Here is a 61,228-nt window from a genome sequence, read left to right on the forward strand (position 1 = left end):
AATCATCAAATACAATAAGGGAGTTGCAATCATAGAAAAATTCATAGTGTCATCAACAAGCTAATTTTCTAATAGATAAAAGAATGCAGGATATATATACACTACCAAACTGACTATCTTCTTTGTCATAAAATGTGTCACAAATACAATTCAAAGAATAAAATTGACCCTCTTCCAATGTGAGAATTGAAAAACAACAGCTTGGACATATAAGATTAGACAGGTACAAATCTTACTTGGAAAAATTTGTCCCATAATTTTTCGAATGGTAGAGAGCCAGGTGACAAAAACATGAAGGCAACTTTTGATTTTCTTGAAACAATTGCCGGTGAGTTCAAAATATCCTTAATCACAACACGTGAAGCAATCTCCTCATCGGTGTATTCTCTTGCGGGCATAGGTGGAAGCCAATCAACAAAACCCTTGCACCCTCTGGAAGAAAAGACATAGCAGGCCGACTTGCTTTTTGGTGGGTAGATATAAGCGCAGATTAGAAAGACACAAACAAACAACACCAAGATAATAATCCACATGGGCTTCTTCATGGGAGGACGGTGGCGAGACCCAGGCAGTATCTGCATATCACCCACGCTGTCCAAACGCCAACCTTTTTCTGTCTTCATCTATGCAAATGCATCACACTGTTCACCTCCAGCAAATCTCTTTATCATCCACGTGCTCCCCCACTCCAACCCACAGAAACAAAGAGCCTATACCCTACAACTAACTGACAGATTGATGCAGAGAAATCTGAAAACAAACACGAGTGTATTAGCGAACAACAAACAAGTCAACCCTTTTATCCACTCAATCCTTCACAGTAATCCACACCTGACAAATGAATAACAACCCTCAAGATATATTCAAAAGAGAGATAAAGCTAGAGGATTCTTCTAATTTTACTAAATATTTCACAACTCTAATAAACAAATGAAGATAAAGAAAAAAATACTCACAACAAGAAAAAAGTCGAAGGATTAATCACTCACGCCACAGAATATTCACAAAATCTTAACTGCAGGACAGGGGCAGGGACTAATGTATTCCATGTTTCCAAGCATCGAACCAGCTAAAACAACAATAATATTCACAAAAACACAAATGCTAAAACAAACTTTATAATCTCAACAAACAGGAACTTGAGTTTAAAATTCAAACGGCGGTCGAAAGCAACAACCCAGGGGTCAAAATCAAAAAGACATTCAAAGCCCTGTCTGGTAGTAGGAGTGTGTAACAAAAATAACTTGCAAGACAACTAAACAATCTCACCTAATTTATTTACAAGAAAAACAAAAAGAACCGTTTATTCGCCGATAAACCCCCAAAGATTAAGCGAAGATATTAATTTGAAAAAAAAGAAAAGAGAGAGAAAAAGAAATGAGAGGAGTACCCGAAAATGGTGGAGTTGAGGGATGGAAAAAAAGAAGGATATGGATTAAGGTAAACCAAATCCAATGATTGAGAGAGAAAGATCTAGGGCAAAGGAAAGAAGAATCAGAACAGTGTGGGCAAAAAAAGGATTGCAAATGGCAACCCTCTCTCAATTAATTAATTTAATAAAAAAAATTGGACTCAGTTCCCTCTGTGTGAGCACTTTCCGAACAAACACAAACACAACCACAACCGACTCTTCTTTCTCTGTGTCCGTTCCTCTCATCCATTGGTTGGCGCTGCCTTTTTCTTCCTTTTCATAGTTTACTTTTATATTTAAATTGCAATTCATCTTATCTTTTAAAAAAATAGAATATATTTATTTTATACATTTAAGTTTATAAAAATATAATTAAAATTTAATGGAGATATTTACTTTATAAAATTTAATAATGATATTTTAATAAATTTATTGTGGAATGTATTTATATTATTTATATATTTTTTAATATAATATATTCCATCATATAACTATTTTAAGTAATAGAATCAATCAAAATAAAAAAATATATTAAATTTAAATTAAATTTAAATTAAATTTAATGATTGTTAAGAAAATTATTTTCAACATATTTGAAAATAATAATTTATAAATAATACTTTTTATAAATTATTTTTAAAATAAATAATTAAAATTATAAAATATGGAATAAAAATATTTTTTTACTAAATATTTAATTTAATCTATACCATTATATTAAGATATTCTCTGTACATATTTTCTTTTTCGTTTTACCTCTTAAATAACAAGTTTTTCAAATCAAAATAATTACATTATTAATTTTACTTTTTATATTTCCGTTTTTTCTTCATTTTAGATATTTTTCTCTATTTGACCTTTTTTATAAAATTAACTTATTTGGATATTACAGATAATATAACATAAATTTATAATATATAAATAAATGTATATCGAGATTTAAAGTTAATTTCTTAAAATAATATTAAAATCATAAATTTAAATCTATTTTAATGAGATTTTTTTTGTTAAGTTTCAGAAAATTATATATATATATATATATATATATATATATATATATATATATATATATATATATATAAATTAATAATTTTAATTCTAAAATAAGTTTTAATTAAAAAAATCATATCTATAGATTAAATTATATATAGAAAGAGAGGATATATAGATAAATTAATAATTTTAATTCTAAAATAAGTTTTAATTAAAAAAAACATATCTATATATTAAATTATATATAGAAAGAGAGAAATTATTCATATTTATACATTATGGTTAAGAAAATGATAAAAGAAATGAATTAAAATTAATTTAAGATAATATTTTAAATATAATACTTTTTTAAAAAATTTGGACGTGTTTTCTAAAAAGCACTAAAATAAATATTGTATTAAGTGCATGACATAATTGTTTTTGCATATTACAAAATATAACTATTCAAATCTAACTCTACTCACTTATCAATTTTAATATAATTTTTAATGTCCTTAGAGATAAACCATCTTCTATTGGGTGAAAAATTGTTACATTTATTTTAATTTGAAAAATAATGTCAATGCTAAGTGTTTCATATTCAATTTTTTAAAATTGATTTGAAGAATTGCTTAATGTCAATTTAAAAGAATATTTTTCACATTATTCTTGATCATCTGACTTCCTTACCTGCATGTCAATTTATATAAAGTAGTAAATAAATTGTAGTTATAAAAAAATATTACAATAAGAACTAATTGATAGTATAAAAGGATAACAAATCCTCCAGTTACGTAATTTACAATTATGCTAACAACTACAAAATTCAGAAAAATGAAGCACTTAAAATTAGACTATACAAACTTTGAAATAGTTTAGACAACAAACAATATTGTATTCTTAAAAAATTGCTTTGCAGTGCAAACACATGAAACACTTGAATGCTTTATTTTGCAAAATTCTTCATTCTCACAAATATATCCTTCAAACATTGAACTTTTACTTATTTGCAAACAATAAATTTAATTACTAAGACAGTTTCAATTTAAATCTCCACAAAATAGAAAAGTTTTAACTTTTGGTTCTTAAAATCAGACTCTAATATGTTTATACCTTTTTTATGTTTCACTTTTTTTAAGAATATGTTGTATTAATGTGTCCTGAGTAATATTATTTCATTAAACCCTCTTGGATTGAAAACACGTTATTGAAATTAAATCCTAGTTAAAATACAACAATCAAACCCCAAAAATATTGTTGAAGTCATCCAATGTTAAATTAATTAAATATGCACACTAATAAAAAGAACTACAATATAAATTCGTTTACCCTTAACCTTGTCACGTTATATTCAACTCAAATATCTCGTCGTAGGATTTATTGAAGAGTGTGGTAGTGTATATAAAAAAAGCCAATAATCTTAGTTAATGAATCCTATAAAAAGAAGTTCATGACGGATTAGATATATAACAAATAACTTTTTACTCTAAAAAAAATCTCTACAATATGAATACAGGAACCATTCTTAGTATGCTTGCAAAGTTCTTATATACATCCCTCAAATATTAAACTTTAAAACTGACATTTTATCTCTTTAAATATTTCAATTTTTAGTTTTAGATTTAATTTCAATAATTTTGTTCAGGTTTAATTAGTAAGTTATTTATTTTAAATCTATAATTTGATCTTTATTTTTTTTTATTTAATTGAATCCCAATTTTAGTAAATACAGTTAATTTAGTCATTCGTTAAATTTCTATGTTTTTTTTTTCATTTTTTAGAAAATAAAACACCGCGACGAAAGGAACTATTTGTACAATTCAAAAACAAAATTCTCACCATAGCAAGATGACAAACTTTAAAATTTCAATTTTTTTTACACTTAATAATAATTTAAAATGTTAAAGTGTGCCAAGAGGTAGAAAGAAGATAAAGGTGATGAAAGACAAATTTTAACATTGACACTCCAAACAACATTAGCATCAATTAAAAAATATTAAATTGAATTTATTTAATAAATTTTGAATAAGTTAAAAAATATAAATATAAAGATGAAAGTGTGTCATTGATGAAAATATTGGGACGAAATGATGAATTCGGCTTTTGCACCAAACTAGGCAAATATGCCATCTTTATTACCAAAATGGGCAAATTTTGACCCAAAGTGAAGTCGTGGGGCCAAAACGACTTCAATTGAAGAAGTCGTGCCCCCTGTACACGACTTCACCCTGTTCATTTGACCAGGGTTGAAGTCGTGCACCCCAAAAACGACTTTAGGGTATGGTAATCGATTACCACACATGTTGTAATCGATTACCATACCGTTTTTAATAAAAAAATAAAAAAAATTGAAATCGTAGGGGGGGTTCACGACTTCAATAAGAGAAGTCGTGCACCCCCAACACAACTTTACTTTCTTATTATTTTTAACTTTAATTAATTAAAATCATTTACAATTTCTAAAAAATATTTTTAAATGTATTTAAAATAATTAAAATTATATCTAATTAATAATAAAAAAATTTCAATATTATTAAATAAATAAATTTCATATTTTTAATTATTTTTGTAATTAAATTAAACTTTTTATAAAAGAATTTCAATTAAATAATTTATAACTATAATTATCTAATTAAAAATTCAAAAAAAATTATATTTTATTATAATTTATTGTTTTTAATTTTTATTATTATAGTATATTTTTTTACAAAATTATAATTAATAATAATAATTTCTTTCATTATAAACTATTTAAATTAATAAAATTATTAAATATAAACTAATTAAATTAATAAAAAGATTAAATAACTAAAATCTAAAATCGTGGAGGGGGTTAACGACTTCTTGAATTGAAGTCGTGCTCCCCCCACACACTTTCACTTTATTACTTTTTTTCATTTAAAATGATTTATAATTTTTAAATTATATATTTAAATTATATATTTATTTAAAAATTATATAATTTTTAAATCATCTTTAATTATTTTAAATACATTTAAAAATATTAATAATTAAAGTTTTTTAATATTATTAAATAAATAAATTTTATACTTTTAATCATTTTTGTAATTAAATTAAATTTTTTATAAAAGAATTTTAATTAAATAATTTATAACTATAATTATTATAATTATCTAATTAAAAATTCAAAAAATTTTATATTTCATTATAATTTATTTTTTTAATTTTAATTATTATAGTATATTTTTTTACAAATTATAATTAATTAATAATAATTTTTTTCATTATAAATTATTTATGCATTTTAATTTATGTAATTATAATAATAATAGTTATAAATTATTTAATTAAAATAATTTTAAAAAATGTGATTAATTTTTTAACAAAAATAAGTTTATTTATTTAATAATATTTAGAAACTTTAAATATTAATTATATATAATTTTTAATATTTTAAATAGGTTTAAATATATAATTTAAAAATTATAAATCATTTTAAATAAAAAAAAATAATAAAGTGAAAGTGTGTGGGGGAGCACGACTTCAATACAAGAAGTCGTTAACCCCCTCCACGATTTTAGATTTTAGTTATTTAATCTTTTTATTAATTTAATTAGTTTATATTTAATAATTTTATTAATTTAAATAGTTTATAATGAAAGAAATTATTATTAATTAATTATAATTTTGTAAAAAAATATACTATAATAATAAAAATTAAAAACAATAAATTATAATAAAATATAATTTTTTTTGAATTTTTAATTAGATAATTATAGTTATAAATTATTTAATTGAAATTCTTTTATAAAAAGTTTAATTTAATTACAAAAATAATTAAAAGTATGAAATTTATTTATTTAATAATATTGAAATTTTATTATTATTAATTAGATATAATTTTAATTATTTTAAATACATTTAAAAATATTTTTTAGAAATTGTAAATGATTTTAATTAATTAAAGTTAAAAATAATAAGAAAGTAAAGTTGTGTTGGGGGTGCACGACTTCTCTTATTGAAGTCGTGAGCCCCCCCTACGATTTCAATTTTTTTTATTTTTTTTATTAAAAACGGTATGGTAATCGATTACAATACGTGGTAATCGATTACCATACCCTAAAGTCGTTTTTGGGGTGCACGACTTCAACCCTGGTCAAATGAATAGGGTGAAGTCGTGCAGGGGGGCCACGACTTCTTCAAATGATGTCGTTTGGGTTCCCCACGACTTCCCCATTTTCGTAATTTTGGTTGAATTTGCCCATTTCGGTAATATTAAAGGCAAATATGCCTATTTTGGTGCAAAAGACGATGAATTCAGTATTTAAGAATTTTATTTATCATAACTGGAAAAGGTAATGATTAGTAATAATAGAAATACAAGAATTACACTCAATTATCTTTATCATTCAACTTTTGTTATAAAACATTTTAATAGAGATTCTCTCAAATACTTGTCAAAACGTATGAAATATTTTGGTCGTATATCTTTATTATTTTTTAAATTACAATAGTTGCGGCCACGCCGAATAAAAACGCGTTGGCTTCTTCCATTCCAACCAAAGCTTCTGGAATAGCACCAATCAACGGCACTTTTGCTCTGTAATGGGTTCCATTCTATTCAACAAAGTCAAATTTGTTCTTCGTTAACTTGTCATCACACGCTGCTTCATTTAATGCAAATTAATATTACTAATACTAAATTAGGAATAAAAAAAATCGTTTGTCGAAATAAAAATGATGATTTCTGTGAATTTTTTTACTTGATTTGAAAAATCTATCATTTAAAATATTCTGCTCTACACTCAATTACTTCATCTTTAAAAGATAGGATTTCATGGTAAAAATATAAATGTTTAAGTAGAATTAAACAAATCATTAAGAAAAATTTAGTTGACTAAAGGTAAAAAAAAAATACAAATGTACCGTTCTTTTTTCTATTTATTGAAAATAAAATGAAACTGTGGAGAAAAATAATACTGAGAAACATCAAAATAATTTCAGAAAAAAATTTGATAAATAATTTATATTAAATTAACTTGATCAATGTGGGAAACACTTAATTCGATATGAAGTTGTTGACTAAGTTAGGGTACATGATGTTTTGTTTTGTTTAACAGAAACACTTTTATATTGAGTAACTTAGTCAGCAAATAGGTGGAGATACTCATAAATAAATTGGTCATTAGGTCAATGGACTCATAAATGTGATCTATATGGAGACTCATGTTCAGCAAAATATATGTATAAATATTACTATAATCGTACTTTGACTTCATTTTTTACATTAATCTAAATTTGACCAAAATCTCTTACTAAATATTAACTTTAGCGTTAGAGGATCTTATGTAAGCACCCCACCATTCAGTAGAGGACAAAGGAGAATTAGAGGACAAATATCGGATAGTAAAGAGTTCATGCAGTAGAAAAAAACTTTGTAGGGTACGTTGAGTTTTGCAAGAACAACTGGTGCCCACCATGGGACGGGTATTTTTTTGAAGAAAAATTAGTTATGTCAAAAAGCAGAGTTCACATGTATGGTTTCCACAAGAACGCGAGATGCTGGAGAAGTTGGTCGTTCTACGACCAACATCGTTGCGATCTTGGAAAATCGGGTGAGGATGTGACAAGAGTTTATATATTTTTGTAAGAGAAGCGTTGAGGAGATGGACGCCCTAAAGGAGGAAAAAGTCAAGTGGAAGCTTGAGGTCGATGTTTTGGTCGAGAAGGAGAAGGAGGTCGCTGATAGCAAGGCGTATGTGCTTTGCACCCACCCTGCTCAAGAGATGGAAAGTGAGTATTGTTTTGTGTCGCGGTCTCACTATTGACGGGCACCATCAACATGATCTCTGGACAAGTATCGAGTAGAAAAGAGTTTGTGGAGTAGAAAGAGACTTTGCAAGGTAGTTCAATTATGTACGAATGAGAATGAAATTGGTGTGTTGGTGATTTGAATGAAGCATGAAATGATTTCTTATAATGATTAACTGTCTAAAATGAAAATTTAATTGTTTATGTTATGCAAACTTGCTGGGTGAGCCTTCTTCTCATTGAGCAAATGCCAAAATTGGGTTTAGTAGAGTTAAGGGAGGCTTGCTCGTTGGACGAGTAAACTCTCGCTGAGTGAAACCCAAACTCGAGTTTAGTAGAGAGTTAAGGGATGAGGTCTCGCTGAATGATACTACTATTGTTGAGTGAATAAATCTACATTTGTTCTAATACTTGACTCGTTAAACGAAACATTTAGTCATTGAACAAGTTCCTTCTAGAGGAACTCACTGTCTCGCTGAGCAAGTTTTCCAATTTTAGTTGAAAGTTTTTAGCTTGAATTGGAAAGAAGTTGTCAGTGAAATTTTGTTTTATGAAGATGTGATGCTATTGGGAGTATGAAGTGAATGAATAAGATGAAAAGATAAAAATTATTGAATTATATATTTGTATGAGGATTTTCCAAGTGCATATCCTTATGTATTATGCATTGATTAAAAGTACTTGTTGATCAGAAGTTGTCTTAAACTTTACTAGATTTACAAACTCACATAAAATATTGCAAAATAGATGGTAAGAATTTAAAGATATTCTTATAACATGTCTAAGAGTGAAATTTTTTTGGAGAAACCATAAATTAATTTATCCTAAAAAGAGCCTTGATAAAATTTGATCATCTTGTTAAACCAAATGGAAGATGCAAAAACTTCTTGTATCAAATTCAATATATAATTTAAATATTGAATCTAAATTTGTTATTTCATCATGAATAATTTTTTGTATTGTTTATGTTTTTTTGTCAGTGCTATAAATAACTATAATTATGTGAATAAACGAGCCTTTAGATAGAAACGAGAGTACATCACAGGGGATTTGTTTGATGCGAAAGGTTTTAATTGATTTTAGTTTATCTACATAACCTTTTATATTTGTGGTCCTGTGTGTTATTTTTCACAAGTTATGTAGAAATTAACTCCTTTTTCACCACTTTGTTATGAGGAATTGTTTACGTATGATTTGATTAATATTACATGTGTATGGATTCCAGAGAATATAAATTATCTATTTTTGAGGCTGTTGAAATTTAATTTGTATAGAGAAAAATAAACGTAAAGAAAAACAGGTGGCTAAAATACAAAAGGATGATGGTTAGTAGTTGATTTTGCGTTTCAGAAAAAGAAAATAGGGAATGAGAATGGTTGAAAGGGTCAACGATAAAGAATACCAACACATTTACTGCCAAATTCCAACTTTAAAATTTGTCCTTTTTAACTTGAGATTCACACGCATCTTTTATTTTATTTTTTATTTTTATTTTATTTCAAATGAAAGTCAAGAAAGTATTGAATCAAAAGTTCAGCAAACAATGATAAGTAATTAATGTAGGAAATTATTTTTATTTTTATTTTTATTCGCTTCTCAGTTGCAGGTATATGGATTCAAAATGTTAGTTAACTACACCAAAAGACAGGTTGCCAAGTTGACGCACAAGATCATTAATTTTGTTTATATATATATATATTAAAAAATATTTAAAATTTTAAATAATTAATAGTAAATAATGTCCAAGCATGTGTTCCGAATACCAATTAAAAAAGTGTAAAGCGTAAAATAAAATTATAGCAAATGGAAAATAAGAATTGAAGATTAAATGGAAAGGTATAAAGAAAATGCATACTACTTACATCAAGTTATATGTTTGTCTCTTTACAAGCCGATTAACTGCTTTTAAAATAATCATCAATCATCTTATATGTTCACTGTATATAATCTTGTAAAATAATTTATGTAAGAATTTAATTTTTAAAGACAATAAATGCAAGTTGAAATAAAATTAATACAAAAATGTATAATTCTAAATTAAGAAAAATATAAGATAATCATCATCAAGTTGGTAATCAACTTATGACTAGTGCTGTCAAGAAGGATTGTATAACAAGTGAGTTAACCCATAGATTTGAGCCTTGGGTTTGAAAAAAATATAATTTTTTATGCGGATTAGTTTCTAACCCGGCTTAACAATCCACCTAATTTAATTTAATTATTTATTATTTTGTGTTTTAATATTATTAGCTTACATTTTTTTTATTATATTGTAAATGGGGACAAAAATAAGATGTTTAAAGAGAAAAAATATTATAGATTTAACTATTCAAAATTCTAATATTATAAATGGACATATAATACAAAAATCATCAATTTTAAAAACTTATTTGTTCACCTTTTGTGCTTGTTTTTTTATTACACTTAGATTGTATGATATATATATTTTTTGAATTGTTTTTGGAATTGAACATCATTTTAGAGTAAAATTTATTTATATTTGAATTAAAAAATATTATTTTTTTATTTTAAAAAACTTATAATTAAGTGAACCAACCTGTTTAACCCACCACACCCACCAATCCGTGATAAGTGGAACCAGGTTCGAATTTTTTTAGCTCGCTAATAAATAAGTTGGGTTAGGTTGGCTCACTAAGTGACCAACCTGTGATAGGTCAGGTCGGATAGAGCCGAATTACCGTTTTGACAAACTCTAACCCATTTAGAATTTTATAACACGTATGATATTATTTTACAACCCATTTATAATTTTATAGACAGTTTATAAAATTCATTTCTTTTATCATTTTATAGTTCATTGGGTTGAATAACTTAATACAACTGGACCCAAATTAATTGAGTTATGTCAAAAATATGTTTCAACACAATTTGGTCCAATCTCTTTTGTTAAAGAATTTTATACGGTGAACTCAAACTCAATCCAATTTGTTTGTTTGAAATTGTTAAATAATAACATATAAATATTTTTTTAAAACATTAAATTATTCACTTTTTTAATAATTAAATAATAGAGTATATTTTTTGAAAAGTTATTCTAAAAAATCTAACGAAAAAAGGTTTTAAAACTACAAATTTTACCACAAAAAGAATTTAAACTTGAGACTAACTCGAACCAATTCAATTAAGTGTAGTTAGATTGGATTAGATGTAATAAAATTGGATTAGATGTAATAAAAAAACTAACACATCTAATTCAACATTTGATTATGTTGGGGATGAATTTGTAGATATTCTACCCATATACATCTCTACTATTTTTCATTAAAACTACATAAAAAAATATTTTACCATGTACAATTGATTATGTCATAAGCATAGACTATCATGGGTAATGCTATGAACGTGAATAACTCCACGTTACAATAAAATAATTAACAATAAAATGCCACAACAAAACTTACTTGTATTTTATAATCTTTTATTATATTTTAACAATTTAAAACCTCTACAATATATATATATATATATATATATATATATATATATATATATATTATCATTTAACATTTATTAAATATTTAAAATCGTCACAAGTTATTTAAAATAATTTTTAAAAATTGTAATTATTAATTATTTTTCAAAAAATAATAATAAATAATTAAATTACTTATTTTACTTGAAATTTTTTCATCAGCTGCAACAAGCATGAAATAGTTAGGTAAGTAACAAGATAGATTAGAATAGTTATGTGTTCCAAAGAGGCTAAAAATAGATTAGAATATGGTGTGCTCAGCTTCAGTCAATAAACATGTTTTTTTTTTATCTTGTAATTCTATTTTCCTGTAACTTGCTCAGAAGAACTCAGGGCGTTACCGTGTATGTATATTATAACGACTTGGTAATTATTATGAAAAAACTTTAATTATTAAAAAATTCTAATATTTAGCATGATAATCATAATTTTTTAAGTTTTAGATAAATAAAAATTTTAAGTATCAAGTAACTCCAAAACTTAATATAATAATAAATAATTTATAATGTAATTATAAATCTTTTTGTAATTTTATAATTTTATTTAATATAATTAATATATATGAGAAATATAGAACACCAAAAATAAAACTTTTGGGAGTATGAAAAAGGTTATAAAATAAGAATAGTAGAATACCAAAATAAGCCTTAGCCCAAAATAAAAGAATATTACTAAATTTAACATGAGAACTTACGTACTTATAAAGATAAAATAAATATATATTAACAAAAGTATGCACCAAAATATAATATTATTTATTATTATTATTATTGTTGTGATCCGATAAAAATATTACAGAAAAATGGAAACAAAGGCTATTTTGGGCCCCTACCCAAATATTGATCTTTCAAAAATAACAAAAGATGTTTCTTTCTGCACTTCTCATTTTTTTGTCCTCACCCATAAAACCAATAAATTCCAAATTATTTCTCATTAAATTTTTTTATAAGAAGATAAAACTAGCCCTGCACCTTCTTCTTTTAATAAATTCAGGATTTTGCAATATATCGGATCCAAAAAAACATGCTTTAAAATATACATTCGAATGAATTAAAGAATATAATTTGAAACATATATCTATAATGTATTTCAAGACTTAGAAATATGATTGGGAATTATGCAATTTGCGGCATAAAAAACCCAAATAAAAAATTAGGCATGAAAATTCCACGCACAACCGACGTTTCTCTCCTCTCTGCTTGAACCATTCTTGCTCACCAATAGCACACACATATTTCATCACCTTCATTCCCCAATCCCCAACCATTCTAACTTTGGGTTTATAAGGGAAAATTCTCCTCAGATATATTTGTTGGCATAGCCCAATTCAACAATGGAGAAGGGCATGAATAAATTGACTACCTATATTTCTTAATACATGCTATTTTAGCATCATGGGGACTTAACCAAAAGTAAGGTTTCTTTAAAAAATAAGTTGACCATTGGGCCTTACGATCAATGTGTTCTTAAGCTGTGCTATTCGAATTGGTTTATGATTAATAAGGTAATCCTATAAATAGTTTATTAATAATAATTTGATTTTTAGTTTTTGATATTTAATTAAGATTTGACCTAAACTATTTGACCAGGTGTTGATTTGAGTTTTGAAAAAATCTTTTACAGACACAGGTTCAAAAAGTATGTGAAACTTACCTTCTCAGAATATACTTGACTGTACAAAAATAATTTTGATTTAAAAAAAATTCATTATCTACAATACATTGTAAAAGTATTTGGAATATAATATTGTGTTCCATTTTCACCTATTTACTATTCATAAAGATGAATTTGCGAGGAGTTTCATGTTCTTTTCAAATGATTTGTGGATGTTTAAGGATAATCATTTGCAGAATGTAAGATCTCGCCACAATGAGAAAATGTAAAAGTAATTGCTATTTATATATGATGTTTTTATTGAAATATCCTAATTTATCTGAAAATTTGTTTGCAAGGCAAATGTTCTTCTCTTTTGGTAATCTTATCTTTTATCTATTATTTTTTTTATTTTTTATTACGTCACTCAAGTTAAAATTTAACTTATATTCATTTCTAAATTCTTTAAAACAAACAATAAAATTTTCACATTCAAATTCATTTATTCAATTCTCTTCACATTCATCATCTCAAAAAATTAAAACAATGATTCTTAATTTTATATCGAGTAAATATAAAAAAAATTAAAAATTATTTAAGAAAAAAAAATCGTAAATTCAAGTTTTGGATTAGATTAATGTCAATCTTTGTTTTGTGTAGAGTAAAAATAATTTAACAAATTAAACTAACATGGTTTATTTATATACTATATCCCTATCAAAATTATATATAATCAGATAAATATAAAATTATATTTTAGTATAAATTATTATTTTATATATATATATATATATATATATAATTGAAGATAAATTATATTAATAGAATATAATTTTACAAACAAATATCTATCTATTTGTAACATTCCAAAAATACAGTCCAAAACTATATAATAGAATAATCACATTAATTAATAATTCAGATCAGTCTTTATACTAAAATAAAACCGGACGTACGTTTACGGCCGAACAACCTTACAAAAGAGTGATCATAAAACTATATAAAATAAGCAAACCTGACCGAACGGTTTACAAAATCAAATATCGAATGGTCATACGTGATATAAGGGAAGGTGATCGAACGACCACCTTACAATTAAACTATACTAATGACCGAACGTCCTACTCTTCAGTCTTCACTTCTACTTCGACCAAATTTTCTTCTTCTAGTGCATCTTCCAACAGCTCGTCTCCTTCTGCTCACATCCACACGGATGATCATTGCAATGACAAGAAGAACGTACAAAACAAGACAAGACTGGAACACAGGGTAAACTTATGTAATTTAATTCATGTATATACATACATTTCACACAATCAAACACACAAGATATATTTCATCATACGGTTCATATAAATCATAATACTAGACTGACTGTCCGGATTGTATGAAATCTGCGTAGCTACAGGCGTTCGTGCACCCGGGTGATGTAGTAACTGGGATGCCCTCAACAGCTGCCACCCGAGGTTAGTCCTATCTGTCCAAAGTACCCCTAAAGACTAGGACCTCCTGCCGTTCCCATACATGACCTACCCTCCTCTACGTGAGGGCGAGTACTCACGGAACATCAGGATGAACCGCCAGCTTAGCATGCCTACAGTCATACTTTACAAATTCAATAATCATCCATGAGTCGTTCCTCCCTGGAACGCTCGTTCAATCCACAACATTTCATTCATCTCATATTTTCTTCATCTTTCGTTATTAATCTTCTCAAATTCATCTTTCATTACCAATCAGTTAAATTCCACCTTTGTTCAAGGATTCTTAAGGACACCCAATACCGAACGTTAAATCCTCACTCAGAACGAGAACGAACATTTGGAACGAGACAGAGAAGTCTCCCATTCCAGAATAGAATAAGACCGAGAGGGTTAATGTCAGATTGAGAAAGAAACCGAGTACAATTGTATACCACAAGAACGAACGTTACTTACAACATGAATCAGTTAAATGAACTGACTCTCCTGAGCTCAAACCAACACTTCAAAGAACATGTCAAGTACTAAGGCTCTAGGTCGGAACCAGTGAATGTAGACACGTCAAGACGTTTAAAGAACCATACTTAGAAGAGTTCACATACAGAAACATAATGCCAGTCAATGACCGAACACGGTAGAGGGAAATTCTACTGAAGTTGGACGAACGCTATTTTCATCAAGATAGATCATACCATAAACGAGTACAAGCGCTTGGTATAAGACCGAGCACTACTCATTTCGAGAGCTTGGTGTGAGACCGAGCACTACTAAACTTATAATAGAAAGCTTACTAAATATAATATAAAATATACAATTGGAATTGTGTTTAAGAATAACTAAAATATACAAATACATATATTTACAAAATTTAAGTTTATTCACCGAATACTCAGCTGCAACTACGCTTGGCCGAACGCTCAAGCACATTATTACCACACGAAGATGCTCGTCCTCAACTAGGATTCTTCCCAAATGAAAGAATCCAATTCTAACCAAGATTACTAAAAATACCGAACAGTCAATGACCGTTCAGTGACGAACACACCCTTTCATAGGGGAAATTTCATACCAGAATTATTTATATTTCAACTCATTTCTTAACATATAGTTTCATAACTTTATACATTCATATCATAATCAATTTTCATATTTCATACCATCCAAACATAGAAATTTCATATATTTCATGCATCATAACATAGCACAATCATGTTTCATATCCAATCAAGTCAACGAACGTTCATGCAACACATAATCATACAAATTAAATTAATAAGCTTCTCTTACCTCTGAGCGTGAATGAACGTCCTAGATAGAATACGGTTCGCCTGACTAAAATATCTTCTACTCTCGACACTCAATAACTCTTCAATCTAAACCAAACAACAGAAAAACCAACAATGGCTCAGACAAGACGACAGCATGCAACCAAAACTTGGTTTGCATGTACCAGAGAACGAACGGCTAAAGACAAGGAAACTTACCAGTTTCAGAACTCGAAACTGTTCGGTTCAAAATGAAGCTCAGGACGCCGAAAATGCTTCTACGGTGCCTGAACGGTGATCGGAGAAGAGAAATGGTGAGTTTTGGTAGAGAGAAGGGGGAACTTTTAGTGAGAAGGAGGAGAAATGGAAATTACCAGAGTTTGAGGAAGAAGAGTGCATGCAGAGAGTGTGATGTGAATTTCAGAAAAATCAGTTTTGTTTAAAACGAACGTCCGCTCCTCTGCTGACACCTGCATTCCACTATCTGATTTCTTACTCCCCTCAGCTTGACACCTAGCGTCCGTTCAGAGGGGTTTGAGTGCATTTTTAATGATTCTGACATTATTACTTCTAGTTATAAAATAAATATACTTTTACATTAAAAAATATAAAACACCAGATTCAATTAAGTGGACTCAAAATATAATCCTCATTCTTTTTAAACATAAAGGCTTAATACCCTATTTTGTCCCCAGTTTCACTCGACAATGTCAAATTAGTTCATCCTTTAAAACGTGCGTCAATTACGTCCTTACTTAATAAAATTTATATCAATGAAATCCCTTCCGTTAAATCCATACAAACGGCGTTAATTATTTTTCTCTCTCTTCTATTAACGCCGTTTGTACGGATTTAACGGAAGAGATTTCATTGATATAAATTTTATTAAGTAAAGACGTAATTGACGCACGTTTTAAAGAATGAACTAATTTGACATTGTCGAGCGAAACTAGAGACAAAATAGGGTATTAAGCCAAACATAAATGAAGTTTACTGTTGTATTGAATGACTTGCAAACAACATGTACCTTTTGGAGAGCCGCCAAGTCGGTACTAAAGAACGATAAATAACGGTAACGGAAAGGAAGCGTAGTCTAAGGTTGACAAATGAAAACAACACAAAAAGGAAGATAAGAATTTTGAGGTTTGAGAATTGAGGAAGAAAAAGACAGAGAAGCAATGTAACTACTATTACTAATCAACCAAACAAAAAAACGAGTTTGAATTTTGCATTCTGAATGCACTTTTTCTACTAACATTAAATAAATAAAAGTCAACTCAAACACACACTTGCCCACCTTCGCACGACGACAAACACATTCAAAAAAAACAAAAACGTTTTTCCAAAGTCATGTGAGTAACACTATTCATCTATCATATATATATATATATATATATATATATATATATATATATATATATATATATATATATATTATGTTTTTTAATTCAACTTATTATAACTTAACTTGCCATTTAGTTAGCCATTACAATAATTGTTCAACTTCAACACACTAATATTTGATTAAATGGAGTATTAATAAAATTAAACCAATGTTTTGAACTCAAATTAACTATTAAACCCTTTAGTTCAAAGTCTGAACTTATTTTGCCACCACAGCTTCCCAATTCACTTCAACACAGACTGATTTTGCTCGCAACTTTGAGATGTTTGTTGATCCGACATATTTATATACACACAAGTTTTTTCACTGCATAAATTGTCGCCACAACAGCTAAACGCTTGTGAGTTCATATAAAACTGAACCTTAAAAGTAATACTAAAAATAATAGTTAAGTGGATATAAAATAATATTAAAGAAAATATATTATAATTCTTTTAAACATAAATGTTCGACACAGTTAAATTACACACTTCCTCCATCATTAAATATAAAATATTGAACACTAATTTACACGATGATTACTTTTATTAGTATCTTTATATTTGGTTGTAATTGCAATATTTTTAAAACATATTTAGTGGATGAATAAAATATGGGCTTATTTAAGAGAGAGAACTGTAAACATGGATCAAAATAAATAAAAGAAAAAGCGTGTTCTGGCATGTATTCCAGGTATTTAAGATAAATGGTTTAGGTTGAAAGGACATTATTTAAAGTGTGGGGGACAAGCTTACTTGAAAATAATTTTATCAAAACTAGAAAAAGATAGAGATTAGAGAGTTGCAACTGGGGCAAGTGGCAGAGTCTCGTTATTATTGGACTTTGTCTCTTCATGCACTATTAATATGGGTTGCAATTTGGGTGTTTCAACTCTTCAATCTAATCAACCTAATGCAACTTTAATACGGGATAAATCTAAGATACAAGTACTATAACATATTTCTGATTATTAATATCTTTTAAGTTATAAAAATTTAAAATGTAAAAAAAAATTAAAGTAATTTTGTATATTTTTTCGTATTACAAATGATAAAATAAAACAATTTTAAAGTAAATGATCTGCCGGTGACTTTACATTGATAAGACCTAAAAATTAAAACGACACGCCAAATTAAGCAATTAAGTAGGCAATGGGGACCGTGGACCATGTTTCATGTTTCTCACGGTTAGGTTTGAAATTTTGTTACTTGAAAACAACGTAAGTAAGCTTTCTGAATTAATTTAAACGAATTCTATGAATTAAAACATTGGTGGCTGCATGTGTATTTCTCCTTTGGTGCCAATGATGCAGCAAGTTGATTAATATAATACTAACAACTTGGTCAGAAAAAGGTTCAGTTTCGTTTCCAAAAGATTCAACATACGTACACTTATCCATTTACCATTTAAATCATCAAAAGTCAATCCCCGTTTATTTATTGCACACAGAGAGAGAGAGAGAGACATACATAAACACTATAATACTATTTATACCTGTTAATAGAAGTAGTTCTTCATTAGCGTATTGGGAGTGGTTGATCAAGAGAGAAGCTGAGAATGGGGGCTTGTTTTTCTTGTGACTCATCCTTCGTATTGAAGCATATCCGTGTGGTTCATATGAATGGTTATGTAGAGGATTTTGAGCAACCGATTTCAGTGAGGCAAGTGATTGGGCACCCTTCAAAACACTTTCTTTGCACTTCCACCCAGCTTCTTTCCGCTTCCTCAAAATCAATGACCAGAGAAACACACCTCCAACCTGGGCAAGTGTATTTCATGCTGCCATACTCGGTACTACAAGCTGATGTTTCTCCGGTGGACCTGGCTGCCCTTGTAAAGAGACTCAGCGCAGTAGCCAAAGCAAGTCCTTTGTCGAGCCAAAATCAAACGCTTTGGTCTTCACCTTCTACGAGTCCTATCAGAGGTGGTCCGGCAGAGCAATATGGTGTTGGTAAGATGAACATCGGTGGAAGAAGCCCTTGCAAAGTACAACCTTGGAAACCTGTCTTGGACTCCATATCAGAGAAGCCATGTCATAGGAGGAGTGAATCGGATTGGCAAGAAAGTTATTGATGGTTGGATAACACCAAGACATATGCAGAGTGGTGTGCTCTGATCGTTGGAAAGATCGAGAAGGATGTTTCGGTTTGCCGAAACATTCGTGTTGGGGGGAATTGGACTTGCATAATGTATTTTAGAGTTTTTTTTTTATCTGATTCTCGTGAGTCGTACTTACGAATGTCTCCGAGGACATGTTATTTATCGAGCACCACCGGATATTGTAAATTTCTAATCGAGATTGTGTTTAAGCTAAAAGTGAGATAAGATACAATAAAGCTAACTTATATGAGTGCATCGTTCTGAATAGATAACGAGAGTGTGATAGAATTATTGCTCTCCGTAACAAACATATTGATATATTTATGGATGATTTGTATGGTATAAGATTCTGTTTTGAGTTTTAAAACGTACAGAATTAGTGATAAAAGCGGAATAACTTTTTTGGTAACTGCTCTGAAACATACAGATACAGTTCTGGCAAATTACAAGGTGACAATTGGAGCGTGAGGGACAGGCTTTTTGATGGGTGAACAGTTCCAACAACCCTCTTCTTTGCTATAAGACACCACGAAGTGTTTCGGGGTCCAATTTTCCCCCTTTGCCTCTCTTTCTCTCAGAAGCTCCCTCTGTCTTTCCTCCACAATTTTCTTTGCTTCTCTTGCTTTCTCCCAGTCTTTGTTCAAGATGGCTTCGCTTAACTCACCCCAAACAACGGCTGTTTCTGTTGGCCACACACTCTGATAATGTACAACACAATTTCATTCAGGAACACAGCATATTCAAATTTCAGCAAGACAAATTCAAAAAAGATTAATTCTTTAAATTATTTTTTTTAATATCATAATTACGGAAAGTGCTGCATACCACTCAGCATTCTTCCTTGACTTCATAAAGGAAGGATCACACAAGCAAGTGAAAAATACATGGTTTTTACCTCTGGATTCACCACAATAGGAGCTTGAAGCCCCGAAATAACTTCTCTTGCATCATATATCACTCTTTCTTCAGCGTTAGATGTACTTTTTACGGTTACAGTTCTGTCCCAATGACCTTCAACTTTGTGTAGAATCTTCTTAGACAATGAATCATAAATTTTTCCTTTAATCTGTCTTCGACCTCCCCCAAATCCAAAGAAAGATTGGCTCATGTAGTTTAATTCTGCCACAAGGCCTGTTTCTGGGCACCTTATACTGAGATTGCCGACCCATTCAGTCCCAGGGATGGGAAGAATTCTGATAAGTAGATTAGGAGAATTCATTTCATAGGTCTCTCCGTGATTGTGAAGCTTCAACGATCGTTTGCCATGCACCTTAGTTTCTATTGAAGTACCTGGAGAGAACATTGAATTGAAGCAAAATGAAGAAAGAAAAGATGTGATATAATAAAAAGAATTATACCATGGAACTTTGAAACCGGAGAGTGGCACCATGTGATGTCAATGTTTTCGTTGTGATCAGTGGCATAGAGGGCAGATACAGGAGGGTGGTGTGAAACCTGCTCCATTAAGAGATTGAGGTTTCGTTTGGAAACATGATGAGTCTCACCAAGAGTGGGATTGTAGGGTGCAACTCCAAAGCTTAGAGGGCGTGTGGTAGAAATGGTCCATGCCACAACGAGTACAAGTCTATCTAGTGGAGTCTTCCCACTGTTAATGTTGCTCAACAAATCTGATGCTGTACAGTATATAGATTCTGCATAGCACTGTAGTTGTGACTTTGGCATGTTCAGCACAGGTGGCAGCTGTCGTCCAATACACATTCAACAACCAAAGCCAACTATCATTTTCGATTACTTTTCATTTTTATATTAAAATACACCTCTTTCTTTATTTCTACTTATATATCTATTTATCTATTTATTTATGCTTGACACCGAATCAATGAAAATACTAATGTTAAGTTTTTTTAAGTTAAATTCACAAACTCTATGAGACAATCTCTTAAAATAATTTTCAGTTTATATTTCAAAAATTACATAATAAATTTATTTATAAAAACACAAGTTAACAAAATCTTAATTTTGTGATTTTAAAATAATTTTAAAATATAATATTTAAATAACTATTTTTAAGATAATTTAAAGATAAAATATCATAACTTGTTAAATAAATTACTTTTCCATGATAGCATTTTTTATTGTTTAATTTTTGTAAATCATAAGGATGTCATTATGCTTGTGAAAATTAGATAAAATTAGATAAGACAAAAATTATAAAATAAAAACTCATTATAAAATCATGTTTTGTAAGAAATTGTTTAACAATAAGTATTTCTGATTTTTTCCAAGTCAATTACCAATTCCTTTATGCTTGTGAAAATTGGATAAAATTAGATAAGACAAAAATTATAAGATCAAAACTCATTATAAAATCATTTTTTTGTAAGATTGTTTAATGACAAGTGTTTCTGATTTTTTCAATTGGGGCTACAGTAGGTGTTTCTGATTTTTTCAATTGGGGCTACAGTAGGGATGACAGAGAAAAGATTGGAGTGAGAAAAATGAAAGAGAAAGGGTTGAGAGGAATGAGAGAGGTGAGTAAGGGTTTGGGGGTTTCTTTTTTTTTTTTAGATTATTAAAATACCCTTAACCTTACAACTTAGAATCCATGGTATATAAGGATATTTTTGTCTACTAAAATCCGGTACACATTGCTAAAATGTACCAACTGAAAAACACGCGTACGCGCGTTAGAAACCCATATATATATATATATATATATATATATATATATATATATATATATATATATATATATATATATATATATAATGATTTCTCTAATTAAGAATGTCAACTTACTCATTTAAACTCCACACTTATATTTTTTATTGAGTTTATTTAGTTTAGAATAAACACTAAAAGAAAGTATTTTGAGACTTTATATCTTTCAAGAAAGTAAAATAAAATAATGATGGTTATATAAAAAATTTGATATAAATATTTGTACTGTGTAGTTATTTTGCATATAGATTATATTAATTTACTTTTTTCGTAATTTTAAAATATAATTAAGAAAACAAAAATATAAAATATGTACACTAAAACAGAAAAGGATAATTATTTATATATTATTGTAAATAAATAAATAAAATAAATAAGAAATGATATGAAAGCAAATAAATATATAAGAAATAAAATTGAACAATTGGTTATTTAATAGAATAACAATATATAAAAAAGTAGAGAACAAATATTTCAAAAAAAATTGTAATTTTATTAATTTCATATGAAATAAATTATTTAAATTGTATTTATAATCTTTTATATCACTCGCTTTACATAATACAAACAAAATATATAAGGGTAAAATAGTCCTTTCGAAAATTGTAATTTATTTTTATTCATAGTCTTCTATACGCTCTCATACTTCCTACCAAATCAATGAATTTAATTAGCATAATCATACTATACACAACCTCAAACAGACTCTTTTACTTAAATCCTTATTTTAATTATCAATGAATCTTATTTTTTAATCATTTAATTTCTGTATGTTTTTTGAAGTGATGTAGAACCCTAAACTTGCCTTGAAGCATGAGAGATCAGATCCTTGGCGCATATTCTTGAAGAGACTTAATATGCGTTGCAGAATATTTGGAGTTTCGCAATGCTCGTCTGAGTTTGTTTCGCCTTCAAGTGTTAATGGTTTTGACAGCACGATTTTTGTCTCCTACAGAGATATAATAACTTTCATTAGTATAAATTAGTAAAATGACTTAATAAAATTATTATTATTATTATAAAAATAAATATAAATATTTTTTATTTATTTTTTAGATGATTTTATTTATTTAGTAAGTCATTCGTATTTATTTCATTTTAAAAGATAATTAAATTGAAATAAAACAATAACTTGAAGAATTGAAATTAAAAAGAAGAAATGGAAACAAAAAAAAAAATCCATTTATATATAAATTAAAAGTCTAAAATTAGTGGCTAACGTGAACTTGTAAAGCGATGTAATAGAATTAGAAGACGTGTATATATGGTTCACGTCAATCTTAATAATGCATTAAAATGAATGTTCCCCAACCCAACCCCACACGAAGGTACTATGTTGAAATCATAGTTAAATATAAAGTCTTCGTAAACATTAATGAGCTTCTTAGGTTTTGGTAACAAATAATTTCTCACATTGGATCACGTATAAAACTTGTCATGTGCTTGCATGGAGTAACCAACAACAACAATAATATATTATTATTCAGTTAATACGTGCCTCTATCAAAGTTTAGCAATCACATCAGATAATATAACTTAGCATAGCTCATCGTACACACTTACTTCAAGAGATCTATTAATGGATAGTCGTTTAAAGAAAAAACTAAATGTATTGAATGATACGAGTTAAATAATCTTTTAACTTTTATTTTGAATCTGTATGAAATTTTATTACCTCTGTATCTAGTTATAAGACAAATTTATCACTTTCATTTAATATTCTTATTTTCACATAATAAAGATTTTTTAGAATAACCCTCAAGTTATACTTATTGACAATTATGTTTACGTTTAAAGATAAATTATTTTTTATTAATAACATTTAAATACAGTTTAAAAAAATTAAACTTACTAATATTTAAGTGCACAAGAGTTAAATCCTTTATTTTGCTTATAGGAGTATTCAAATTCAAAGGTAGTACAACTTTTGAAAAGAAAAATAATTGAAATAGTCTAATTTCATCAATTAATGCATTACTTTAAATGAGAAAGATAGAATTAAATTGAGGACAAACCAAGAAGGAAAATTTAATAATTTAATGAAATGTAAATATACCGATTAATTTGACTTTTTACATGATTAAACATATACCGATTATCAAAAGCAAACCGTACATCCCTTCCAATCTTTTCTACACACAAAAAACTCTCATTTTCCTTTATTCCTCAAATCATCTCTCACAAATATTATCATTTTCATTTCATTTCATAGAAGTTACTCTTTTCTCTGTCTTCTCAAATAATAAATTTGTAGAAGTGAATACATGTTATAATTACATCTTTGACTCTTTTCTTGTACTTGCATCTCATAATAAAATATGTCCAACCACTGTGTCGGTATAAGTTTTTTTCACCAAAATAAATAAATAAAAATTAGATTTTAATATAATTTTGAAGAATTTATTTGTTATATTTTTTAATTGTTTCTCCAACTATTTTTTTATGTGTAATAAAAAAGAAATTGAGTATAGTTGAAAAAAATATATACATTATCTTAAAATTTTAAAAACAACGTAAAATTAATTATTAAAAAATTATCAATAAGTTACAAGTATTCAATAAAGTCTTCTATTTTAATTGAAATGATTTAAATATTAATTAACATTTAGAAAAAAAAATTTAGTCAATAATTAGATAAACAAAGAAATGCATTATTTTCATGTAAACTTTAAAAGGTATTCTGTTACAAAACAAATATCACATGTAATTACATAACAAAGTAAAGCATATTTTTTTCCTTTTTAAAATGATAACTAAATTCGGCTATGAATATATTAAAGAAAAATATAACATGAAAATACTGGTGTCTCCAAATAAGAACGGAAAAAGGACAGATAGTGAGAGAAACATTGAACACTTCCAAAGTGTGGGACATGTATTAATGAGTGATGATTTTTTTTTTCAAATTACTAATAGTATATAACATGTTAAATCAACCATAAAAAAATATCTAATAAAAAAGTAAAACTATCATACAATTCTTCGGTAATAATACATGTAACATTGAAGTGTTTGGTTAATATTAGTAAGTTCTTGAATATTGAATTTTTCCTAGTTTAAAAATTTTCACTTTTTCTCAAGAAATTATTATATTTTAATAAATATTAATTTATTTGAGTGTCAGATGGAAGTATTGGTGTCAAAATATTAATGCTCAAGCCAAAATTAAAGTGGAGTGTAAGAGAATTTCTGAAAATATGTGCCCAATGCATGCTTTTTATGCTTTTTGGTCTGACAAGTTGCAATTCTATGGCTTTGGAAGCTTATGATGGTTTTGGAAACTTATAGGTGTCTGCAATTTAAGTTTTTTTTTTCCTTATATTACAATAATAAATATATCTATTTTTTTAAAACATATATGCTAAGACGATTTAATTTCTCTTAAATAATTAATTTAAAGATTAATTAAAAATGAAATTAATATTTAATATTGAAAAGTAAAAATGTCTTTCAATTAAAGATTAAAATTAAAACTCGCTATCTTTATAACCGTGATTGTCTTAAAGTCTCTTAAAACCTCTGTACAATAATATTCCATAGATTTTTTATAAGTTAAAATGCACATGAATATTATTTTTGGATCATGTTTGATAGATGAATTAAGGTGGTATATTTAGTGAAACAAAATATTTTTAAGAAAATTTTATCATCTGCCTTATTATGGCGACTTAAACTAAAATTAATTTCTCTTCTCTCAACTATTGTTTTCTCTCTTCTCAATAGAAGAATAATTTTACTTTTGGTCTATTTTTTCTTTGTTAAACAAAACATTATTTAAAGAGACTGGTTTGTAAATTTTTTAGTGTTCAATAGAGTTTTTGATATATTTGAAGTCACAATTAATAGATCATTTTCAATAGAAGATGTTTCTTTTTTATCTTCATACATAATTAATTGGTTTAGTTTCTCAAAATTGTGGTGACACAGCACAGTTTTTAATAAATTTTGCTCTATCCAGGTATGGCGGAAGTCCCACCCAACTACCATTAGCGAACTTAAGAAAAGGATATGAAAAAAAAAAACCCGAGAGAAAGAAGAGATGATTATTTTGAGTATATATATCGTTAGTTTTGATTATTATTTATGAATAATATATAATTGGGATACTGTGTAGTTCTGTTAATTTTGAAAAACTTAGCATGAATATATGAATGTATATGAAGTTATGGAGATGCGAGAAAAAAATAGAAAGAGATTAAGTGAGAATATACGTACCATTTATCTGAAACTTGATGAACTAAACTGATACGAACAGCAAAATGAAACAGAAACTTTTCTTTTCTTTTATCAAAGTTGGTGTGTGAACATAAGAGGAGATCTTGTTCGGTGGAACAAGCTAGAACTCTGAGTTCTTTCTGAGAGAAAATTAATACAGAAACCAGCCAAGATTTAATAGAATTTTATAATCATCATTTTTTCTTTTTCTTTTTCTCATTTTATCAACATAAATTGAATAAATAGAATAATTTAGAATGGGGTCCTAATAATAAATCAAGAGGATGTTCATACAAAGACTGATCATTTAATACAAGGACTGTAGTAGTTGGTAGTTGAAGATTAATTAATTGGATTTACCATGGAGCAGTAAAATTGGATGAACTTCTTGCTGTTACATGCATCAGGACAGAGAAAAATAAAATTATATATATATATATTTTTTTTCTTTTGAGAACTACAATTATTAATGGAAAATTTTATTAGACATCTTTATTAATTAAAAATAAAAATAATATATAGTATATAAATAAATATAAAATTTATTTTATAAATTAAATTTCATAAATTTAAGTTATATTTAAAATCTATTTGATATCATATATCAAAATTATATAGAAAGATAGTTTATAACATATAAATAAATAAAACTCTCCTCTTTGAAAATATTTAATTTTAAACTATTCAAAAAAATTAGCATGGAATTAGCTTGTAGGAGATATATGACTCTCAAATAAATGAAGAAAATATAAATATTGTCCTAAAATAAGTATGTAGGTAAGGTTTAAGGAATACAATTTCACGATAGAAAAGATATTTTTATTTATGGTTAGATAATTTATGTTGAAACATATATTTTTTTTCTCCTTATTCTTTTAATTCATATTTTAAGTTTCTTTGATCTAATTCAGAAAATAAATTTAGTTTAAAAAAAAAATAGATGATAAAAAATCTTTAAGTGATAAAAATTTTAGGACAAATTCTCTTTAATAAAGAGAGTACTCTAGAGAACTATCTCCTGAAACATATACGAGAAGAACTCAAAAAAGAATATTTGCAATTCAAAATATTTATGACTAAGATAAAATATCAAAACACATTTCTTTGAATTTTATAATGTTTCACGAAGAAAGTAATTTAAAGAATATGAACATAATTAAAGAATAATTTAGAAAATTAAATAAGTTGTAATTTTATTTTAATTGCAGACAATTTGTTTTTGTCTTTAATTTTTCAAGTTATTTTTGAATCTGATGTCTTTGGACTTTCTTTTATGGTTTTTTAGATGTTTGAAACATTTGTGTCTGTATATTAGGACATCAAATATATATGTAGACACTTTTGAGTCATAATATATACATTTACATTTTTTAGAAAGGATTCTTATGGTTATTGGATTAGAATTTTCAATTTTATCAAAGATTCACATCTTTGTGATAAATCTTCACCTGACTTATCAATATGCTAGATTGTGACGTCCCTATATCTTTTTCTTGTTGCATGTTATTCTTTAATTTATTTTTGTTGTGTTTTTATTTTTGTTATACTTATTGAGTATTCAAAATTTAGCCATTTAAATTATGGTATTAACCAAGAAGATTATTAATTTTCACAGATGCATGAAATTTATTTATTCGAGGAAAATAATATTTTCACACCTACATATTTTCTAGAAAACTATTTGATTTTTTTTAATAATAAAATATTATATTTAGATGATGATGATAAATATAAATAAAATTTTAAAATGAAATAATTAAATACATATGGTGAATTCTATAAAATATAAAGTTGAAGATATCATATTTCTTTTGATTAAATATAGTGATGATGATGGTTTTAATATTGGCTTTCACCTAAAAGTATGTTCTTTTGTGACAACAAATTGGAGTAGCTAAGCATTGGTTAGAATGTGTTTTTGACATTAATATTTTTTATTCGAAAGTCTTAATTTAAACATTTAGACTAAAATTCTAGATCTCGAAAAGATTAAGAAAATCAAATATCTCTTTTTAAAAAATAGAATGAAAATTTTTTTAGATTAATAAAATATAAAAAATAAAGATTGCATTAACCTTTGATTCAGGTTATATTTTTACAATTTTTTCATAAAATTGTATAAGAAAAAAATTAAAAAAAAATGAAATTAACTTCGCATTAGTTAAAAATGAAATTTTAGAAAAACAATATGAAAACATTTACAATTTAAAATTCTTAATAAAAACCTTATATTGGTCCAATAGAATTTTTACAAAAGTTTATATTTAAACTAATTTCAGTAAGTAGTGTTATGTGGTAAAGTTTGTTAAAGAAACCTGATTGATAGAGGGTTTAGAACACGTGGAACTTATTAGTATGGGAAATAGAAGCTACGTGGAACTTTCTTCAATCTCACATTTTCAATATTTCACATTAATTCCTCACCTTCGTTCATTGTGAAAGTTGCATATTCACGTGCCATGCATGTGCCTTCATCTTCTCCCATTTCCAACACTAATCTCATCACACAGACATTATTCTTTCAATTATTTTTCTTCTTTCTGTACCAAATTGGACAGTTCATTGTTGATTTCATGGCAAGAATTCAAAAGCAGTGTCTGCTTCACTTATTGCTTTTCATAACAACCATGGATAGATGACTTTCACAATATCAAACCACCTTGTTTTAAAACACAGATGCAAATGATGCAATACGACGTTGTTTCTCGGAAAAGGTGGTAACAGTTTCGAAACATAAAAAATGTTTACAAGGAGATGATAGGGGCATTTGGGACCGAATTTTCAATTGGGGAACAGTTCCAACCCTTTTCTTTGCTGTAAGACACCGTAAAGTGTTTAGGAACCCAATTTTCTCCCTTTGATTCTCTTTCTCTGCGAAGCTCTCTCTGTCTTTCTTCTATACTTTTCTTTGCTTCTTTTGCTTTTTCCCACTCTTTGCTTAAGATGGCTTCGCTCAACTCACTCCAAACATGAGCCGTTTCCGTTGGCCACACACTCTGCATATACAATGTACAACACAATCTCATAGTAAGAAAACTATTCCACATGAAAATTTTAAAAAATGATATTTTCTTACATATACGTGATACATGATAAAAATAAATTTGGGATTGTTTCTAATTTTGTTTTAATTTTATTTTTTGTTGTTGTTGGGTTTGGGTTCTTTAGTTGTAGTGTTTATATTTTTTTTTATATGTTGTTGCATATGTTTCTATTTATATTGTTCTTGGCCAGTATATTATACTCGGTCAGTATTATTCTGTTTTTGGTTTTATTTTTCTTTGTAACGAGTTCTGCTGCACAACTATTTAAAGGTCTGGGCAATTCAATGTAACTTGATAAGGCTGATCACATTATAAAGTAGTGAAATATATATGATATTTGTTACCTCTGGATCCTTGACAATAGGAGGTTGGAGTCCTGATATAACTTGTTTTGCATCATAGATCACTCTTACTTCTGCACTGTCTGTATTCTTCACTGTTACAGTACTGCAATAACCCATTTATGGGAATCATTGGATTAGCGACACATCACAAAAAGTAGGTGCAAGGAAGGTACGTAGGTTTTGATTTCTGATCACATACAGATAATTAGTTAATAAAACTTCAGAGTGGGATACCTACCTTTCCCAATGACCTTCGATTTTATACAGAATTTTCTTAGATAATGAATCAAAGATTTTCCCTTTAACCAGTCTCCGATTGGTCCCAAATCCAAAGAAAGACTGGCTAACGTAGCTTAATTCTGCCACGAGGCCTGTTTCTATGCACCGGATAGTGACATTTCCAATCCAATCAACTCCGGGTACTGGGAAAATTCTGATAAGGAGATTAGGAGAATTCATTTCATAGGTCTCTCCATGATTGTGGAGCTTCAACTGTCGTATGCCATGCACATGAACTTCTACTGAAGTACCTGCATGATTCATTTTGTTATGCACATATAAGTATTTCTTTACTAATTTTAATTCAAAGATTTTAGTCATTGCTAAATTTAAGAAAGACAAAGAATTCCAATTATTATGGAAATTGACATTTATTTTACAAAATAAGATATATACGTTGAAGAAGTTAAATTACCAGTGAATTTTGGAGCAGTAGAGTTGCACCATATAATTTCTATATTCTCCTTATAATCAGTTGCATGGAGAGCAGACACGGGAGGGTGATGTGAAACCTGTGAGAACAAAACATGTGTGTATGGAGATTTGTTGCCACAGGGTGATCAAGATAATAAGGTGAGAATGAAAAAACACAGTGAGTATATATATATATATATATATCTATATATATATATATATATATATATATATATATATATATATATACAGTACCTGTTCCAGTAAGACATTGAGGGTTCCTTTGGAAACATGGTGAGTCTCACCAAGAGTGGGGTTGTAGGGTGCAACACCAACCCAAAAGGGACGCACTGTAGAAATGGTCCATCCTACAACATTTATGAGTCTATCCAATGGCGTGTTGCCACCGTTGAGGTTGCTTAGGATGTCTAATGCTGTGGAATATACTGACTCTGCATAGCACTGAAGTTCTGACTTGGGCATGTTGAACTCAGGTGGAAGCTGCACCGATCAAGTACATTAATCAAAAATGAAAATTACTTCTCAAACATGTTATCTAATATACTATTTACAACTTTCCATTACATCATTAGATTTCAAATTAAAAAGCTTTTTTTATAATGAGTTATATGGAACTAAGGATCTTGCCCAAGCAATCTAAACAATCCATAATGGGAAGAAACTATCCCTGGATAATGTTCATTGTGCAATCCTAGCTAATCTCAATCAATCTTCATTTAACAGTACAGAAAAGGTTTAAGCTTCCCAAAAATGGCCAATAAAATAGAACTAACTTATATGACATGACAGATATGAGAACTGATGAAGCTGATAGAGTTATTATGGTCGTTCGTCATCATCTGATTGTTGCCGCTCGCCGTTCGTCCTTATCTGGTTATTGTCGCTCGTCTTATCGCTCGACAGGTACGATCGTCATCGTGCCTGTCGTTCGTTCTGCTCGACAGGGTCGCTCGACATCGTGACTGTCGCTCTCACTGGTCGACAGGAACGCTCGTCCTCGTGACATCGTGCCTGTCGTTCGTTCCGCTCGACAGGGTCGCTCGACATCGTGACTGTCGCTCTCACTGGTCGACATGAACGCTCGTCCTCGTGACATCGTGCCTGTCGTTCGTTCTGCTCGACAGGGTCGCTCGACATCGTGACTGTCGCTCTCGCTGCTCGACAGGAACGCTCGTCCTTTGCTCTGTCGTTCGTTCCTTTTCCTTTGTTGTTTCCGTTTGCCTTCTTTGTATCGATCGTTCCCTTTTAGGACGTTCGGTCTAGGAAGCCTTTTTACTTCCTGTATATATACCTTTACCTTATTTTTTTTTTTTAGTTCAATTTTTCAATACAATTCTTTTCTTCTTTGTTCTCTGGTTCTCTTTCTCTTTTTTCTCTGTTATCTTACATGGTATCAGTAGACAAATACTTTTCTCATGGCTTTCTCCAATTCTATCGCTGATCATCTTTCCAATCCTGCCAACCCTCTGTTTCTGCATCCCGGTGAGAATCCCGCTCTTATTCTTGTTACTCCTCTTCTTTCTGATAACAACTATCAACAATGGCGCCATGATATGCTCGTTGCTCTGGAAACCAAGAATAAAGAAAAATTCGTTCTTGGCACTTTTCCTTGCCCTGCTGATGATGATATTCTTCACGAAGCCTGGAAGCGTTGTAACAAGATGGTGATTTCATGGCTGACACGATCCATGCCGCTCCCTATTAAACAATCTGTTATGTGGATGGAATCTGCCTATGAAATCTGGTTTGATCTTCTTCAACGCTTTTCTCATGGTGACAAGTTTCGTATTGCTGATCTTCAAGAAGCCATTCATTCTTGCAAACAAGGTGATTCCACTGTATCTCAATATTATACTCGTCTTCAAATAATTTGGAAAGAGCTTTCTCTATATCAAACCATTCTTGTATGTACCTGCCATTCTCCCTGCAATTGTGGATTGTTAATCAAGATTCAACAAGATCGTAATGATGATTCTGTAATCAAGTTTCTCCGTGGGTTAAATGATGAATTCTCTTCTGTACGTTCTCAAATCATGCTAATGGAACCCATGCCAAATCTTACCAAAACCTTTTCTTTGATTCTTCAACAAGAACGTGAATTTCATAATTCGTCCTCACAAACTCCACAAGATTCTATGGCCAATTTCAATTCTTACGATCCTCAACACAAACCTTATAAAACTGATCGTTCTGGTACTTTTTCTGGTCGTGGACGAGGACGTAATATTAAATTTGGTGGTCGTTCTAAGTACTGTGATCATTGCAAAAGAACTAATCATACTTCTGATAATTGCTGGTTCAAATATGGTCTTCCTCAAGGTTATAAACCCGTCATCAAACCTCATTTAGCTATCTCCAATTCTTCTGCCAACATGACTAATGGTGATTTACACACCTCTACTGATAATTCTAATGATGATTCTTCTGCTGATAAAACTCAACCTCAATACACTTTTTCTCAAGATCAGTATAACGCCATTCTTAGTTTGTTGAAACAATCTCAATCTCCTACTACTAAGGAGACCAGTGTTAATCAATGCACTCCACAGTCATCAGGTTCTTTTTCTTCATTTAATATTTCTTCTTGGATTATAGATAGTGGCGCTACTGATCATATATGTTCTTCTAAATTTCTTTTTCATTCCTTGCATCCCATTACTCCTATTTCTATACGTTTACCAAATCATAGTTTTGTTACTGCTGAATTTTCTGGCACTGTAAATTTAGGCAATTTGATTTTACATAATACTCTTTTTGTTCCTAACTTCTCTGTTCATCTTATTTCTATTTCAAAATTATTACATTCAAATAATTTCTTCATTGTTTTTCATCAAGATAGCTGTCTCATTGTGCAGATGGATACTTACCAGACGATTGGAGTAGCTAAGAAATACAAGGGCCTTTTTTATCTTCTTAGTAATAATGTCACAACTACTTCTGAATTGAATATTTCTCATTCTGCCTTTCATAACAGTTCTAATAATTCCTGTAATTTGTGGCATATGAAACTTGGACATCCTTCAAATAAAGTTCTTCAAACTTTAGCATCTCAATATACTGATATTTCTTTTCAATCTTTTGATGTTTGTGACGCCTGTGCTTTTGCTAAACAAAAACGTCTTCAATTTTCTGTTAGCAAAACTAAATCTTCTTGTTTCTTTCACCTAATTCATGTTGATATTTGGGGTCCCCTCTCTATTTCTTCTATTGATGGATACAAATATTTTTTAACTATAGTTGATGACTATAGCCGTTTTACATGGATCCTTCCTTTAAAACAAAAATCTGATGTTAAAAACTTACTTCCAAACTTTATTCTCTTAACTGAAAATCAGTTTTCATGTAAACTTAAAATTCTAAGGTCTGACAATGGCAAAGAATTTTTTCTTAATGACTTTTACTCTACTAAAGGTATTTTTCATGAAACCTCTTGTGTTGCTACTCCTCAACAAAATGGCATTGTTGAAAGGAAGCATCAACATATTCTTAATGTTTGTCGTTCTTTACTTTTTCAATCTAAAGTTCCTAATATTTTCTGGTCCTATGCTGTCAAACTTGCCATTCACATCATTAATAGACTTCCAACACCTTTTCTTCATAATCAATCTCCTTATGAATTAGTTTATTCCATCAAACCTGATTTTTCAAATCTAAAAGTTTTTGGCTGTTTATCTTACTCCAGCTCTGCCACTGCAGGACGTACAAAACTTGATTCCAGGAGCAATAAATGTATTTTTCTTGGGTATAAATCTGGAACCAAAGGGTTTGTACTGTATGATCTGTCTTCACACTCACTTATCGTTTCTCGAAATGTGATTTTTCATGAACATATTTTTCCCTATAAAAATTGTTATACTTCCCCTTCTTCTCCTACAAATGATGATAATTTTGATGTTATTCTCTTTGATTTTCCTACTGTTCTACCTTTTTCCACTGCTCCAAATCATTCTCCTTGTAACATTCCTCACCCCACTGATAATATCATTACTCCTACTGTTGAACAACGAATCTCTCTTAGAAATAAAACTCGACCTACATATCTAGATGACTATTACTGTGGTATCACTTCTGCTATTCAACCAATTCATACTACCCCATATCCCATGCATTTGTTTCTTTCTTATAATAAATGTTCCTCTAACCACACTTCTTTTTGTCATAATATTTCTGCTCAAGTTGAACCTTCTTCTTTTAAAGAAGCTAGCAAGTTTGAATGTTGGCAACAGGCTATGAATTCTGAACTTGCTGCCCTTGAAAGAAATCAGACATGGACTTTGGTTAATCTTCCTATTGGAAAGAAACCTATCAGTTGTCGTTGGGTATATCGTATTAAACACAAACCGGATGGCTCTATTGATAGATATAAAGCTCGTTTAGTGGCAAGAGGCTTCACTCAAACTGAAGGATTGGATTACTATGAAACTTTTTCACCTGTTGTTAAAATCACTACAGTTCGGCTCGTTCTTGCTCTTGCTGCCATCAATAAATGGTTTCTCCATCAATTGGATGTCGACAACGCTTTTCTTCATGGTGATTTATCTGAAGAGATATACATGAGGCCTCCTCCTGGTCTTCGTTCTTCTGCTCCCAATCTTGTCTGCAAACTTAACAAGTCTCTTTATGGTTTAAAACAAGCAAGCAGGAACTGGAATCATAAACTCACATATGAGTTGGTTTCTCTTGGTTTTAAACAAAGCACTGCTGACCACTCTCTTTTTATCAAACATTCTCCTACTGCTATCACTGTTCTTCTGGTATACGTTGATGATATACTTCTTTCTGGAAATAACCTTTTTGAAATCACCAATGTCAAAGATCATCTAAACAACAAGTTTCACATCAAAAATCTTGGAGATCTCAAATTTTTTCTGGGTTTTGAAATTGCTAGATCTCAAGCTGGGATATGTATTAATCAAAGAAAATATTGTCTTGAATTAATCTCTGAAGCTGGTATGTTAGGTTGTAAACCTGCTTCTACTCCTGCTGATCCTTCCATCAAACTTCATGCTGATGAAGGCACTCTTCTTACTGATCCTTTTTCTTATCGCCGTCTCATTGGTCGTCTTCTTTATCTAACTCATACACGGCCCGACATTACCTTTGCTGTTCAACAACTCAGTCAGTTTATCTCCACTCCTCGCCAACCTCACATGCAACAAGCCATGAGAATTATTAGATATTTAAAGAATGCTCCCGGTTCTGGTCTTTTATATGCTGCTAATAATTCCTTCCGCATTCACGCATATTCTGACTCTGATTGGGCTACCTGTGCTACCACTAGAAGATCTATCTCTGGTTTTTGCGTTTTTCTTGGCACTGCTCTTATCTCCTGGAAATCAAAGAAACAAACAACCGTTTCCAAATCTTCTTCTGAAGCTGAATACAGGTCTTTGGCTTCATTAACCTGTGAATTACAATGGCTGCAATATCTTTTACAAGACTTGCATATATCGTGCCCGACACCTTATTCTGTTTACTGTGACAACAACTCTGCCATTCACATTGCCAAGAATCCCACCTTTCATGAACGAACAAAGCATATTGATATAGACTGTCATGTCACTCGACAAAAGCTTCAAGATGGTCTCATCAAACTTCTGCATGTTTCCTCTACCAGTCAAGTTGCAGATGTTTTCACTAAATCTCTTTATCCTTCTCCTTTCAATATGGTTACTTCCAAGCTAAACATGCATAACATTCATGTTCATCTTGAGGGGGGATGATAGAGTTATTATGGTCGTTCGTCATCATCTGATTGTTGCCGCTCGTCGTTCGTCCTTATCTGGTTATTGTCGCTCGTCTTATCGCTCGACAGGTACGATCGTCATCGTGCCTGTCGTTCGTTCTGCTCGACAGGGTCGCTCGACATCGTGACTGTCGCTCTCACTGGTCGACAGGAACGCTCGTCCTCGTGACATCGTGCCTGTCGTTCGTTCCGCTCGACAGGGTCGCTCGACATCGTGACTGTCGCTCTCACTGGTCGACAGGAACGCTCGTCCTCGTGACATCGTGCCTGTCGTTCGTTCTGCTCGACAGGGTCGCTCGACATCGTGACTGTCGCTCTCGCTGCTCGACAGGAACGCTCGTCCTTTGCTCTGTCGTTCGTTCCTTTTCCTTTGTTGTTTCCGTTTGCCTTCTTTGTATCGATCGTTCCCTTTTAGGACGTTTGGTCTAGGAAGCCTTTTTACTTCCTGTATATATACCTTTACCTTATTTTTTTTTTTAGTTCAATTTTTCAATACAATTCTTTTCTTCTTTGTTCTCTGGTTCTCTTTCTCTTTTTTCTCTGTTATCTTACAGAAGCATATATTTTGAAACTTTTATTCAATCATTTGTGAAGGAGTTTGATGAGATGAACAAACTAAGGACATGTCTCTATATATATATATATATGTATGTATGTATTAAATGATGATGTAGCTTACCTTGAAGCAAGAGACATCGGATCCTGGGCGGACATTCTTAAAGAGACTAAGTATGCGGCGCAAAATGTGTGGAGCTTTAGGGTTTGTTTCCTCATCTGATTGCCTCTCCAATGAGAATGGCCTTGTGAGGACTATTTTTTTCTCCTACACCAACACATGCCCAGAAAACAAAACGTAACACACTATAATTTGTGAATGAGAGAAATAAATCTGTGTACTTACTTACCATGTATATGTATGTTTGTATCTTCAACAACTTGTCTTGCAGATTTCAGAAGCTAGCTAAGCTGAACCTGATGAAGCTTGAGCTGAATAGATATGTTGATTGAACAAGTGGTAGCTAGCTACTCTACTTGCTGTTTTTATTTATATCATACCTACACTCTCTGGAAAACCCTTAATTTGCCCTCCTCCTCTACGCTACCTACTGCTTGATAATTCCTCACCACCATTCTCTGCAAATATCAGTATATGCTGCCCATCTCCATTTTTATGAAAAAAATTATTGCATAAATAACTCATATTTTAGTTCTTAAGTATCTAAATATTGCAATTTATTCATTAAATTACTTCTTAAACTTTATAACCTAATATCAAATTAGTATTTCACATACTTTAGTAATGACATTGTCTCACAAAATTTAATAGTAAAATGTTGAATAATCATCGATTTATAATCATGAACAAGAAAATTGAATTTGTCACTCGCTTTAACAATCTGTCGGTGTTATATATGTACTTCATCCGTTTTTTTTTTTTGTATTTTAGTGCTATTTTACAGGAAATAATAAATATAAAAAAAATATTTTAATAAAACAATTGTATAGCTTTTCTATTTTACTTTTTTTTCTCTATTTTACACTATACATATATATGTGTAAACTATTTAAAAATTAGAATTATTATAAATGATGAAGATATATACTAGAAAGAATAATAAATATGGTTATCAAAATTTTAAAAAAAGAATAGATAAAAAGAAGAATGACTCTTGCTAAGGTCGCATTCATCTTTTATTTTGTATATTAAGGCCTTGTTCACTTGAGTGGATTTGAGGGAGAGTAATTGAGAGGATTTGAAAATAATTTTTTTTTGTTATTTATTTGAGTCAATTTGGAGGTAAGTGAGAATGAATTTGAAAGTAAAATTTGTGAGAATTAGTTTAAGATTTGATTGACGTGACAGATTAAAAAAATTTACTTCCAAATCCAATCTCATTTACCTCCAAATTCACTCAAATAATCAACAAAAAAAATTATGCCTAAGTCTTTTATGCTTCTCAAGATGAGATCAAATCTAATAACGACGTGGTTTTATATTAATTAAAAAGTAATGAAACTGGAAATTAAAACTTTATAAAAGTTATCGAAACCTTTTTACTAATAGTAGTAGATATTTTAGTTAAAAACCTGGACTTTGAAAGCTACAATATATTTAACCCATCTAAAACAAATAATTGATTTCGATGTTGTTGAAGAAAAATAAATAAAACTAGAACGTTTTCAATCGTGTTCACATGTTGCATCATGGATTGACAGAGATCGAGCACGTTTAACATGTCCAAAGCTATGGTTGTGACAATAAAGACTTTATTCCACTCCCATCGTTTTTCGTTTTGTCTCTGCATCGTATATCTTTTTGGTCCTTCCATTTTTATATAACATGTTCCTGGATATTTATGTCAACACGTTTACTGTGAAATTTTTAATATTAAAATAATTGATAATACAAAAGTACTGAATTTTAAAATGAAAATTACTAATAACAATAAATAAATTAGGGAGCTATAATAGGGGCTAAAGGGACCCATTTATGAATGGGTGAACAGTTCCATTCTCTCGTGTCTTTGCTGTAGGACACCCTAAAATTCTTAGGAACCCAACTTTCTCCTTTCATACCTCTTTCTCTCACCATCTTCTTCTCTCTTTCTTCCACACCTTCCTTTTCTTCTCTTGCTTTCTCCCATTCATTCTTCATTATGGCTTCACTCAACTCGCCCCAAACAACAGCTGATTCACTTGTCAACACACCCTGCATATGACAATTACAACAACAATAAAACCTTTTGATGGTCAAATTATCTAACATCGAGTAAAATTTAAATTATTAACTCTATTGATAGTATATTAATTCATGCTGACAATTGTTGGTCGTTTCTGTAAAGTACCAAACTTATGACGTATGATTAATTGTTAGTGTTAACTAAACCCATCTGAATTTTAACTTTGCATAATGACCGAGATTATTAATGTACATCTGTATCTGCTTGGGTAGCTATGCAGAAGTCTTTCCTACAGTACATGTGTTTGAAAAGGGACGTGTGCTCTGAATTACAGAGTAATATTTTTTCCCAACCAAACCAATGCCAACACGTCTATACAATTAAATGATTGATGTGATATGTTAACAAAATTATACTTCTATAAAAAAATCAAAATAAGATAAGAAGAAGATATTGTTAATGATTATTGATTGCTGTAGGATCACTAAAACTGAAGCACATAATGATGTTATGTGAGGAGGTGCTCTACCGTATTTAATTGTTTTTTATGTGTTGCTATCGTTTGAGTTTCTTTTTCATTGTCATATGGAAAAAAGAGCAACAATATATCACTTCTTTTTTAAGTTTCAAAAGGATAAACTGATGAGTCATACAAAATAATACTGTTTGACTGTAAAATTAACTAACTATTAAAAACTTAGAACCAAATTACAACCATAATTACTTTTAAATTTTGACAATCTAATAGTTAAATTAAATTCTTGTATCAAATAAGTAAGCCTGCAGGTTTTTATAATTATTTGATAGTCATAAAATAAAATTACCTTGGTATAAAAAAATTTGATATCTATCCGGTCAACCACAAGCTGAATGGTTAACTACCAAGTCAGCGGCAATTACCAAGCCAGACATTAACTAACAGATGAGCAAGCAAGTCATCAACTCGGACGGTCAACTATCAACCCGGCAACAAATCAACAAACTCGACGGTCAAACAATAGATTGGACAACTAATTACCAAATCAACTATCTCAAACCACTATCTATAAATTTTGCGATCAGCTTTTAGTTAAGATTGACCTAATTATGACCCAAACATAACTAATTATGCTTTAATCTTAAATAAAAGAGCTTTGGAGTTGATCTACTTTGACTTTGTTTAGACTATCTGGTTTGGTGATTGGCCATTTGATCTGGCCATCCAACCTTATGATTTGTCGCGAGCTTGGTAGTTAACCGTCTCGGTTGATGACTTGTAGTCTGGTCTATTAGTTGACTATCCGGGTTAGTAATTGTCACCGGGTTGGTAATTATCACTGACTTGGTAGTTGACCGTCCAGGTTGATAATTTGCCATCCAAGTTGGTAGTTGCTATAGTCTTGATAGTTGACTGTCTGGCTTGTAGTTGACCATACAGTCAGTAACTCTTTTGGATTAACTTGTTCCTCTCTTTAATACAATTTTACTTGTGTTTATATTCTATTGAAAAGAACAAATTTTTTCTTCACTCTTAAAGGGGATGATTTATCTAGAGCACATTCTTCTAGTTACTAATCAGAAAAGGCTTCTGCAGGCCATGCCAGGAAGATTAGTTGATAAATATCACGGATGTATAAATATAACTAACTAAAGTTCACAAGCAAATGGATACAGAACAGAGGTTAATTACCTCTGCATTCTTGATGATAGGTGTTTTGAGACCTGAAATGACTTCTTTTGCATCATATATCACCCTGATTTCTCCACTTTTTGTATCCTTCACTTGAACGGTCCTGCATAATTTAATTTCATAAGAAACGTGTCATCTATAATCATCATGTGTAGCATAATATCTTCAAAAACCAAGTCATGTGAAATTATTATTTTTCTACACAAAACTTAGAGAATTGTAGAAAAGAATTCTATGAAATAAATAAATTTTAAATCATAGAGATGTTGGAGGGACTATACACTTACTTATCCCAATGACCATCAACTTCGTAGAGAACTTTGAATAATGATGGGTCAAGGATCTTCCCTTTGATCAATTTGCGATTTCCCCCAAATCCTAAAAGCGAGTAACTTGATGTGTACGATATTTCAGCAACAAGACCTGTCTCAGGGCACCGTATATTAACATTGCCAACCCAGTCCATCCGAGGAACCGGAAGAATTCTAATTGAAAGGCGAGGACAGTTCATTTCATATGTTTCCCCATGATTTAGGAGCTTCAGCATCCGTTTACCATGCACTTCTGTTTCAATGGATGTGCCTGCATATTTAGTTTGAAATACTCTCATGAATTTACAGAACATGGCTGCCGAATAAGGAGCTAGCATTTACTTCCAGAACAGGTTCACTAAAGTACTTGTTCAAGATCATTGTGGACCAATATAAGCAATGTTTTGCGTGGATTCAACCATGGCATAAGTCAGAAGAACATGTAAAGATTCCACACCCAATTTGCCCATCTAGAGGAAGACTACAAATTGTACTAGTGACATCTGAATGAAATGCAGCACTTGATAGAATGCATGGTGGAACTACTTTTACCCCATGTTATGTCATAAATAAAAGCATCTTTCTAACACTCCCAGCCATTTCATTAGTTAAAATTCAGCAGAAATTACGGAATGATGAGTGTGACTCAACAAATACGAAGTGAAACTCCCACACATTTATGATTTGTAATTGAGTTTAAAAAATGTGAAGAGTGTACTGCGAACATATGTTCCTTTGTTAAATCTTGCTTATATCTCATAATTGGTCTATGAATGAACCACAAAAATTAGCTGCATGCCGAAAACTGAAAGCTACCACAACCATTCTGGAAGTTCATTGTCGAGACCTTAAGTAGGAATTGAAGAAGAATTGTATAGCAATGGTACATTTCAGTTTCTAAACTGTGTTAGTGTAGATTTGAGTTACTAATGATCCTAGAAAAAAAGGTGAAAGATACCACGAAATTTTGGAACAGGTTGCTGCCACCATATCATTTCAATGTTTTCCTTCTCATCTGTTGCATGGAGGGCAGACACAGGAGGGTTGACTGAAACCTGCAGACACAAGGAGATAATGTTATTGTATTGAATCTAACACGTTGAATGGAGAGAGAGTCCAAATTTGAGCATAATGTGACTATAGTGTTGATGACAAGTTGAGAAGCAACTAGTACCTGCTCCAGTAGGACATTGAGATAGCCCTTAGAAACATGGTGTGTCTCTCCAAGAATAGGATTATAAGGAGCCACACCAAAAGATGAAGGGCGTGTGGTAGATATGCTCCATGCTACCACAGATGTGAACCTGTCCACCGGACTCTGCTCACTGTTGCATTTGCTCAGCAAGTTGGAAGATGTGCAATACACTGATTCACCATAGCATTGGAGTTGAGATTTTGGCAAATTAAACACAGGCGGCAGCTGTACACAACACAAAATACATCAATCTACCAGACAGTCATCATTAATTTTTGCTAAAAATTTAAGCTTTAAAATTGTATTCACAATTATAATTTTCAGTCTTTCTTATTGCACAACATTATAGGCAAAGGTAATTAATTGATATATCGAAGTTTTAAGAAATGTGTCTAAATAGATTCATAGAATAGAATATGTCGAGCGATTAAAACTTCATTAATCTCCTTGAAGCATTTTATGTAAATTGGGTAGGTCTAGATGAAGCTGAAAGTTAGTGTAAGAGAGAACATGCCTGGAAGTTTGTGAGATCTGATCCTGGCCGCACGTTCTTGAGTAAACTTAACAAGCGACGTAGGAGATTGGGAGCTCTATAAAACGGCTCTGCGTCAGATTCGCCTTCTATTGAGAAGGGTTTGGTCAAAACAATTTTTTTAGCTTCCTTCCCTTTCGCAACCTCCATTTCCCACCTAACCTTAAACATTTACCATTCTCTATGTATAGATTAAATTAAAAATACATTTAGAGTTATTTAAAAATATTAATAATTCAAAATATGAGCAAATAATGGTAACCTTTATAATTTTTAGCAACGATATTAAATTATTTTTAAAAACTGATAATAGAAGAGAGCTTCTGACAGCATTCGTTTGTCGTCTTTTATTCTCTTTTATTTTAATTTCTTCATTTTAAAAAACCTATAATTTTAGTTCAATCCTTTATTTTTATATTTTAATTAACTTCTTTAAGAATATCAAACAAATAACTTGTTTTTCTACTTTTGAAAATTGTGACCAGAGTTGGTACCAAAAATATTCTACAGTATTGTGTGATGAGAGAACGAGATACCAACCTTCTTTTTTTTTGTTCCTCGTTTCGTTTTCACGTGCCTTAAGGTGACATGACAACAAGCGCATAGAATATTATAATAGCATTATGTTGCGTGATTAACCAAAATGTCTACAAACAATGTAGTGTGCATTCATATGAATACCACTAAACCACCCTTTGGAGGTGCCGGAAAACAGCCATAGAAAACCAACCTTATAAGAATCGAAACTTATTTCAATCTAAAACAGTTATCAGCACGCAATCACACGTGGAAATAGTTGAGAAACACAGGACATACCTTGCACCGGTTGAGATTGAGTTTATCAAGAAGATGAAGAAGAAGCGGAATTTAGCAGTAGATTGGATGGATGAAGTGAGATGTGAGAAAAACTATGTAAGAACTCAAACTTTTGCTTCTTTAAGAATTTGATTGAATACGGAAACAAACTTTGTTGTTCAGGCCAATGGTGGAAGTATTGAGAGTGGGGGGTTTTCTTCCTGCACCTCCAATATTGTTTTTGGAATGAATTTTTAAAATCCTCCTCCCCTTTTCATTCCCTTGTGACCTGTTTTTTATTATCATTGTTTTAACAAAATATGTCATGCTTCTCTCCAAATTGCCAAAAACGTGTTGAGGGAAGAACAAAACACCACATTCCATTGTAACATGTGCCTAGAAAAAAAAGTGGACCCGTGAAGCCCAAATAAAAAAAACAAAGAAATAAAAAAAATGGCCAAATAATTTTTAATTACTTTTTTTCATTTTTTTTAATTTCATTTATGCATTTTTTAAATTTCTAACTAATTTGAAAAACCAATTTATTTTTTCATTAATTTTCTTTAATTAGAAAACTTTACATTGTACTCTTTATAATTATATTATTTTTTATTATTATTATTTTTTCATTATATTTTTATTTTTTATCTGGAGGAATTTGGTGTTGACAAATATGTTTAGTAAAAATATTACATTGTAGTAAATAATAATTACCACTTATCTAATTAATTTAACATATTATATACACATATATATATATTGAAAGAGACATATTTGAAATACCAGTAAAATTTGGAGGTGCAGCAAAATAAATGGAGGTGGAGGAATAAAGCCCTGAAAGAGTTGGAGTTGCTACTATATATTTATTTATACATGTTTTAAATAGAAACTTCAATTAGTTATCCAAATATTCCTTAAACTGCTAAACATATACATTTGCTTGTGGAGTTGGAGTTGCTACTATTGTGTCACTGATTAAACCACTCAGAAGTCTATCATTAAAAACATGTCATAGGATTCAGCCACCTTAAATTGTTATTTTCAGCAATCCAATTAACTCCAAAAGATTCCATACACACCTACAAGCAGCAAGTGTGGTGGACCACTGGTAGGCATAGTAGTAAATAAAAGGAGAAAACGTACCCAGTTAGGACATTCTTGGTGGAACATAATAATACTAAAAAAACAAAATGCAAGAAGTCAATAATCATGTCCTTTAACCAGGTCTACTAACAATCATATTGTATTCAAAGAAAGACGTAATTTGCTTTCAAATTATGACTACTGCTGAAATAAGAGCCAGGGACTTGAACTTGCCAACAGCTTTGGTAAAATTTACGCTGTGCCATTGATACTTTATGTTATACTACTAATTATTTCATGTATTACACATGCAGTAAGCAAGATACTTCTGGGGAATGAGGCAGATACAGGGAAAAACTTATGATGAAGCATTACAACAAATTACTAGACCATATAAGCAAAACTTTATATGTGGAAGAAACTAGGAGTCACCCCTTACACCTGCTTACCTTTACATTACATTACACCTATTCATGATTTAATATTATATATATAATTTAGACGAATAAATGTAGCGCCGTACCTTATTCCCCACAAGTTACAAAGAATATTACAAGCAACACTGCTTTCCTTTGCTGACCAAACTAAGCTATGACATCTATCTTCGGTATCCATTGGCCAGAACAGGAATCCTCACCTTGTGCCCTCTGTTCCCTTTCATCAAAACCTCTCCAAAACTATAGGTTCCTCTCACTGACCGAACTGTCAGTGTCACTGAAAACTGTCGTGATGCACCTGCTTTGATAGTCATTGCCGGAGGATTGACTTCAATGGCAACAGCCGGCTGCATTCTGGCTGTGATCACATAGGTTTCTTCTTCGGCGACATTTGTGACCGTGCGTGTGACAACTTGAGTTCTCACCAGATGGGAAATTGTGATAGAAGGGGTGTTTAAATTTGATGGCTTGCCCATGGTGGTGTTACATGGTGTGTGAGTGTAGTTCCTTATCTCATGAATGTCAATGCCCGGTGTTGTACACAAGAAGCCCAGATAGTCCTCGTATCCTGCAATATTGATTAAGCAAATTTCTTATATATAATTGAAATACGCTGAGTAAAAGTTGTTTACACTGTTATCCAGTCATGGACTGCTATTTAAGTGAAAATTGAGTTTTGTAATAATGATCTTTTTTTAATGTATTGTAATGACTTTCATATTTAAGGTGATTTTACATATCATAACTACTATCCCTATACTTTGGTTGTTCCCGTTGTTTTAATACTACTATTTATTTCAGGCTCCTATTGTTTGAGTAAATAGACAACTGCAGAAAGTCCCAGCTGTGGTTAAAGAAATTTAACAATCGATTTTAATTACAATTCTATCCATGTCATTTTTTTTCTTCATTTTATAGAGATTCTTTCAAGTAAACTTCTCTTGAACAACTGAACCAGCCAAAAAATGGCTTCAAGTTCATGGAGTTTTACCAGGATTAATCAAATACGTGTATATAAGTTAAACTTGCTAAGACAGAAATAATTATACTGGGGAAGAAGAAATCATACCTGCATCAAAGATGAGTCCAGGATCCAAGGCAGCTGTCGGATCAACATGTCCACTCCCATAATCAAAAGGAGTAGCTTTGACCAGCTTCATAGCTTCTGATTCAGATGTTTGCTGGGCTAGAAGAGGATTCCCTGCTCTGTCTAGAGTTGTTGATGTTGTCATCAAGGCTGATTTAATGGCAGCAGGGCTCCAATGAGGATGCTTCTGCTTTATAAGAGCAGCTATTCCAGCTATATGTGGTGCAGACATACTAGTTCCAGAGATCATGGCAAACCCCTCACCTGCACAAGAAAAAAAACTGCTATCAATTTATATGATATATAATATATTGCCAAGTTTTTCTTCTAGTTTTGTCACACCTCAACAGAACCAGGCTCTGATACCATAACAAAGAGATATGCAGACGAAGAAAAAGAGAAAAATCTCAATGCATACTGCCTTACTTTATTACTGTGGCCAAAAGTCAAATATATACACGAGCAAAGAAGAGAGAGAAAAGGTAAAGAAGGCAGTTGCAACAGAAAGCGTAAAACCAAAAAGTAAAACCAAATAACAAATTATTCTTGAGAAATGAGAGGGAATCCAAACACATTTTCCCATAATTTAGAGCATCAATTAATAGGAATTAAAATTATCTACAAGTAATATCAAAACAAAGAGAAACCCTAAACATCAGTATCTAATATTCCTATGTAGAGCATATTAGTTTGACAGGTTTTATTGTACAATGTACATGTTCTTTTCTTTTTACCAAGAGGCTCTCTTTTCCAGGTCATGGGGTTGAAACGTATAATTGTAGGTAGAAGTTTTCAAGCAACCACACACAGAAAACAAACTTTAGTCAAGTCATTACTTACCGACATAATTTGGCTCATCAGTTCCATTTGGACACCAAGCAGCCCAAATCAATGAACCAGGAGCTAATATATCTGGTTTGAGAAGATCTGCCTCTTGGAAACTGAAATCCTTTATATTTGGTCCTCTTGCAGAGAATAATGCCACCTGTGGTGCAGATTTATGCAGAATAGGCATTAAACCATCACCAATTTTACCTGTACCTTCAAACCTCTTTACCCGTCCAGTCCAATCTCTTGGTGTAGTGATATTATAATAATTTATAAGCTCCTGAAAAATAACAATTTGAAAGTACTAAATCACGTGATAAATAGTGTGTACTTTATGATCATAAACAAACAACTATTATTGATGAAAACGTAGAAAAATAAGATAAAAATCAGCGGTAACTGAGATAAGTACTAGACTGTGGAATAAATTTTAGGCAAAGAGAAAATCAACTTAGCATCGAACTGAGTCTAAACCTACATAGATATACCAGTACAGATGAATTTGATTACCTTAGAATAGCTGGCATCGGTGATAAGAATCCCAGGAAGGCCGACAGGGACTGGATCAAATTTTGTTCCTGGGGAAACATTTTCAACACAAAGAACAAACCCAACTGCAGCAAGGGCTTTTGCTGTTTCTGAGACTTTCTTGATTGATGCAGTGCCAACAACAAAATTGAAGGAATAACCACAGAGAAGAATATTTCCCTTTATCAAGTTCTTGTTTAAAAGTTCTGGTCTCTGGCAATCTGTGGGGCTGTACCTCATAACTGAAGAATCTAGCAACACATCATTTGCAGCAACCAATGTGTATGTTTCGTTCAAATGTGTGGAAGCTGTAGAAACCATTATGCATATTTTAGCAACATAGATTTGGTACTGAATATTTAAATTTTACATGGGGATCAAAACAATAAATCAAATGTGAACATTGGTATCTGATTTGCCAATGCCATGTAAGCGTACATTAACATAAAACTGGAGAGGCCTTATTTCTTGATGATGAACTCTCGAAATTTACTTTGCAACCTACGTTGCATTGATAGCTAAACCCTAATACAACAAAACAAACCTAATGTGTATACAACTCTGCCAATTTCATATTATAAAGTAAATAATAAATTTTAAACAATAACTTTATAAAATCACAAACAATAACTTATTATATCCTTAGGAAGTACGCACTGCTTCTGCAGAAAACTAGTACATTAGGAACATATACATCCTCAGTCACCAAAAGATATGTTGAAAAGAAGCAGAACACCTAGCAATGTCAGTACAATTTACCTAGGGTATTAAATATTTTATATAGTATCTTTAACTTAGATTGAAAATTAATTTACAAAGCAAATAACAGAACATGTTTTGTTGCACCCAATTTTAATTAAGGGATGAGACTTGTCTCACTAAAATGCATTGAGCCATTTAAGGTGAAAGATAATCAGGAATCAACATATCTGATCATGTAATAAACCAAACTTCATTGAAGGAATACTAACATAAAACATTTTCATTCTGACTACTACTCTAACTTAACAATTAAAGCTAGCTAGTAAATGCATTTTTCCAATTAAAGTAAAGCTGGGATATGCCATACCTAAGTCCCAAGGAAGACATTTCTACACTTAGAAATAATTGATGTCACACACAGGAAAAAGCCAAGACAATTTTATCCTGTCCTTTCATTCTTTTATAGTGGTACTGAAGAAAACAAAGCTAAAGATAAAGTGAAGCAATAAAAGAAAAAAGATGAGATTTCTTGAAAACGTGTTTTTTTTTTTCAAATTCAGAAAGGTAAACTTATTTTTGTGTTCCCATCGACTAAAAAGGAAAATTTTCTTCTAAAATCGTCCATATTATACCTCACAAGTCTTGATAATCAATCCATACCATAACTCCTGACTCTCAATATCAATCCATCAAAAAGAATAATAATCTGAAAAAACATAGCCAGAATTCAGAAAACTCACGTGACAACCCAATTCCAGCTAAGATTTTTCCATTTCCAAGCATCAAATGATTTTTATATCTACGATCATCAATTGCAGCTGCTACCGATGCTATCCATGGACTATATGAAACCATTGTCTTCGGAAAAGGACCACCATTTCCAGCAGCCTGTGCAACAAATACACCAGCTTTCACAGCTCCAAGAAGTGTAGCATCAAAAGGGTTCAAAAAGGTAGTTCTGGTGGCTGCTGGAGGACTGTTGGGTCCAACTGAAAGGCTGAGTATATCCACTCCATCATATACAGCCTGTAGATATTCAAATTATGTAAATTATAATTTTTGAGATAGAAAACAAACAGTAAGAAACCAGATTTCTGGGACAAGATATTGAATTTTATGTTGAATGTTGAGATTTACAGCAAAAATTAAAAGTGCAGCTGCAAGTTGCAATAATATCCACTCATAACCAATCTAGTGGGAGGTACGGACTATTTCATGAATTCTTAAGCCCAATTTGTGTGTGTGTATAATATTCTTGTATACCTGATCAATTGCAGCAACTACATCTGCAACATACCCTCCAAACAGTCTATAAAGTGCCTTGTACACAGCAATCCTGAAAAACATACACCAAATGTATAGTGCAGCAGAACGAATTGTAGTTTCCAGTTTTAAAATAACCAAGGGTATTATTGTTCCTCACCTAGCACGAGGTGCCATCCCGCTGGCTCTCCCAAATTCATGTCCATGCATTCTCACGGGAATTCCATTATTTCCAGCTGCAATAGAGGCCGTATGACTTCCAGGAAACAACAAAGAAAAAACAGAAAATAATTAAAAAAAGTTATCAAACCAATATGTATAGTTGTAAGCATAATGTTGTCAAAGAAAAAGAATGAAGAACTAATGTTACTTTCTTATGATTTGCTCATAAAAGGGATTGAAGAAAATGACACGATTTGATATCTTTCAATCTTGTAGAAAGGGTAAATAAGTAGAATTCCAAGGAAAGAAGTTAATAAAGAAAAAAGGTGGCAGAGCCTAACCTTCCATGCCCATCACCATCTAGAGGAGACGCAAAGTCAATTATAGGGTTAAATGCCCCAGCAGCTATTGCAGCCTGAGCAAAATGTTGTGCTCCAACAATCTTGCCGTTGCAGTAACTTCTTTTAGTATCCGGATCAGCTTCACATTTTCCTCTATATTTTGGAACTGGCCCATATGGCTCAGCATTATGAGTTGCAAAACTTGGGTGATGAGGATAGATCCCTGAGTCCACAAATCCAATGACAATGTCTTCTCCAGCCCTATCAAAGCCACCTCCAGTTGGCCAAACCCCAGTTGGAAGCCCTAAAAATTGTGGGGTATGTGTTGTATGTTTCCTCACTTTCCAGTCCCTCTCAACAGATTTCACTCCCGGAGCACGTCTTAGAGTTTCTGCCTACTAATATAAAGGGATAACATATCGAAATTAGAGTAAGGAAATGAATCCAAAATATGTTATTCAGCTGGATAAAGAATAATAAAAGAATAAAAGAAGACTTCACCTGTTCCGGTGAAATATGAACAGCAAACCCGTTTATAAGATGTCGATAGCTATAGAGTTTCTGGTATGTCCCTTCCTCAAACAGCAAACCAAGAAGCATGTCATGTTTTTTCTCAAGATGGCGAGCATATGAAGTAACCAATTCACTGGAAGAAGTTTTAAGTAGTATAAAAGGTCAGCAACCTGATATGAATGACTGAAACACAAACACACGATCCAACATCCATTTCTTGGTTCATTACATGCTAGAGGACAAAAATAACAGCCAATATTATTTTTTTTTTGGTAAAATGAAAATTACTGCTCAAAACAGAGTGGGGTGGTGATCATTGCATTATTTTCCTCAAAAACGAGAGAAAAAAGGCACCATCTATGAACAAATTGTTCGCAATCACACGTTAGCCTACACAAGAAAGATAAATTTTTCTCTACTTCTCAAATACTTCAGGTTTCCAATAAAAACTTCATATGAGCAATAGTTGAACAGTTAAACCATTTACTTTACTGTTCATACTTCTTAAGAGGGTCAAAACTAAATTTATTCATGAAGAAATGTAAATTAGACTCTTAATCTATTGACAGTTTCACCTCGGCTAACAACAAGTTCAGGCTCAAAAGGTTATTTTATTGAAGAAAGAAACAAGTCAAAGGAACGCCTCTAACTAGTAATTACAAAGAAGAGCAGAGAGGAACGTATACAAGTACCTTTCGGTATCAATCTTCTCATCAGATTCCACTGCAGTAGCTTCAAACCCACTAATACCTCCAGTGTAACTTATGATAGGCTCACCTTCAACAGTTACTATGTAAATCTCAGCATCTCCAGAAATCAGAAGTGCAGATACAACAACCAACACACACCCAAACTCCAACAATCTCATTTTAACCAACCAATCCCAACTCCAATAGCTTACAAGATCTGTGTCAAGTCCGGTCAATGCCAACCAGTTAAACAAAATGGTAACTAAAAAATTACTAAATAGAAATCACAAGCTGCAAATTTGGGCTCAAAGCAACAAACTTTACCAATGACCACTCACTCTGATCAAAGTAGCCAGCAGTTTTTCACTCACATAAACTGGAAGCAGAGAAAAAAAAAACATGAGTTGGGAAATCAAACAAAATAAGAATAAGAATGAAGAGTAATGAAGAAGAGGAAGCAAAGAATCATTGTGAGGGAGAAAAGCAGAAGAAGATGGAATCAAAGAAAAGTGAAAGGACATGGTTTGCACACCTACTTGACTTGATTCACATACACGTCAATGCACTCACTCATTCATTTACATTGCGGTGATCAGTGATCTAACGGTCAGTGTTGAACCTGAAAGCCATAGAAGAAGAAGAAGGTAGTGGTGAGTGAAGAGTGAGTGTTAGGGTTTGGTTTATTTGTTTAATTGAATGTCAATGGAGTGGAGTAAGAGCATCATGGCTGATCTTGAATCTTGATGCAAGGAAGTAATATTAATATCGATGTTAGTATTATTAACAATTAGCTTTCATTGTTTATCATTATTATTGGAATCATTTTGTTTTCGTTGCTCTGATTTTAATGAATTTAATAAATAAATAAAAACAATGTGAGTGTGAGTGTTTTTATTTTTTTACTTCTAGGAAAATTGTGAGGTTGCGGTTCTGCTTTGTTCGCAAATTAATAATATTAAATAAAAGGTCGGAAAGGGGACATTCGCGCGCAGGCTGTCGGAGGCAGTTGAGGTGAAAGGACGATATTGCCCTTCACGTTTGGTGGCGTTTACGCGTGTCCGAAATCACAGGGATGGGAAAAGGGGTGCAGACTCATTATCACTTCTATTATTATTATCATTGTTATTATTGAAATTTTGCATTTCTATTATTACACTGACGTACCCATTTATTAAGTATGGAATTTTTGTATTGTGTTAGAATGGAAAAAAATTGAGTAATTTATTAGAAATTTTATGTTCAAAGAGTATTGTTTTAGTAGTACAACATTGTTCTAATGAATACATAATTGAGAGAATTATGATAAGAAAATTAACTGTTTATCATTTTCAACCAAAAAAATTATTCCTCATTAATGAAATAATTTCGTCCTATCTGCAGTTACTTCAATTAAAAATATTAATTTCATAATTTAAGCACAGATTACATTAATGATTCTTGCATAGGCAAGACACTTAAAATATGTTTGAATATAGATATTTGAAAGGATAGATTATTGAATAGAAAATTTTAATTATTTTAAAATAAAAAATATTAATTCAGTAAAAAAGTATTTTTTTTAGAAATAATCAGAGTACTCCAAAGTAAATGATTTAAAATTTCATGTAAAATTAAAAAGTTTACATATTTTCAAACTAACGTGTTTTTCTTCATAATTTCTTATAAACTTGGTTTTGATTGAAAAACTATTAAGTTGACTATAATGAAAATATTATTGGAATATCTACTTTTTAATTGATGGTGATTAGTTTTTTTTATATTAATAGAAAATAATTTTGTATTGAAATTGTTAAGATTGTTACTTTTTACTTATTAATGGTTTGGATTTTATTATCAAATATCAGATTATAGATTATTTTTGAAAGGATGTGATTTGTCAAAATAAGCAATACAACTTATCTGAATTAGGTGATCAAAAATTGAACTAAAAATAAGTTAATTTAACTTAATTTACCTTTTAGGAAGTTATATATATTTTTAACTTAACTTCACCCACCATAATTATTATATTGGATCAATTAAAAAATATTTTAATATTTAAAAACATTAAACTGTCAATCTATATAATTAGAATTAATAAATAGCTATGATGAAAAAATGATAAATTAAATTAAGATAAATAGTTAGTTTAGTAGGACAAAGTATTAAAATATTCTTTTTTTGTAAAACACAGGAAAAAAATTAATTTAGCACAAAACTTTTAATTTTGTTAGTTTTATTTGTTCCTTCTCAGATGTTGAAGTAAATAAGCATGTTGGTATTTAGTAATTACCATATATATTCATCAAAGAGAAAAATAATGTTATATAATTAATCTTATGATTTTCTCAACCCGTACACATATATTCTAAGTTTTGGGTGCATATTAAGATAAGAATGACTTGACGTTAATGACCTCAATCATTAGCAAAATTCAAATAAAATTAACAAAATTAAAATTTGTACTAAGATTATTTTTTAATTGTACTGAAATAAAATATGTCAATGTATGTTGTATTAAATCAAATTTTTATTCAAAAAATTATAAATGGTTGTTGTTTGTGAATTACACATCAATCCATCTCCAATTTAACTCTAATTTATTTAACTCTCGTGCAGATTAAGCTAATTAGATTAGTTTGATACACTTTAAAAAATTAGTTAACATTTAAATATTTTTTATATTTACTAATAATTAAAATTCAATAAATTTGAACTGATTAATTTGAAATAAAATATTTAAAAATAATTAATTACAACAAGAGTAATTCAAATTTAATATATTTAAATATTTTGTAAATTACAAAATTATTTATCTAAATATAAAGTCAACATTAAAATATTAAATTATGAATAAATTTATATAAAAATTATTATTCATTTAAGATAGTTGTAGATTTTTTTCCTCATTACTTTTTTTTTTCAGCCCATATAAAACTCAATCTCATATTAATTTCAAGTCCCGTCATTAATATTCATATTTTTTTCTTACTTTGAAATGTTTAATGTTGTAGTGTATATACAGAGATTAAAATCATCAAGAAAAACAGATATATAAAAGTGGTTTTTTTTCTCCACTTTCATAATTAAACTTTTTCAAAAATTTAACATTGAATCCCAATGAGATTTACTCTGTCTAACTAAAAGCATTATTTTATCTTGATATTGTTGCTTTTAGTGATAGTTTATAGTAATCTTACTTTAATTAGTCATTAGTCATTAGTCATACTCCTGCTCATCTCATCTGACTTCATCATTTCATTACCGCGTACATGAATTCCCTTTAAATAGATGACAAACATTAATTAATATAAAAAAAAGTTCCTAGCTCCAAAGCGTAGGACCTTAATAAATAAATTGGGAATTTTTAATTTTGACATACTATAATATGATTTTGATTACGTTGGTGACTTTGCAGATTAAACAATGAGCAGTGTAATCATGGTGTATAATATCTAACTTTGTGCATGTGAAGGATTCATGAATATTTATTATTTAATAATGTTGAGAGTCAAAAGGAGAGTTTAGGTGAGTGGACTGAAATAAAACTTTAATCATGAATATGGAAAAAGATACCAACAATTCAATGAGATATAAATGTGTGTGATGTTAGCTTGAGAATATAAGAAAATTGAATGAAAGAAGGAAAAATGAAGAAAAAAATTATATGGTGTATATGGTGAGGAAAAGGCGAAACTTTTTGGAAGCAAAAGAGGATGGTGACATATGGAACAGTTCCAAAGTGTCATCTTGCCTTGTCATGCACATGTATCTCGTTTATATCTGCTATGCTTTTCATTTTTTTTTCTGTCTTCTTCTCGCCAGTATGTTTACATTTCTAAGAAAAAATATAAAATATTCTTGTTATATTTTAGATCGTGAAAGTAAACATTGAAGGATATGGAAAGGTTGATTATTAATTGGGTGGAATATCCATCTGTAAAATATATTTTTTTATGTTCAAATTAGTAAAAACACAATATGAAATGATAGATGAGAAATTAAGTTCGTACTGAGAATGTGCCGTATTATTTGTAAATGTTGAAGAAATATAACAATAAATATTTTGAAAAGCAAATGTTGAAGAAATTTGTGAAATTAGTCTTGAAAGATATTTCTTTAACGAGTAAAAACAATGTTCATTGTATATATATTGCTTTGAACTTATGATTGATTCTCAAATTTGATATTGAAGGAATGCGTGGATTGATTTGTCAAATGATCACGTGATATTGGACTTTGCATGAATAATCGAAGTTTTAATTATTGGTAATGCATAAATAATTGAAATTTAAGTTTCTTTGAATGAGTTTTAAGCTATGCAAAACAAGACACATAAAAGATGAAGTGAAGATTATAGGTGAGGATTGGTTTGTGCAGTGCACATGTGGAGAGACCCACTAGCCTTGTCTCCATGCTCATACACCACATGTGACCAAACATGCCCTTACTGATAAGAGATAAAACCAAAGTGATGAATTGGTGTAATGTCGTGGGACGAGATGAATAAAAAAAACAAATTTTATTATTTGATGGATCACATCGGAGTGAATGTACGTGTAATCTTACATATTCATTAACGTCTAGTCAAAGATCACCAAACTACAATCACAATGTCCTTATCATTGCAATGTAATCAGTACAAACATACACACCTTAATATCTGTTACTATTTATAGCCATCACTACCTCATCATAACTTGCTTTATTACCCCATCTTTATCAACTTTAACATAATCATAATCAATGTCCACCATTCTCTAAATGGAAAGAATAAAATTCCAAAATCATTGCATCTATTTAATTTCACACATCATCGTCTAATAAACATATTATGTACTTTCTGTCTTTCTAAAGTATCTTACATTAAATACCAAAAAACAACATAATACTAAGTATGTCTTATGAAAAAAAAAACTAATGTTTAATTGCGCCTAAACACATTTATCTTCCTTCAGTTGCAAAATGAGGTGAATGGTTAATGCAGCAAGGCCGTGTCTTGTTTTCTATTCCTCTTACCAGACCATGAAACGCTTCAAACTTATCCTTAACTTCATTTATAATCCAAACAAAGTGTTAATTAGTGAACACGGCAAAGATTACTCCGACCCAAAAGAAAGTAGAAAGGTAGAAAAGAAAAAGTTATGATTTTACTGTTATTCGTTCGCACTTAATTCATAAATAAAATAATTAGTTATCAAAATTCAGAAGAATATGATTAAGAAAACATAAAAGTGAAATAATCAGCCCATTGAAATTAAGAATAATAAGGAGTTGAGTCGGCATCAATCAATAGTACTTGTTTTCATGACAAAATAATTTATTTGTTACTCCTGTTATTATTGGTTTAATGTCTCAATAGGTCCCTATTTTCATCCAGAATTTCAAATAGGTCCCTTTCTTTTTCGGCATCTCAATTGAGTCGTTATTTTTGTAAAATTGAATCAAATAGGATCTTTCTGTCAAATTGAAATGACGCCGTCATTATTTCACCCAGAAATAAAGCATATTCTTCTTAACGGCGTCATTTTAATTTAACGGAAAGGTCCTATTTGATTCAATTTTACAAAAATAAGGACTCAATTGAGATTCTGAAAAAGAAAGGAACCTATTTGAAATTCTGGATGAAAATAGGGACCTATTGAAACATTAAACCTGTTATTATTCTATAGATATTAATTTAAAAAATATTTATAATTATTTAAAATTCTTAAATATAGGTGAATACTTAAATATATTTTAAAAACAAAATTATAAAAAAAATATAATATAATATAAATTAAATTTTAATTTTAATTAAATTTAGCTTAATAAAATATAAATTAATTTAATTTTAGTTAATTAAATTAAATATAAATTAAATTTTAATTTTAATTTTTTATAAATATAAATAATATGATATATATTTATCTATTTATTTATAAATAGATAAAATATTTTATCAGATAATAAATATCCACGTATATTATAATTATTAATTATTCGTGGATTTTATGTATGAATACCTAAAGTTCGTAGTTGAAAGTTGATGGTAAAACATTTTGTATAAGAATTGTTTGTTTGTAGGCATGTGTTGGTTTGAAAAGGACATGCACTTGTTATGAATGGGACAAAAGTGGTTGTCAGTGTGAGAAAAGTGACTGGACTTTTTGATGCCAGTTAAGGACACATAATCACCCCAAATCATAGTCTATCTCACTTTTTCAACACATTTTACCCTTTTTAGGTTTTTTCACAAGTCCTGATTCTTATCTCTCTTCATTCACCCATTGGATTTCTTAATGCAATATCCCTATGCAGCTAGTGGTAGCACCTATTCACAATTTTAAACCTTTTTTTATTCTTGGTCCATGCTTAGAGAGTTGTGATCATTATTAATCCTTGCCATCCATCATGGGAGAGGTGGGCTCTCAATTTCATTATTTTAATTTCAAACAATCACGGACAAACTTCTGTTTTATCTTTTGCCTTTATCCTTCACTTCCCATTACCCTAAAACATCTACCAAAGCTGCACTGGAATTAGTGCCTTCTATCATCCTTCATTCTAATATTTCACCACCTAAACATCTACATACTACTAGGTCAAAATCTTCTTCCTTTCTTTTACAAAACTATCGATGCTATTTCTACCCCTTTTTCTTTTTCTTACTCTGCATCTTTCATCGGGAAAATAATTATTTCTCAGAAAATATCTAAACAGATCAAGGGAATGGATCTCCCCAACCTATTGCTTTCTCAACTATTTTTCTAAAACGCATTTCAAGTCAACTGATAGTGAGGGTGTGTGTAGAAGTCTTGAAATTAAACTCTGTGTCGGCCCAATATGTCGCTTAGGTGAGGGTCTTATCAAATTTAGGCTTATAAACATATGAGGCCCAACTATGTCATTCTAACTGAGGGAAGGGGATTTCTTTGCGCAAATCCATGTTTTCTTCCTGCAACTCCATGTTTTCTTCCTGCATCCCCACCTTTTCTTGTGCATCCCATAGTTAGGGCTGGGCAAAGTTAACTTAAAATACTTAAACTATAGTTAATCCATACCTTTTTAAACTTAAAAAACTAATAATACAGTTAACTAAAAACTAATTAAACTAATTAATAATACAGTTTAAAAATACTGAACTATTTTATATTCACTGCAGTTTAAGTTTATATCTGTTTTGCAGGCTTCATTTGCTTTTTGCCTTACATCCCTTTCATTCCACTCACTCGGTGCTGCTGTTGAAGGCTGCCGTCGAGGTTATCGTTGTTGAAGGTTCGCTGCCGTCGAGGTTACCGTTGTCGAAGGTTCGTTGTCGTCGAAGGCTCGCCGCTATCGAAGACTCGCCGCTATTGAAGGCTTTGCCGCACTCTGCCGTCACCGAACTGTCGAAGGTTCTACCTCCATCGTCGAAGATTCTGAGAACACTTCTCCTTTAACTGGAAAAGAGAAGCAAATCTGGAACCCTAAGGTATGAATGTTTTTCCTGTTGTTCAAACATTTTTGAAATGTATTCTTAGTTGTTCAAACATTTTGTTAGACATCTTGTAACGATTGCTTGTACGTGAAGAAGGCATTTGGGGTTCTTCCATCATCAGTGGCCAAGGTACTTTATTATTCCAGTAAGGGTTTTAAATTACCATCTGGGGTTCTTCCATCATCGTTAAACACTACACCATGCTTTGCCAGTAGTTGTCCTGTTTATTGTGTATGAAGATTATTGTGTAGTTAGAAAAGTTAAAATTGTTTGCCAATCAAAGTTTCCTTAGTGGTATATTTCATCTCAGTAATTAAAATTGGTGTACTTTGTGTGGCCAATTTTTGTTGAAAAGCAGTGCCACAATATTATGGTACTGTATTTGCATTTTATCCCAATTGTATTGTTAATGTCAACAACACTACTAAGTTCAAAGTTCTCGCTAAAATCTTGGTCCTACAGTAAAGAGATCGATAAATGATTGGGCACTGCCATTGGCCTGACACTGACTAGTATCTGTAACCCTTTGAGAACCCTATGATTTTTTGTTGTTTGGATGAAGTGGGACCTTCAAGTGCTGCTATTAATTTGGATGATTGAAAATCAAATCAAGAAAGAAGCATTGATGTAAGTCCTCGATCTTAATGTAAGGCTATTGAAGATGTTATTCTTGAGCTTGAACTTAATGACTATTGTGTCTTGCTCTCCATCCACGGTTGTGTATAGAGAAAATTAGTATTTGTAGAGTTTGTTAATTATGGATCACAAGTTGTTTTCCCTAACAATGGTTTTATGAAGTTTTTAATTCTTTATTCCATCTTCAATAGAGATTTGCTATTAGTGTCGGTATGCTACATTTTCATGGCCATATTGTTATAAGATATTGTGATAATTTTGTTGTTTTTTCTTTTGGTTTCCGGAACATGTGATTTGATTTCAAGAGTGTGTTTTTATTTTTATGTTGATCGGATTCTAGAATATGCAGATTGCATCCCCATAGTTTTATTCTTGCATCTCATGGTTTTAGTGAAATGACTTATTCACCCCTAATTAAAAAAATTGCATCTTATGTTATTTTCTAAATTTACATTATAGGTTGTACAATGTAAATTTACATTATAATTATACAATCTAAAATGTATTTTACATTATGGTTTGTCTTCTAAATATGTATTATGAATTATACACTCTCGAAAATAAATTTATATATAGATTACACAGTGTAGTTTATATTTTGGGTTGCCTTCCAAACTTGATTACAGATTGTACAATAATTTGTACTACGAATTGTATATCTGGAATGTAATTTATATTATGAATTATCTTTCAAATTTATTTCAAAATGTATTTTCTGAGTTACAAAAAGTTTATTTCGGAAAGCTAATTCCAGAAGACATCTTATATATTTAAGAAAAGTTTATTTTAGAAAGTTGATTCTAAAATACATTTCATATGTTCTAAAAAACTTGTTTTCAAATTTTGTTCCAGAAATTTTATTTTATATATTATATTCCAAAAGTTCTACTCTAAAAATTAAAAAACAATTGATTCCGAAGTTATTATTACTAATAGCCAAATGGTTATTTTAAAAATTTTGGGATGCGGTTACAAATTTTGGAAGTGCTGGAAGAAAAAGACCACAACTCTTTTACATGAGATGTCAGGCGAAAATCCATTTGTGACCTGCATGCAAATTCATGGATACCCATTTTGTCAATCGCATACGGGTTTACAGAAAATCTGCAAATGCATATCCATGAACAATATTCTTTATCCCAATTAAAAATTGTATAATTTTGAATTGATTTATTAAATAAAAACATACGACTAGCATTTATATAAGTCATAACACAATTGTGTGTATCAGTATTTATAAGAAATACTAAGAGTGAGTATTTATTATATTTAATTATAACATGTATTATATTTAATTATAATATGTAAGTATGGTATAAATTTTAAAAAAAAAACTTAAAGATTGTATTTTTTAATATGTTTATTGATCAAATAAAAAGAATTGATTCTAAGGTGTAAAATATGTGAACATTAATGTACAAATAGATTACAACTAAAACAGGTAACTTAACTTTGTCTGATTGGTTTCAAATTTCAGTCAATCTGCTATTAAATTCCCTTAGAATGTGTGATTCAACTACTAATATTGATATAATAATGTATTTATTATATTGGTGGTGGGGTCAAAACTAATCATGAGTGGAACGTAAGAAATGTGAGGCCAGCTCTTTTCTTGGTAAAAAGAAAAACTATTTATCATAATGAGTGAGTGATTCAGTGGTATAATCACTACCCATGCTCATGTTTTTTTAAATGCATATATTTCTATCCTTTCAATCTACAATAATTGTTTAAATTTTTATGTTTTAAAATTTACAACTTTTTTCTTTAATTACTTATTAGTATGTTATTTTAAATAATATAAGAGAAATAAGTATCACTAAGTTCCATTTTATTAAAAAACATGTAGATTTTAAATGTTAATTTTTTTCTTAAATAAAAAGAAATATATGATTACCATATTATTAAAATTTAAAAGAGGGTTAAAGGTTTGTTTTCATATTAGAAGTTGATGCCATGTAAAGTTCTAATGGGAAGAATGGGTATTTTTATTTTTATTTTTTAAAATGCGTCGTGTTGTTTACAATAGATTAATTATTAACTTTGCGTTCTTAATTAATCTTCGATATTTTTTAAAGAATATATATTTAAGAATTAACAACATTTAGACTTAGGACATTGA

The 61,228-nt window shown here is 30.3% G+C and overlaps 6 protein-coding genes across 14 annotated transcripts in view; 1 reads left to right on the forward strand and 5 right to left on the reverse strand.

The window, feature by feature from the left end:
* LOC124826673 (glycosyltransferase BC10-like) overlaps window positions 1–1,671 on the reverse strand; it is a 7,844-nt gene extending 6,173 nt beyond the window's left edge. Inside the window, exons 1-3 of one of the 3 annotated variants that reach the window (XM_088105309.1) lie at window positions 1,391–1,671; window positions 990–1,069; window positions 237–750 (exon numbers count right to left, since the gene is read on the reverse strand). In XM_088105309.1, the coding sequence (XP_087961435.1) occupies window positions 237–623 (387 nt within the window). In that variant the 5' untranslated portion in view covers window positions 624–750; window positions 990–1,069; window positions 1,391–1,671. Of the gene's footprint in view, window positions 1–236; window positions 751–956; window positions 1,070–1,390 lie in introns of all 3 variants that reach the window. The other 2 variants (XM_088105308.1, XM_047299567.2) reach the window with 2 other exon arrangements.
* Window positions 1,672–18,848: 17,177 nt separating this feature from the next.
* On the forward strand, window positions 18,849–19,724 carry LOC124826675 (uncharacterized). Its single transcript, XM_047299572.2, has one exon. It carries the CDS (start codon window positions 18,929–18,931, stop codon window positions 19,442–19,444), a length of 516 nt encoding a protein of 171 aa, XP_047155528.1. The 5' UTR covers window positions 18,849–18,928; the 3' UTR covers window positions 19,445–19,724.
* Window positions 19,725–19,772: 48 nt separating this feature from the next.
* Window positions 19,773–26,589, reverse strand: LOC124826674 (oxysterol-binding protein-related protein 4C-like). Its single transcript, XM_047299571.2, has 5 exons — window positions 26,369–26,589; window positions 22,959–23,102; window positions 20,830–21,172; window positions 20,367–20,761; window positions 19,773–20,169 (listed from the first exon to the last, which is right to left on the reverse strand). The coding sequence occupies exons 1-5, from the start codon at window positions 26,369–26,371 to the stop codon at window positions 19,915–19,917; spliced, it is 1,140 nt and encodes a 379-aa protein (XP_047155527.2). The 5' UTR covers window positions 26,372–26,589; the 3' UTR covers window positions 19,773–19,914.
* Window positions 26,590–29,112: 2,523 nt separating this feature from the next.
* Window positions 29,113–37,347, reverse strand: LOC124826670 (oxysterol-binding protein-related protein 4C-like). Its single transcript, XM_088109396.1, has 7 exons — window positions 37,324–37,347; window positions 36,896–37,039; window positions 30,705–30,950; window positions 30,451–30,547; window positions 29,995–30,286; window positions 29,757–29,859; window positions 29,113–29,364 (listed from the first exon to the last, which is right to left on the reverse strand). Exons 1-7 carry the CDS (start codon window positions 37,345–37,347, stop codon window positions 29,113–29,115), a joined length of 1,158 nt encoding a protein of 385 aa, XP_087965522.1.
* Window positions 37,348–38,527: 1,180 nt separating this feature from the next.
* LOC124839570 (oxysterol-binding protein-related protein 4C-like) lies at window positions 38,528–43,697 on the reverse strand. 4 transcript variants are annotated; one of them, XM_047315440.2, is made up of 7 exons: window positions 43,421–43,697; window positions 42,587–42,785; window positions 42,052–42,297; window positions 41,836–41,932; window positions 40,854–41,148; window positions 40,567–40,669; window positions 38,528–38,926 (listed from the first exon to the last, which is right to left on the reverse strand). In XM_047315440.2, exons 2-7 carry the CDS (start codon window positions 42,773–42,775, stop codon window positions 38,672–38,674), a joined length of 1,185 nt encoding a protein of 394 aa, XP_047171396.1. In that variant the 5' UTR covers window positions 42,776–42,785; window positions 43,421–43,697; the 3' UTR covers window positions 38,528–38,671. The 4 variants fall into 4 exon arrangements, with proteins under 4 accessions (XP_047171396.1, XP_047171399.1, XP_047171397.1 ...); XM_047315443.2 differs by having other exon boundaries at window positions 38,529–38,926; window positions 42,587–42,761; XM_047315441.2 differs by having other exon boundaries at window positions 38,529–38,926; window positions 42,587–42,766.
* A 1,130-nt stretch (window positions 43,698–44,827) lies between these two features.
* On the reverse strand, window positions 44,828–51,807 carry LOC124839555 (subtilisin-like protease SBT2.5). 4 transcript variants are annotated; one of them, XM_047315411.2, is made up of 12 exons: window positions 51,569–51,807; window positions 51,371–51,408; window positions 51,036–51,249; window positions 50,332–50,476; window positions 49,831–50,225; window positions 49,488–49,583; window positions 49,328–49,400; window positions 48,805–49,090; window positions 47,345–47,670; window positions 46,847–47,114; window positions 45,989–46,270; window positions 44,828–45,487 (listed from the first exon to the last, which is right to left on the reverse strand). In XM_047315411.2, exons 3-12 carry the CDS (start codon window positions 51,209–51,211, stop codon window positions 45,081–45,083), a joined length of 2,454 nt encoding a protein of 817 aa, XP_047171367.1. In that variant the 5' UTR covers window positions 51,212–51,249; window positions 51,371–51,408; window positions 51,569–51,807; the 3' UTR covers window positions 44,828–45,080. The 4 variants fall into 4 exon arrangements, with proteins under 4 accessions (XP_047171367.1, XP_047171366.1, XP_047171363.1 ...); XM_047315410.2 differs by having other exon boundaries at window positions 51,357–51,408; XM_047315407.2 differs by having other exon boundaries at window positions 51,565–51,807.
* Between the last annotated feature and the right edge of the window lie 9,421 nt (window positions 51,808–61,228).

Source organism: Vigna umbellata, chromosome 1, assembly GCF_029865625.1.
Source record: "Vigna umbellata cultivar VRB3 chromosome 1, Vumbellata_1.0, whole genome shotgun sequence".
Taxonomy (NCBI): domain Eukaryota; kingdom Viridiplantae; phylum Streptophyta; class Magnoliopsida; order Fabales; family Fabaceae; genus Vigna; species Vigna umbellata.

What these genes read in the sequence shown, in the direction of transcription:
- LOC124826675 (XM_047299572.2), top strand. Translation starts at nt 18,929, where the DNA reads ATGGGGGCTTGTTTTTCTTGTGACTCATCCTTCGTATTGAAGCATATC.
- LOC124826674 (XM_047299571.2), bottom strand. An exon ending in CTGATCTCTCATGCTTCAAG is followed by an intron (nt 21,173 to 22,958) that starts GCAAGTTTAGGG and finishes ATTGGACGACAG; the next exon opens with CTGCCACCTGTGCTGAACAT. An exon ending in TCCGGTTTCAAAGTTCCATG is followed by an intron (nt 20,762 to 20,829) that starts GTATAATTCTTT and finishes TGTTCTCTCCAG; the next exon opens with GTACTTCAATAGAAACTAAG.
- LOC124826670 (XM_088109396.1), bottom strand. Translation starts at nt 37,347, where the DNA reads ATGGTGGTGAGGAATTATCAAGCA. An exon ending in TCAATGTCTTACTGGAACAG is followed by an intron (nt 30,548 to 30,704) that starts GTACTGTATATA and finishes TTGTTCTCACAG; the next exon opens with GTTTCACATCACCCTCCCGT. An exon ending in ATCGAAGGTCATTGGGAAAG is followed by an intron (nt 29,860 to 29,994) that starts GTAGGTATCCCA and finishes GGGTTATTGCAG; the next exon opens with TACTGTAACAGTGAAGAATA.
- LOC124839570 (XM_047315440.2), bottom strand. Translation starts at nt 42,775, where the DNA reads ATGTTTAAGGTTAGGTGGGAAATGGAGGTTGCGAAAGGGAAGGAAGCT. An exon ending in TCAATGTCCTACTGGAGCAG is followed by an intron (nt 41,933 to 42,051) that starts GTACTAGTTGCT and finishes TTGTGTCTGCAG; the next exon opens with GTTTCAGTCAACCCTCCTGT. An exon ending in GTTGATGGTCATTGGGATAA is followed by an intron (nt 40,670 to 40,853) that starts GTAAGTGTATAG and finishes TAAATTATGCAG; the next exon opens with GACCGTTCAAGTGAAGGATA.
- LOC124839555 (XM_047315411.2), bottom strand. Translation starts at nt 51,211, where the DNA reads ATGAGATTGTTGGAGTTTGGGTGTGTGTTGGTTGTTGTATCTGCACTT. An exon ending in TTCATATTTCACCGGAACAG is followed by an intron (nt 50,226 to 50,331) that starts GTGAAGTCTTCT and finishes TTATATTAGTAG; the next exon opens with GCAGAAACTCTAAGACGTGC. An exon ending in TGATGAGCCAAATTATGTCG is followed by an intron (nt 46,271 to 46,846) that starts GTAAGTAATGAC and finishes TTTCTTGTGCAG; the next exon opens with GTGAGGGGTTTGCCATGATC.